This window comes from Chelonia mydas, chromosome 2 (assembly GCF_015237465.2).
Source record: "Chelonia mydas isolate rCheMyd1 chromosome 2, rCheMyd1.pri.v2, whole genome shotgun sequence".
Taxonomy (NCBI): domain Eukaryota; kingdom Metazoa; phylum Chordata; order Testudines; family Cheloniidae; genus Chelonia; species Chelonia mydas.
This window is the reverse complement of record NC_057850.1, coordinates 76,229,996-76,302,084: the sequence shown is the minus strand read 5'-3', so window position 1 is coordinate 76,302,084 and position 72,089 is coordinate 76,229,996. Positions and strand designations below refer to the sequence as shown.

The 72,089-nt window shown below is 39.7% G+C and overlaps 1 long non-coding RNA gene across 2 annotated transcripts; it reads right to left on the bottom strand.

Annotated features, from left to right (window-relative positions):
* Nucleotides 1-24,598: 24,598 nt before the first annotated feature.
* On the bottom strand, nt 24,599-55,717 carry LOC122464247. Of its 2 annotated transcripts, XR_006288191.1 has the most exons (4): nt 55,588-55,717; nt 48,599-48,745; nt 47,888-48,019; nt 24,599-24,686 (listed from the first exon to the last, which is right to left on the bottom strand). It is a non-coding gene; the product is annotated as an uncharacterized LOC122464247 (long non-coding RNA). The 2 variants fall into 2 exon arrangements; XR_006288190.1 differs by lacking the exon at nt 55,588-55,717 and having other exon boundaries at nt 48,599-49,170.
* Between the last annotated feature and the right edge of the window lie 16,372 nt (nt 55,718-72,089).

The window sequence follows — 72,089 nt, the reverse complement described above, 5'->3', positions numbered from 1 at the left end:
GCTCAGAGATGCTGTGCTCTCACTGCACTTAGGTATTTTGCATTCAGGAGATTCTAGTACTCTTACTAATGCCTCTGTCAAGAATCAGTGCTATTACTGGAGACTATACTTGTGTCCTTTTCTGTAGGCATCTGATGTTGAGGCTGCTTATTTTTACCACATAATATTCAACGTGGATTACCAGCACATGCTTGTGTCTTGTCAGACTATGCACTTGGTATGCCTGTTAGCCTGAAGTGCCCAAAGAAGCACAGCTGGCCTTGCCATGAGGCGAACTGAGGCAGCCACCTAAGGTGCCAGACTGTGGGGAGGGGGGCGCCACTAGGACCCAGAATGTAGAAAATTGTGTCTGCTGCTGGTGCATATGTATTCTCTCTGCTCTAGATGTTGGATCATATTAAAGAAGTTCTGTATTAAAATCACAAATGAGTTTGATTCCCCATAGTTTAAATTCCAGGGTATTACTAATTAAGAGGTCTCTTGGTTTTTGGTACTGTTTCTCTCCCTCTCTGTGTGAAACTTGCAAGCTGCTAATTGTGTTAGTACATTCTAAGACAGAGTCTGTTCTCAAAGCAATTCTTTGTAACCAATAACTACTCACACAGAGAGAGACTCAAAGCAATACTCTGTAACAACAGAAACAGCACCCAGAGACTCCCCGCCCTTTTGTTGTTTTCATCTCGCTTTGTTAACAATTGTGATTAAAATAGAGATAGAGGATGTATGTGGATGGATGCTTGGTGTGGATAATAACTGAATGATCAGGGAGGTGCCAGCCTAAGAATCCAGTGTCCATCGGCTGAAGAAGGCGTCAAGTGGAAATAACCAGAGGACCCCCGGAGGGCAGACTGGAATCCACCCAACAGCCTCAAGAATGGGAGAACCAAAGAACAAGATAACATCTGGCAGTACGGAGCCATCAGGAATGTGCCGTCTGCTGATTGATTCAGCAACAGCATGATGAAGCAATTCCCATAGACTGGCATAGGAAGAAATTCCTATAAAAATGGACTCTAGAAAGTGAGAACTTTGGGGTCTGATTCTGCAAACCAACTTCCAGGAGCATCAGATGAGCATCTGACAAGGCCCTGCTCCCGCCTCATGTCCAGGCCACCTGGCCAGTGGCTTGGCATGAGCAACTCTAAGGCTGGTAACTATGATAACAACCTTGCAGAACCTGTGTGTGTGTGTGTGTGTATGAATGAATGTGTGAATAAATATGAAATTGAATAGAATGTTATAGCTATAACTAACTGCTTACTATGATTTTTTCTGTATTCACAATAAATGTGGCATTTTGCCTTTTCCCCTTTAATAAGATCCTGCTGGTTTTTATTTCATTGGTATAACATAGATGCACAGAGATGGTAGAGTGCTGTGCTGGAGGAAGGAGGGCACAAGAGACATAACAGGCAGGCAGGAGAAAAGGTGAGAGGGAATAATAAAAAGCAGCAGGAGCTGCAGGGAGAGAGAGGAGGGGGAGCCTCTTATGTATCTCTCTAGCACCCCCAAGAGCCTGGACTGATTAACACCAGCTTCTCAGGAAGCTTCCTGTTTCCTGCTGCTTCCCTGAACCCACTTGAGGAGAACAGGCAGTCAACTGAAGTAGTAGGAGCCAGTTAGGCCCTTAAGACACTGATATCTTCCCTCACTCAGGCCCTGCTACCAGCCTGCTTATTTGTCCCCTTCAATTGAGTGTTGAGAGCCACTATAGCTGGCACAGAACAGCAGTCATGAGTGAAAGAAGAAAACACCCCTCTGGGGCAGCATTCAGAAAAAGAAAGAAAGCAAAGGAAGCTTTTCTATCTAAGCAGGAAGGAGCTCTCCTGAGATACATAGACACAAATGTTCACAGTGAGCCTTCCGGCCCCAGTGAGGATGTGAGTGATGAGGAGATGCCTGATCTTCCAGTTAGTCAGAGTGCAGGTGACCTGGCAGCTACTGCACCGTCCATATCTCCATCTCAAATGGATGTAACCATGCACATTTCTGAAGAAAAGTGTAGATCAGAGAAGAGTGTGGTAGACACACAAGAAACAGCTGCCGCTAGTTTAGTTCCTTAAGTGTAGATGATCCAGGATTGTGGACCCACTTGAGAAGTAGCCTGAGGGACTTCCTTGTACTACATGGGCCACAGCAAGTAAAAAACTTCATGTTCCCCAAAGACAATGAAACTAGAAGTTTCCATCCAACACCTTACTGGCATGAAATCCCCAATGGTGACAAAGTGGAAAGGCCATGGCTTATGTACTCAAAAACCCAGAATGCTGCATACTGTTTTTGTTGCAAATTCTTCCAGTCTAATGTACCAGCCACATTGAGTTCTACAGGAACAAAGGACTGGAAAAATCTGGCTAGAAATCTGGCATGCCATGAGAAGGCAGCAAATCACCAGAGAGCATTCCATAGGTGGCAAGAGCTTGAGATGAGACTCAGGTTAAAGGCCACATAGAAGATCAGCATCAAGAGAAGATTGCATCAGAGTCTCTTTACTGGCAAAATGTTCTGAAAAGGCTCATTGCCATTGTGAGAACCCAAAACCTAGCACTGTGTGGCACTTCAGATCAGCTGTATGTGCCAAACAATGGAAACTTCCTTAAAATTGTGGAGCTGATGGCTGAGTTTGATGCTGTACTCCAGGAGTACCCAAGAAATGTACACACACCACTACCTTGGAAAAACAATTCAAAATGAGATCATAGAGTTACTGGCAACAAAAGTCCAATGGAAGATTGTGGCAGATCTGAAGTCAGCAAGATATTACTCTGTTATTCTGGACTGCATACCTGACATCAGCCATACGGAACAAATGACTCTAATGGTGCGTTTTGTAACAACACCAGAACCTAGTGAAAATGTCCCTGCAATGGTGACTGTCAGAGAGCATTTTCTAGAATTCATTGACATTGATGATACTACAGGAGCTGGTATGACAAATGTGTTTCTTAAAAAGCTGGAAGATACGGGAATTGTGATAGCCGACATGAGAGTTCAGGGTTACGATAACGGGGCCAACATGAGAGGAAAGAACAGAGGAGTGCAAACACGGATCCAAGAGTTAAACCCTTGAGCTCTTTTTGTCCCATGCAGTTCTCATTCATTGAACTTGGTGGTCAGTGATGCAGCATCAACTTCTAGTGAAGCTGCTGAATTTTTTAATGTAATTCAAAGCATCAATGTATTTTTCTCTGCATCAACTCATTGATAGCAAATTTTGAAGCAACATCTGGGCACATCCTCTCTGACACTGAAACCACTGAGTGCCACACGATGGGAAAGTCGAGTGGAGGCAATAAAGCCTATCAAACACGAAATTGGGAAGATAAATGATGCCATAGTTGCCATTATGGAGTATAATGCTATGACAGGAACTATTCGTGGGAGAACAGTGACAGAGGGAAATGGAATCACCAGAAACATACATAACTTCAAATTTCTGTGTGGCTTAGTGTTGTGGCATGACATACCGTTTGAAATAAATGTTGTAAGCAAGAGACTCCAAGGTGTTGACCTTGATATATCTGGAGCAATGGAACAACTGAACAAAGCAAAGTCATACCTACAATCTTACCGGTTAGATGAGGGATTTCAAAACATTCTGAAGAGTGCACAGAAGTTGCCAGAGGAACTTCACACTGAAGCTATTTTCCCACCCATTCAAGAATACAAGAGTCACCAAAGAAGAAGACATTTTGATTATGAGGCATGAGATAATCCCATAAGAGACCCCAAACAACAATTCAAAGTTGAATTCTTTAACCAGGTGCTTGATTGTGCAATACAGTCAGTTGAAGAACGTTTCATGCAGCTCAAGGAACACAGCAGTATATTTGGGATGTTGTATGATATTCCAAAACTCCTCACTAGACCTGAGAAGACCAACACCAGCAATGCAGGGCACTAGAGACAGTGTTGACACATGATGACACGCGCTGTATTGATGCAAGTGATTCAGGTGATGAACTGAAAGCCCTTTCAAGATACATTTCAGCAAGATCAACTCCAAAGGCTGTTCTGGAATATATGTGCACAAATAAGATGACCACTCTCTTTCCAAATGCTTTTGTTGCTTTGCGCATACTTCTAACACTTCCTGTAACAGTTGCCAGCAGATAACGCAGCTTCCCCAAGCTGAAGTTAATAAAAACACATCTACACTCCACAATGACACAGGAGAGGCTGATCGGCCTTGCAACCATCTCAATAGAGCATGAGCTGGCTCAGACTGTGGACCTTCAGCAGGAAGCAGTTCAAATCTTTGTATCCAAGAAGGCACGGAAAGCACCACTTTGATTATTCAAACAGATAAAAATGCCAGTGTTTACTATGCAGACAAGAAAAGTTACATTCGCTGTTCAGGCGTTTGAAAGTTAAGTGTTACTTAAAATTTTTGAACAAGGCATTTCAAGTTATTAGTTCTCCTTTATTGGGGTAGGTAGCAAAGCAGTACCATGAGAGGAGCAGAACAGGAAGAAGGCAGAATAGAGACCTTTCAAAGTTTTGGCCCAAGCGAGGGGGCATGGAGACGTCATTTGAGCTTCCCGTCTCAGGTGCCAAAATGTTGTGGGCCAGCCCTGCAAAGAAGGTTGATTGCTCTTATTGAGCAGTGAAAACGTCCACAGATATTGCATGCTGTGGTAAGTGTCTCTCTGACCTTCCGGACCTTTTCTTCCAAGAGACAGAGGGTCTGAGCAAAGCCACATGTGCTGTCATATGCTGAACTCCTCCTGTTCAATCATTAATGAAGCCCAGAGGCCCATCCACTAGCCAATGGCAACTGTGTGTTGATGAAGCTACATCAATTAGTTCTGCTGCATGAGTGCTGAACTCTTGTTGCCCATCCACCAATACATCACTTCTCAACTTCTGATGGATACGAACAGTATGTAGTTGCACAAGCAGTTGCTATTGTCCTCTTCCCATTCCTGAGCATCCTGAATCTTTCTGCCACCACTCAATAAAGGATATAGATAGCCATAATACACAGAAATGAAAACATACCTGTTCTCCTCTCCTCTCTTCTCTTGTTGTGCTTCTGCTCTGACTCTCCTTCCCATCAAACCAGACACTTGAGCTCTACTACATCCGTGTTTATATCTATCTGAAGCTAAAATAAAAAATCCCTAAATATTATCTAAAATTTCCCCCCTTCATCTAAATACCAGCCAAATCCAAATAGATACTTATATTGCTATTTGTATTTTCAGAGTCCCTTGCAGACATATTTTCTTTTAAAAAGGCAATTTGAAAAACTGATAATTAGGACTTAATTTCCTCCGAATTGCACACATATCTCATATTAATGTTAATGGAACTTGTTTGCAGAATGAAAGAAGAGTAGACCCCAAAGGCAGAATACCAGTAGTTTAATAAAGTATCTGAACTGCATAATAAGTCCATCCTTTGACTTGATTTGGCTGAATATTTGGGGTTTGCTGCTTCTGACATCACACACATTGTGGTGTGTTTATAAAAGATTTGCATTGCAACAAAAACATCAATTTTACTGAGTAATTTATTGCAGGACCTGACCCTTTAGACACTCGCTTGCTCTATTTATTATATTTTGGTTTTCGGCTATAAGTGCATGTTTTATGATCATTTACATTTCTGCATATTTGTAAATGTTGTCAGTTTGAAAAAAGGAGTTCAAGTAGCCCTACCTGGAAAACAGGGACTCAGTGAAAATAACTATGGCTTATATATTCTAAACAATTACTTGAATTTTAATGTTTTTTGCAGTGTTGGTCCCAGGATATGAGAGAGACAAGTGGATTAGGTAATAGCTTTTTATTGGACCAACTTCTGTTGGTGAAAGAGACAAGCTTTCAGAGATATTACCTCACCCATCTTGTCTCTCATGCATTTTAATGAAATAAATAATTAATAAGATCGTTTGCATGACTTCCTCATTGTTTAGTGATTCCACCAGGTGTGCTGCTCTATCATATTAGTGTTAATGAGGAACCCAGTATGTGCAGATGGAAGAAATGTTAAAAGCAGGAGTGGGTGGATGAATCAGACAGCTAAGCTAGCCCCAGCCTTCATTCTACAAGCTTTCATAATATTTTTAAAAGTTTTTATTCTTTCTGAAAGCAAAAAAAAAAAAAAAATCTTCCCAGACTTTTAATTTCTAGTTGCATGTTTTATATATATATCTTGAGTCACAGTATGTGTCCTGTAGTAAAACAGAGCCCTATTTGAGCAAATTGAAATAGTTATTATTCTTCTGTAGCATTATATACACTTAGCAATATCAGAAAGCATTTTTTTCACAGTATACCCTGTATAGGTGGATGCCGCAAGAGAATTATTTCAGACTACGGAGGGGATTTTCAGAAGAGCCTAAGGGAGTTAGGTGCATGGCTGGCCAGAAAACAAGAATACCAGTTTGTGAAAAATGTGGAGGTTTCAGAATTTAGTTTTGTTCCATATCAGAAGAAAGTCAGGATATATGAACTTATTTCATGAAAAAAAAAAGTGTGTGTGTGAGAGAGAGCCACCTCAGAATTGCTTAATAGCCCCGTAGTTACAGCACTCGTCTGTGACATGGGAAACTCAAGTTCCTACTTTGCCTTATTATCTCTCTGGCTCAATAAATATTTAATAAGTCCCTGATTCAGAGCAGGGACTTTGAACCTGACCCTCCTACATCTCAACTGAATGTGCTAATCACTGGGCTGTTGGATATTCTGAGTTGGGGCTCTCTCTCTCTCTGACCAGAAATTCCACCCTGGACCTCAGAAAATTTCGTTGAAACTGACACACTTTTCCACGAATAGTTTCATTTCAAACAAATTAGCATTTTCCAGTGAAAAACTTTTTTGTCAAAAAATTCCTGACCAGCTCTAGTTAGATGTTCCAGTCCCTTTGAAAGTCAGTGAGAGCTGGGGCCCAGATCCACAAAGGGACTCACATCCAAAACGGAGGTGCCACTGGCTAGGGCACTTACCTGAGAAATGGGAAATCTGTTCAAATCCCTTCTTCTCAATAAATTGGAGAGGATTCAGAGAAGAGTCATGAGAATGATTAAAATATTAGAAAACATGCCTTATAGTAATAGGCATAAATAATTCCATATATTTAGCTTAACAAAGAGAAGGTTAAGGGGTGACTTAATTACAGTCTATAAATATCTACAAACTGAACAAATATTTTATAATGGGCTCTTCAATCTAGCAGAGACAGATATAACATGAACCAATGGCTGGAAACTGAAGCTAGATAAATTCAGTTGGAAATAAGGTATAAAATTTTAACAGTGGGAGCAATTAACCATTGGAACAAGTTACCTAGGGTCATGATGGCTTCTTCATCACTGAAAAATTTTGTATCAAGATTGGATATTTTTCTAAAAGATCTGCTCTAGGAATTAGTTTGGGACAGTTCTATGGACTGTGTTATACAGGAGGTCAGACTGGATGCTCCCTTCTGGCCGTAGAATCTATTAATCAAAGTTGAGTCGTAATTTCAGGTGTTCAGCACTTTAAAAGGTTAGGCCAAAGATTTTATGTCTGAAAGATTTTTGAGGGGGAAGATTAAGCAAAGTTATATTGCTCTAAAGGTGAGCCAAGCATTAAAAGGAACAAGGAAAAATCTAATAGAATGGAGAACTGATCATTGTAAATGTATATTTACCCAGCCAGGACCCTCAGTCTACCAGGTAAAAGGGGTTCTTCCATATCAAGGATCTGGACACTCTGATCTATATGTTTATCACTTAACGGACTGGATTACTGTAGCACATTGTATCTGAACCTGAAAGAAAAAACAAAAATGGGGGTGGGGGATCACTGTCATCAAAATTTCCCATGCAAAATTTTGGACTTTTTATAAAAAAACAAAACAAAAATTAAAAACCTGAAAATGTTTCAGATGTTGGCTAGAAACCAAAACGCTTTCAAATGAAATTTTTGGGGTTTCAATTTTCTGATGAAAATTTTTTTTTTTTGAGGAAAGCAGACACCTCCTGCAAAAATATTAATTTCAACAACCCCCCAATTTTCACTAAAAAAAAATGTGTATGTAAATTTTGAGCAGGCCTAATACAATGCCTTGATCCTGATCTTCAAATCCATCAACAGATGAGGACTCAGATACATCAGTGACTGCATCTCCGTCCATGAGCCACCAAGAAATAGGTGCTTGATTGGAACAATGCAGCTGACAAAGCTCAGGACAAAATGCCTAAGAGCTGGAGACAATGCATGTATGGTGGAGGTGCTGGCTGTGAGCCAGATTCCAGAGGAGATTAGTTTAATCTAGATTCTGACCACTTTTGGGATGCTCTGCCAGACATAAAGCCACCTTCTTCCTTAGCTGTGTTGTGCAATCCTCAGCCAAATGTCTGTTATATAGTGTAAACATACTGGCTAAACAAAAATAATAATTAAAAGTCCAGCATGAATAAACCTCACCTCTCAAAGAGAAAAGTTTAATTTATTTGTTTTTCTTGGTTGTTTATTCTGAGAGAGTGAATTTAGGTTTTTGAAAAAGAATGACCCAAAGTGCAATTCATGAAAGAATAGGCACTGCAACCTTGGGACCAAATTTCAATCATCATCAGTGCTCAATGCTTTTTCTCTTGAAATGATTTTACTTCTTTTCACTGAAACTAGTCTACCAAGCCAAATTGGTACCTCAGCAGTGAGATACCCTCATACAGTTAATATATGATTTTTCAGACTACACTGAACTCAGTGTTTTTACATTTAAAACTCACAAATTTAATGTGAGCTATGCTCAGGAGGGCTACAGGGACAAGCCATAAATTAGGATTTTTCAGCTGTGCATAATTTAAGGCCCCCATCAGTTTTTGTTTAATTCATAAACTAGAAGCACTATAAATGACCACTGTAAACCAAACAACTAATATAAATGTAATCAAAATAGAACTTTCTGATTATGTGATCAGCTATTTAGAGAAACTTAGTATCATTAAAATGTCTATTTTAATATTTAATTTAAATTAAATATTTAATTTAAATTAATAAAATTTAAATTTGAAAAAACAGCAATATATAGTAAAACCTAATTAATTTAAACTGGCAGACCCACTACAAATCACCAAGTGAGTTTGAAAACAATAAAAAGGAAGAATAATGAACCACAAAATCATTTTTGTTCATAGGTCATATGCTAGCACTTTTCTCTTAGTCCTATCAGTTTCTGCAGAATTTAAGCTTTCAATGAGCTAGAAAAAATGATTTTGCAACCTGTGTGACTGAGAAGATAGACTTCCAAAAATTAATCAGTCCAGTGTTAACACCTTGAGTTCCCAGACACTACAGCAATAGCCTTATGAGAAGTGTGAACTCATCCCATCCATCTCACTGGATGTTGACACTGAAGCCTACTGATGCCAACATAAATGTCAACGTAGTTTCACTGCTGATCATTTTAAGAGAAACGCCTTGTGATTCAGGGACTGAAGAGTACAGTATTTTTTTTTCAAAGCTGATCCCCTACTTTCTTAAAATACATTTTCATTTAATCAAATTTGTGTAACTCAAGGAAGGCTGCTTCATTCTGCCCTTGTTGGAGCTTTTTCAAGGTTCAGAGTATTTATCCAAAGATAATCAAGCCTGGAGGTTCACATATATATGCATCGCTGTGCAGAAAATCGTACTTAACAAGATGAGGTGCAGTCTTCTACTGCTCCATAGCTGGAAGCAATATTTACATCTAACATTACATGAACATCCAAGAGTAGAGAGGATTCCTGTGGGACTCCAGAGGTACAGACAATCTTTAGTGAGTGGTCTTCGTAACTCAGCAATTTCTGTAATACTTCGTCATGGACTCTTATTTGGGTAAACCTTTCTCTTAGGATACTTTGGAATTTAACTGCACACATAATTATAAATTGTGTTGATTAATGAAGTACAGATAATTTGCCAGTGGACCGCCAAGATAACTAGATTGAAGAGGTAAGAAAGATATTTGCTCCAAAAATCACAATGTTTCAGTAAAGAATTTAACTTGCATATACCTTCAGTGGTGAAAGGGTTCAATCACAGCTTTCAAATATATTTTTGCTCAATTACTATGCTGATTTAAGTTCTGCCTTCTGAATTTTGGAGTCTTACAGGTTTATGGACTGGTTGTTGCAGATCTGGGAATTGAGCAGAAAAATATTAGTCTGTATTCACAGTTATTACTTCACATAATGATTTTTAATACTACAAAAACTCATTCATCACTTGAATTAGGAGTTCATGTTGAATAAAAGAATATTATGAAAATTACTGTATTTGTTCAGTGCTCATTTTTCAAATGTGCTGTTTAGCCCACAGAAAGCACTAACAGCCACACTGTAAATGAAGGTTTCACTTCTAAATACTTCATAAATAATACATGGAAGGCTAAGAGCAATTGATTTTATCTCTAATAAATTATTGTAATTTACTTATTTATTGTGATGTATTTAATATACTCAATCCAGAGCACTGGGTACATTTACAGATATATGAATGTAGAATTTGGATCCCTGAATAGACACTCTAAACCAAACCTTATCAGATCCCACGTTCAGACTAAGACTTTCCCACCTCACATTCCCATTCCCTTAGCCCTCTTCGCTAGGGGAATAAATAAACTTGTAATGTGACCTGAAGGTCAGTAAATCCAGATTCTGAGGGAGCAAGTTCCAAAGTGCTCTTACCGAAGTGATCTGCCTCCATCTCTGACCCATGCACTAGAGGACTTGAATGTCTCAGCAGATCTCAGATGATAAGTAACGCATTAGGACAGAGGAAGTGTTTAACTTACGAAAGACAGTAAAAGCTTTACAGATTAAAGCTATAGTGGAATGAACATTCTCCAGCTCATAATTTGACAAGTGTAGATCCATTTTTTGGCATGAGTTATCCATCCCTTGCGTGCTCTTCACTACTAGCTGATGCAGATGGCCAGCCTTGGTGAAGGGGGGGGGTGAACTGGTCCATTTAAATAGATCAGTGCCAGGGACCTGTGGATGGGACTTTGTCTCCTGGGTGGGGTAGCTCAGTGTTGGTCATTTGGTAAATTACTCCCATCTGATCCTATGAGTATTTGTTATTCATAAATTGCTATTTGTCAGATCTGCTTTTGAAATTTTGAAAAGCAGCATTGAAATTTCTCAAACATGTTCACAATTCTTCTCTCTGCTCTCTCTCCCTTTTTTCCTAACCTCTATCTGCATTCATGACCAGTCACCTAAAGAACGCTGCATTGTCTTTGAATAGAGCACTGAGCTATGCTAGAGGAGACCTGGGTTCTAGTCCCAACTCTGCCCCTGACTTATTGTGGGCAAGTTGCTTTACCTGTGTGACCCTTCTTGTTTCCTGCCACCTTTTGTCTATTTAGATTGCAAGGCAGAGGTTCCCTCTTATTATATATTTGTATAGTGCCTAGCACAATGGGGCTTTGATCTCAGTTGAGGCCTCTAGGTATTACTCTAATCTAAATAATGAATTACAATAAATGAATAGAATATATTGTACTGTTAATTTCCTGACAGTGTGACCTAAGCTTAAGAAACAGGAAGAGACTTGACAAAAATTACTGAGGCTTTGATTTTTCTCAGAGAGATGGAGGGCTGGGAAATGGAACAGTTTCGGAAATAAGAGTTAGCAGGAAATAAACAGGCCTGAGGAGTTTAGTTAATTTGAAACCATTTTTTGCCCCCTCCCCCTTTTTTTGCACAGGAAAAACACATTGTGCATGGACCTGAGATTTAAAAATAGCTAGTTTCCTCCTTGATTGAGAGAGAAAATTACAAGCCACATTTGGTGGCTGTCTAGAGACCTTATGTTCAGTTTCCTCTTGTCACATTCACACCAATTAAATGTGTGTGAATGCATGTGTTGTCCTATTTGTATAGATGACAGCCAGATCCTTGTCTGGCTCATTTAATTGTTTCTGTGGGAGCAGTTCCCCAATCCCATATACAGCACACAGTATTTCATATAACTATCATTAAAACCTTGTCACCTGACTGTTTGCAAATATGTGAACAAAAATGGTCATGAGAAAGTGAATCTTTAGTTTTTTGTAAGGACTTTTTTTTAATTTCTCTTTCTTTCTAATTAAAGCCAGTATCTTAACTTGGAGACAAATAACTGGTTTTAGGAGAAGGCCCTAGGGAGCCCTATGTACATTGAATTTCAGAAGTGACAAAAGTATAAATCACTGGGGCAAGGTCCACTTTGGGAAGAAAAGATTACAATCTCCTGGCCAAGTATTGGTTTAACAGGTACTTTAGCTACTGCTGCTATCTGGAGTGGACATCCAGAAGCAGCTGAAGATCCAATAAAACTCTCAAATTGCAAAACTCAGTGTTAACAGGCAGGCAAAACCTTTTAAAATGTGTAAGCTAATACAATCTCCTATGTTTCTCCCAATAGTTTTTTCCAACCTGTCAGCCAGACCTCAGTGTTCTGTTGGTTATGCCTTAAACATCTCACCTTCATCCAACTCCTGATCCCAACATGGAAATTAGTCAGCTACACCAACTATATCAGATGAGACAAAAAAATTAGCACCTGTTCCAGTGGCAATAGAAGTCAAAGAAAGTCCTTCCAATGACTGTAATGGTGTTTGGATCAGACACATCCTGTTGAGTGTCATGCACATACCGGAAGCACCACAGTCCATACCCATCTCACTTTCTCTCCTGAAGTCCCATATATACTTGTAGAAAAGGGAAGTGACAAAATCTGGTGAGACCCCATGCAAAAAGGCCCTCTGGAAAGTTGATAGACAATTGATCCTTGCATTACTGTGCTGGCTGACTAGGGAGAGGTGACAACTCCCTCTTGCCTGAAGGGGTCATCACCGAGACACATTATCCCAGGGGACTAATTTCTACTCCAAGTCCATGATGTACCGTTTCAGTGTAAATGTGTTATTCCTTAAATATTACCCATACATACATCTCGCTATGATTATGAATCTTGACAAGTTATGAGCTTTCTGTAGATACCTTACATGTTACTTTTTATTCATAAATATCCTGTCAGATGTATTTGGTGTAGGGAGTTTGTCAGTTCTGAGGTGAGAAAAGTTTGCAAAGAACAGGAGACTCTTTACCAAGGGGTCTGTGCGTCACAGGGGACTCTTGATTTTTGGTCTCCTGCCAGAAGATTATTGACCAACAAAACCAGTGCAGTCTGTGTACTGTACTTTGATCTATAACTACATTGACAAGAATCAAGGAAGTCTGAAACTACTATATCATTATTGCATATAGAGAAATGTATAAATTATTATATCTTCAAATATGTAAGGACTTTGTAACACATTTTTAAAGTACACACAACTCATAGATCATAAAGCCAGAAGGAATCATCATGATCATATAATATGACCTCCTGCACATTGTAAGACACATAACTTCACTCACCCATTCCTATAATAGACCCATGACCTCTGGTTGTGTTACTGAAGTCCTCAAATCATGATTTAGACTTCTAATTACAACATGTTAGAATATTCCTCACACTGTACTCTGTAATGTTAAAAAGCTGATTTAAGCATGGGTATTTTATTATTAACATTAACCTTTTGCAAGTTAACATTCATTTATGGTAAATTCAAAAATTGACATATTTGAAATGAACCCCCTTTTGGTTTAAATCATGGATAAAAATCATTCTAAACTCCAGAGTTTTATTGTTTTGTGACTTTTTGAGACAGCGAATATACATTTTTGTGAAAGAAGAAATGAGTTTGAAACTCAAAATACAGATTGTTAGGTCAATCTGATGTGAAGTAGCTGAGATGTCAGCTTTTTTCTATATCAGAATTTCTAAAATGATAGACCTTAACAACAGCATCACTGGTATGAAGATACATTTACAGTTAGTGGATTTATGTTCTTATGTTAGAAGACTTACAGGTGACTTATTTTCACTTGGATATATATTATAGGGTAAATTCTGATGCCCCTAACCATGCTGAATAGCACTATACTCCAAAAGTGGTCCCACTAATTTCAGGGGGATTACTCATAGAGTACTGGGTATTGTTTAGCATTAATAAGGGTATCAGAATCTGGTCCAAAACAAAAGCATAATAATGTCCATTATTTTTCTACTAATGAGAAAGTACATTTGTATTCCATTTTCATTTTTTGCTATTCTGTCTGATGATCTTTAGACTGTATTTTAAAATAATGTCTTAATGTTTAAAATATGTACTTCTACAGTGTCGGTCATTAAATTTACACTGTACATAGCCTGTGAGGAGCCCCAAATTCATGGTATGCACAGCAAATCCGAGTACTCTTAAAAGATTTTACAAAAGGGTTTTAAAAGTTATCCATTGTTAATGTTAAGATATATGATGAATACAGTGAGGTATAACATTACTCTCCCTAATTGTTTCTTCTTTACTGAAAACAGAAAATGGGGATGCCATCTTGCTAGGTAACAAATTTCAGTCATACTGATCAGCTTGACATGTTGAAAACCAAGTACAGAGCTCCTGAAGCAAAACATTACATTTGCATCAAGATTTGTTCAAAAATATTAATTTTTAACTTGTTCTTTGAAGCATTTTTCCCACCAGATCAGCAGTTCTCTAGTAGTCAACTCACACCTTTCTTTCACTTCCTCTTTTTATTTATAAATCAGGTTTTCATTCCGATCATAAATAACTGGTATTAGCAATATGAAACATGAGGTGTGTTTTATCTTTTAGTTTTATTCCAGGTTTTATTAACAGCAGTGACATAACATAATGATGCAATAAATATTTAGTTACAATTAGAGTATATCCATTCATGTTCCATGCTAATGGGTACTGTTAGATTGATTGGCTATTTTATCCACATACATCTTCAAGCTCCCTGAAGTACAGTTGTTCCATGTTAGGCTATTGTGACTTTCCTAATGGAAAACAATTTAAGAAATAGCATCTGCAACGAGGTCAGTGACATATATTTGTTTTGAAAAAAGAAAAGAGTGACCTACATACCATCTGTAATGACTTTGCCTTCCAGTTATAAAAGCACTTCATATCTATTTATTTCCACACTGAAAATATAGAAAATCCAAGGTATCAAAGTCTGTAATCCTTCCAAGGAAGGGGAAAATATTTTTCAATAACTAGTTATTCTAGTGAATGTAAGGTCACAGTTACTGGTGAGTCCTTGATATATTCCTGTACTCCACTGAATATTCACCTCCATTTGTAAACGGGTGACGAGCGCTGTGCAAAACTTTCATAGTGAAGACTGAAATTCAAGAGAGATAAGCCAGTTTTCAGTATGGATGGCCAAAGCAAAACTTGTGCTTTATTTTGTGCAGGAACAGTTAAAAACTCATGGTTTTCCTGGTTCAACCCAAATCTAGACACAAAATGTGTTGGTTTGACTTAGTTTTGCTTTTGAATTCTGGGGTCATGAGCGTCAGACATGAAGGTGAAGCTTAGGGCAGGTTTTCCTATGAGAACTCAAACTTAAAAACAGGTTCACACAAACCTCTGCAAGCAAAAACAAAAAACACTGATATTAGTTCATCTGACTGGTAACTCTCATGGAAACATGAAAATCAACTATTCAAGGTGAAATTTAGCCCTTATTCTATAGGATTTACATTCTTAAAGCCAGTTAGGATAGTAATTATACCTAGGCCTAAACTGAACTGTCAACCCAGAAAAGAGTTCACAGCATGAATTTTCATTATTATGGACTGAATCCAAACAGCCTAAAGTATGGGATTAAAGATATAATTTAAAAAGTTTCAAAATAGATTTTTAGATATCAAAGTTCGGTGCACAGTATGAATGGAGTTGAAATTATGTCTTTGTTTCTATCACAGTAGATATGAAAGATAATGGGCCAGGTCCTGTACTGTGGCTTAGAAACACTTGATGAAATTCATTGCAGGAGGGGAGAGTTCAAAGGTGATCCTTAGTGAGCTCTGTGCTGGGCTAGTCCCCGGCACGAACTGGAGAATCCTGAAACATGTTCAAACCTGTGCCAGATGACCATGACTCTAAGGGATATCCCAGCAACTATGGAATAATCGGTCAGAGGGTTGTGCCATCTGTTAGGATATAGATATGCAGGCCTGCCTGTAAAGGCCCATACTTTAGAATTTAGGTATATGTTTATCATTTATCCAGTAATAGAGGTATAAAAGAAAGAATCAAAATCCCTGTCTGCCTGTTTATAGGCCTTCTCTCACTATGAAAGTCTAAGGCTGTGTTCTTAGGCTTTGGCTTGTGTCTTTGGCTAAGCAGCAGAGGCAACTGTAAACTGGGAAGCGTATGGTCATATCCTCACATTTCAAACTCGTCACATTGAAATAAGGTGCTATTGGGCTGTTCGGAATACAATCCTGTCCTGATAATGCCTAAACTTAGTTTGATAACATCCTGTCTGGCAAGAAATCACTTCTCAATAGAAGTGGTTGTGAAACCCTCATTTCTGTCTGTTTTATCTTTATGGCCCCCACTTTTCTATTGTTAATCTGTCTGGTTCTCGAATTGTTTCTGTCTGCTGTATAATTAATTTTGCTAGATGTAAGTTAACTAGGGTAGTGGGATATAATTGGTTAGAGAATTATGTTACAATATGTTAGGATTGGTTAGATAGATTTCAGTAAAATGATTGGTTAAGGTATAGCTGAGAATACTACTATATAGATTACGGGCAAATAGGAAGTAAGTTGGGATTCGTAAAATAAGGAAAAAGGAACTTGGATTTAAGCTTGCTAGAAGTTCACCCCAATAAACATTGAATTGTTTGCATCTTTGGACTTCGGGTATTGTTGCTCTCTGTTCATGCGAGAAGGACCTGGGAAGTGGGAGAGTGAAGGAATAAGCTCTCTAACACCATCCATGTCTCCTTTACATCATCCATGTTTACTATGCAAGGGCCTGAAGAAGAGATTGTGTAGGAATCACTATAGCAACTGCAAGCCACTAGAGGAGTCTTCAAGTGCTAGGCAAACCAGCAAAGTTCAAAGGCCATGACCGCCTTGTGTAGGTACTTGACACAGAGATGTGAGATGTGGAAGGCTATTGGAGATTTGTGGGTGAGAGGATTCTGGGGAAACTTGAAGGTCATTTACAGGGAGTGATAAAATGTCCGGATAATTTAAGAACATGAAAATGGCCATACTGGGTCATAGATGCTGGAGCTAAGCATGCTGGGGGTGCAGCAGCACCGCCTGATTTGAAGTGGTTTCCATCATATATAGGATTTACAGTTTGGTTCAATGGCTTTCAGCACACCCACTACAAAAATTGTTCCATCACCTATATACTGGGTCACATCAATGGTCCATCCAGTATCCTGTCTCCTGCCAGTGCAAAATGCTTCAGAGGGAATGAACAGAACAGGGCAATTATCGAGTGATCCATCTCCTTGTCATCCAGTCTTCAGCTTCTTGCAGTCAGAAGTTTAGGGACACCCAGAGCTTGGGGTTGAGTCCTTGACCATCTTGGCTAATAGCCATTGATGGATGTATTCTCCATTAACTTATTTAATGCTTTTTTGAACCCAGTTATAATTTTGGCCTTCAAAACATACCCTGTCAAGAAGTTCTACAAGTTGCTGCATGTTATGAGAAGACATACTTCCTTATGTTTGTTTTAAACCTGTTGCCTATTAATTTCATTGGTTGACCCCCTGATTCTTGTGTGATGAGAAGGGGCAAATAAAATTCTGTGGTGGGGTATGCAAACTCCACACTTGGCAACCAGGGGTTAAGGAGCTGCTCTGGGTTCAGCCAGCCCCACCCACCATACCTGTAGCAAATGCTGTAACTGGAGGAGTTAAAAGGCAAGGGAGCAGCTCGTTTGGTGGCAGACCAGGTAAGAGAGCAGACTTGCAACCTGCACTTCCAGCAGAGGAGAACTGAGAGATGGTAGAATCTCTCCCCACAACAACTGCCCAAAGATCCCTCCCTAAGGGAAAGGAGGACCTGCTACAGAGACAGTCTGAGAGGGAGGCATTCCCCTCTCCCTCTTATATGGACCCTGAGTTTTGTTAATTCCCCTTTACTTTGTTTGGGCTACCCCAGCAGGGGAAAGCCCTAGGACTGATCTGCCCCAGGAAGGTGGGTTACACTGCAGAAGGAGGCAGTTGCCACCTGAGAGAGGAAGAGAGCTACCATGCTGCATGCCACTGCCAGAAAGTGCTTTATTGTGAGCAGAACACCCTCACACCACCTAGACCCAGACAGCGACGTTGGGACAATCTTGAGTGGCAACAACTAACTTAGATCCCATAATTTTATATGGATAGCGGGGATTATGTTCTCCTATTTACTTTGCATTTATCAACATTTAATTTCATCTGCCATTTTCTTTCCCACTCACCCAGTTTTGTGAGATCCTTTGTAACTCTACACAGTCAGCTTTGGACTTAAATATGTTGAGTAAATTGTGCCATTTGCAACCTTTGCCACCTCACTGTTTATCACTTTTCCCAGTTCATGTATGAACATGTTGGACAGCATTGATCCCAGTACAGATCTTTGGGGGATCCCACTACGTATCTATATCCATTGTGAAAACTGACCATTTATTCCTACAATTTGTTTCCTATCTTTTAACTGGTAACTCTGTAGTGCTTGAAAGCTTGTCTCTTTCACCAACAGAAGCTGGCCTAACAAATGATATTACCTCACCTACCTTGTCTGTCTATTATTACATTTGACATTTCTCAGTTGGGGAAATAATAAAAAAATAAAATTGAAATACATTATTTAAAATTAAATGTATGCAGGTTGGAAATCTGCATTAAGGACTTAATATATTATGTGTATCTGTTTACTGGTGCATAGGTATCTATGGGGTCAGATCATCTACTGAGGTAAATTGGCATAGCTATGTTGACTTCAGTTGAGATGCAGTGATTTCTGGAAGACCTGTTGAGAAGCTGGCTCCATATATAAAAAAAGTTTGGATTAATGAAATCATCATTGAAAAATATGACAAGCACTTCTGTAAATTTTCAAGGGCATAATGCATAATAAAGTGGTAGAGGAAAAATTGCTTGAGAACCTGTTTTCCATCAGTACTCAACATTCTACTAGCATCTGAAACTTTAATGCAGTACTGTATAGTTTACATGATGGCTATATATTTGCACTCCCAGCCAGACAAGGAGTCATGTGTAGTTCAGTATCTGTCAGCTCTCTTAATGTTGAAGTGGACTTGAATGAACGGTGCACATTCAGTTCTGTAGGAGTTCTTTCTCTTTCCCCTGAGGCACACGTTACATTCAGGAATGCTAGATGAAGGAAAGGATTTTTTTTACGAGTCTCTGTTTGAGAGATAAAACAATCTGTATATCATTTTATAATCACAACCACCCTACAGTCATGCGCAAAAATCAATTGTTCATAGTATTCTGTAGGGATGTAAGAAATCCTGAAGAAGAGTACTGGTAGTTACTCTTTTTCAGATAGTGTGACACATACAGCAGAGGAGACTGATTGTATCAGAATTACAAGCTGCTGGATAGCGAATGCTGAGATGAGACTGTCCAAACTATCAATCAGTAGAGAATTTCTGAAAACTAATATAGAGAATTAGGAGAATGCTACATATCCGAAGAAGGAAATGACAACATAGAAATGTTCAGTCACTTTTTAGAAGTGAGAAATCACAAGTGGACATCTCTAATGCAACAATCCAGTTTCACTGACAACATGCTTCTAAAATTTGGTTTGAAATATATTGCCACTTCCACAGGGCCAAGGAATCCTTTGAGAATCAGAATCATATTTCTCACCACATTTCCTCCTTGTATACTGACTAAAACCATGAGTAATTAGAGATGGGCACAAATCCAGGCCCTATATAATACTTCTCTGTCTTTGTTTTGTTTGTGGAGAGCTTTGGGATCCAAAGCCAAGTCTAGATCTGAATTCCTCATCTGGTCCCTTTATGACACCCCTTATCCTTGTCCCCTGACCACCCCCGGAACCCCTGCCCTTGACTGCCCCCCGCCGCCCCATCCAACTCCTCCTCTCCTTCCTGACTGCCCTCCTGGGACCCCTGCACCCATTCAACCCCCGTTTCCCACCCCGCCTCCTATCCACACCCCTGGCCCCGACCACCCCCTCAAACTCCCCTGCTCCCTGCCCCCTCAGCGCACTGCCTGGAGCACCGGTGGCTGGCAGTGCTACAGCCATGCCACGGCGCAGCACAGAGCACCGGGTCAGACCAGGCTCTGCAGCTGCGCTGCCTCAGGAGCTCGCAGCCCCACCGTCCAGAGCATTGTGCCAGTGGCGCAGTAAGCTGAGGCTGCAGGGGAGGGAGAACAGCAGGAGAAGGGCCGGAGCTAGCTTCCCAGGCCAGGAGCTCAGGGGTTGGGCAGGAAGGTCCCGCGGGCCGGATGTGGCCTGCGGGCCGTAGTTTGCCCACCTCTGCTTTATGATGAGCTGAACCAAACTCCTGTTACATTTGGAATTTAAACACATTCTCAGATTAATAATAATACCACGAGTTGCAGGTCAGGAAAAAAAAAAAACCCAACCCCCAAACACCTCTTGTGTTATTCTTCTGTAGAAAACTCAGAATTAAGATGGCTGCTGATACCTATAAGGTTGATTGTCCTTTTCTCTAGAAAGGGAGAAACAGGTGTAATTCCATTCAAAGCCAAAGTAAGTAAGAGTGGAATCAGGCCAATAATGTTTAAGGTGAACAGCTAAAATAGACTATTTATTCATGGTGAGCAAAGCCACACAGAATAGAGATATGTAATAATCCCTGTCCAACTGCTTCTGTACTTCAGGGTTTTTTAAATCTATGGGGTAGATCTTCCACAAGTAGTTCTAATGCATCTCATTATTATTGAAGCACTGCAAGAACAATAGCCCAAATGTAGCAATGTACAGAACATGGATTTCTGGTCCTACTGAAGTCAGTGGGAGTTTTATCCTTGACTTCCATAGGCCTGGGATTTTGCCCCATGTCTCAAATCTTTGCCTTACTTCACTAGTGCTTGAATAGCTTTTCAGTGGGGTTTTTTGTTTTGTTTGTTTGTTGTTTTTTTTCTTTGTCTGATCTGGAATTCAGGGCTTAACTCACATATAATTTTTTTTACCTCAGGTGCTAAATTTCAGTATCCACTCTTATTCAATGAAACATGAAGTGACCTCTGTAACATATGATCCAGACTGCAAATATTTGCTTTAAAAATGAGAAACATTTTCTAGAGAAAACACCCATTCTTTTGCATCCCATTCTTCACCTATAGTTCTTGCTGTAGAGTGACCCTGCACTCATCTGTGTGACATGTAGATTGTATATATATATTTTAAACCCTATTTTCCTTATGTATGGACTAAGCTTCGATAGCCTTAGAGTAATTGCAACTTTATCCTGCTGACTTCACATACAGGGTAATGAATGCACCCCGTGGGTGTGTATAACCTTAAGGAAAGCCTGCCTTAAACCTACATTAGCATGGTGAACTCTTCCATCTGGTTCTGGGTGTGACACGAGCTGCAAATGAGCCAGCAGAAAGCCCTCAGCAGAGATGGCTTTCTCGCCTGTTTCATGGTAATCTGGATGAGTTTTTCAGTTATTTGGGTCATCTTTGAATGGTGAATGTGAAGAGCTGGGGAACATTAACCCCATAATGTAAGACTCTAAAAATGAGGAAGTAATTTTGCTGTCTCTCTCCTGGTGTCATTTGGGGGTGATACTCTACAAAACCAGCATTTTTCTGTGATTCTGTGCTTCATCACAACAGGTCCTGTCAATTAGCTGGGGAGAGCCCAGCCACATAAAAGTGTAGCCATAATGACTAAAGATGATTGCTCTATGTGATGTTTACATTGTTACTAATTGTATTGTTATTTAGAGAAAAAAGATTCAAAGGTTTGTAAAGGAGAGAAGAACAGAACAAAGCCAGTCTTCCATGGCTTAATACATTTTGTTAAACAGGCTGTAGAATTATACTTAGGATCTGTAGCTTTTGAGCCACTAATCCTGGAGATCCACAGACCAAGATCCTTAGCTAAGGTAACTATGCCTCTTGAGACACACTCCTTGCCTCCTTGGGCCTCCGTCTATGGTAATTTGTGACTTTGCACCTTCCTCAATGGAAGTCCTGTATTACATTCCAGAATCTTTTCCTGTAGTACACTTTTTTTATCTAGCATTACTGTCTGTACAAACATGGAATCCATAATCTTTCTTGGTCTTTAGAAAAGGGAGCCTGATCTAGTGTACAAGGCATGGGACTGGTGTCAGGAGGTCTGGTTTCTATTCCTATCTCTTCCACGTACCTGCTGTGTGACTTTGGGAAAGTCATTTCACCTCTCTGCACCCCGGTTTCCCCATCTGTTCTCTGTCTTATCTGAAACTGTAAACTCTTGAGGTCAGGGTCTGTCTTTGTGTTTGTATAGTGCCTGCCACAATGGAGCCCCATTCTTGGCTGTGGCTTCTAAGTGCTACCATAATACAAATAGTCATTTTAGTATAGTTCAGAAGAGACAGGTCACTAATTACTAGAATATGGAGGTGTTTGCAAGTCAACATGTGGTCGTAATAAGTCAGACGCAATTAGCAATGTTTTATGCTCTAGAAAAAATCAGAATAAAACATCAGAGATTAACTGAGTTTAACCAAGACATGCTGTTTAAAAAGTCAAAAAATCATCTGACAAATAATCTTTTAGTCTATTTCCTCTTTCTGCCAATTGACGATGATTGAAACATCGTCACCACTAGAATCTTTGTTTGCCAGCAGACACATCATCACAAAAACTATAGCTTATATCCATTCTTTAAACAGTTAGGAAGAGCCTGAGGATTACATGGGAAAGATAAACATGTATCTATAATAAATTTAGTCCATTTATAGGGTGACATTGTCAAAAATATATGAAACGTATACTGCTTATGTTTAAAATAGTTTTCAAAATTCAATTAAGCATGAAAGTTAAATGTTAAAATTTACAGATTCTTAGTTTAAGCACTGTTAAATCCAGCTAAAAAATTGGGACCATCAATTTCCATGTCATTTTATATCTAAAACATTATATTATATTTCATGTTCTGATGTTCTGAAGAATTCAAATTTTTGATTCATGAATCCTTCAATATCTTTATCCAAGCTATTTTGGACATTAATTTAAAAATCTATTTTCCATGCTGGTATAAAATGTTATATTAATTCAAAAAAAATTAACTCCAAGCTATAAATTGCCATATAGAGTAAGTACCATATGCAGTAAGTATTCTCCACATCAATTTGAAATATATTTATTAACCTTTGGTATTTTTCTAGATCATATGTAGCTGAAACAACATTGTGTGACTAGAGATGGGAAAACTTACAAAAAAAGAAATCAGGGCCAACTCCTTGGCCCAGGCTAAATTCCTTCTGTATAATCCCAGTGGCAAAGTGGGTGGCATTCAGAGTTTCCTGAAAGAGACAGTTGGGAACTGCCCTGTCATAAGGAATCTCCTACTGGAGTATATGCCAACTCTACGTCACTCACTCCCACCACCATGTCTGGATAGGGGGCAAGTTCAAACTTGAGATTTCCTAATCAGAAAAGGGGAGGAGCAGTTCAGCTTCCATCCAGTAGCCCTAATGTATAGTAAATAATGCATACAATGCCATGTAAGAAAGCTTGTCCTTTGCTCAATTCCTCAACTCCTGTGATCCTATATTTTTTGAGGAAGAAAAGACACAATTTGGCCTCATGTATATGTTATTTCTCTGTCAGTGCAGTTGTGCTTTGCATCTGTTTTCCTCTTCAATAATATCATCCTTATAAAAAAGTTAGTTGACCTTGACCTGTTTTATTACTATTACTCATTCTTTGTATTGTAGAAGCAACTACCAGCCAGGGCCCCATTGTCCTAGGCAATGCACAAACATATAACAAAGAAACAGTTCCTGCCCCAAAGAGCTTGCAATGCAAGTATGAGGTAACTACAACACAGATGAGGGGAGCACCAGGATACAATGCACATGATACCAGTCAGCAGGACAAGCAATTGTCATTGTACACCAGCTGCCTTTTTGGTATCTTTAGTTCAAGCACTCCTCTCTCACATCTTAGGTCTTTTCTTAAAAGTGGATTCCTTTCTCATCATAGTAATATAAGCATGGCTGAATTTGCTTCTTAAAATTTCTGTACACACACACACACACACACACATTAAATGTCTGTTCAAGTAACATTTCACTACTTTACATTTGCTTGCTCAGGAATTATTTGATTTATAACTTTATCAGCATGAATATCTGTCCTGTGAACTGTAAAAGGCATCATACCATTCCAGTCCTACATTTCTATGATACTATGGCTGTTTAATTATCTTCTCTCTTGAATTGATGGTAGATTTGTAACATTGTTAGTTTAATCAAATCAGCATTGTAAAGAAGATGTACAAAGTCCATGTACAGGATGTTGGACTCTGACCCCAAACTGCAAATTGTGTTAAAGGGAATTTGTTAACATAGTTTGACACATTGCCAGTTTACAATAAGGAAAAGAAAACTCACCTTACATGCTCTTGCCTACGTTTCTAACATTCTGCAGGCATCAGGCACGAGCTGAGAGAAAAGTGATCTGCCACTTTCTCAACATTTAAGAATTGCAGTCTTAGTGGTTAGCAGTGGGTCAGTGAAACTACAGTGTAAGCTCTTCGGGGGTAATAATCATACTTTCTTTCATGTTTGTACAGAAGCTGCCACATAGTGGATGCTACTGGAACCACCTAAATAATAGTAAAATAATACTGCTCAGTCTCATGTGAGCATCATATTCTGCAATGATTAATTACAAGATTGGTCTATTTTATTCATTATTATCATTGTCTCTTTTTCTGACACCAATGTCACCCCATGCTTAGTGGTAGCAGATGTCATGGATCTTGGAGGTCCACTGGAGGAGAAATCAATGACACAGAATTTGAGTGTATTTTAAGTGTAACATGCTGTATTTACACATACACCAGTCCTGGAACAGAGCCGGTCAAATCGCATGCAGGGCAATCCCATCTTCCAGGAACCTCAACCCAGTACCTATACCATCTTCCCAGGGAGTAACTCCACCTCAAGAATTGACTCTAACAAAAGACTGAGCCAAAGAGTAAACTCTCTAGCTGCACACAGAGTTCCCTCTGTACAAAACCTTGCATATCCCCAATATTAACAACACAGCGTGCCTTCCCAAAAGTCAAAACTTGCTTGCATACTAAGAAAAAGACTTGAAAGATGATGTGTAACAGTGCCACTTGGTGACGTCTGCCCCAGTATTATTATTATTATGTGTATGATGATAGTGCCTCAAAGCACAGCTGAGATCCGGACCCCATTGTACTACATACTTCAAACAAATAGTAAGAGAATGGCCTTGCTCTGAAGAGCCTACATTCAAAATAGACAAGTCACACAAAATATGTCAGGAGAAAGAGAGGCCCAGAGAGAAGCAACCAACCAAGGTAATAAACAGCAGGTCAGTGAGAGCAGAGAGTAACACTCAGATAAACTGAATCCAAGATCAGGCTCTATCCATTGGACCAATTTTTATGTTTATGATAGGGCTATATCCAAATTTCAATATTTGTACATTTTCATCCTCTATCACTTTAAAGCAAAATGGAGTGCCCTTTGCATTGCAAACCTGAATCCAGTTTACTTTGTACCATGGATTTATGCCTGTGATTGACATAGTAATTAAGGTTTGCTACCAGAAAGGTGCCGAGTGCAATATTTGAGCCAGATAAAAAGAGTTTAATTAGAAAATATGCATAGGATTTGTGTTACCGTGTTTTAGAGGTAGGTGTTCCCTGAGATTCTGCATAAACACGTAGGCAGTGGGAGTGCTTCTTAAAATACAAAAATCTCATCATGCAGATAGGGGGGACTTTGTCAGCAGTGGCACTAGCCTCTTTAAAGAGGCTAGGGAGGGGCTGGAATAAGTAGTGGCAAGCTCCACCTGAGGGGAAACAGATGCAAAAGGTGCGACAACAACTATGCCTTCCCTGGTCTACCATCGTAGGGGTATGCCTCTTCCCCAGGCCCAATGCAATATAGCTGGCCTCAGTTTCTCCTTTGCCTCTTCAACCAACTCAAATGGAGTATTTTTAATTAACTTCCTGTTACGTCTCTGTTTTATTAAATCATTCTGCTTCCATAACATAGAAAGTAGTTTGCTTGGTCCTCTTTGGTACCAACAGTCTCTTCTCTAATCAGCAGGGCTTCATAAGCAAACCCTCTACCCTTTAAGTCTTTGTAATTTTCTGCCTCTGGGTCACAAGGCTGGATTGCAGGTTCCTTCCCTCATTCTTGCCATCAGGCTGGTTCTTTCCACTTCCAACCCAGAATTTCCTGCTGAGAGAACCTCTGAACAGGTCTCTCCCCAACTTACTCTTCACCAGAAAACACCTGATCCTAGCAAGCTTGCTCCTCCTGACACTAGCTTTCCTGCTTCCTACAAGTTTCCTCACTATGAGAACAGGCAACTCCTATTACAGGAGATGCTGCCTTCAGGCAGCCATCGCACGCGTCCTGGTCACTCTACTCAGGTATAGGTCTGAGTCTGGAACCTTCATTTTTACAGGTCGAATTCAGTCTATAACATACTGGAATTTCTGAGACTTTCACATAAAAGAAAAAGCTATTACTTGGTTAATACCTTCGTAAGTGTTGCCACACAGTTACCACAGATATCTCCTGTTTCACTAGGGGGGAAACTGTAGTAATCACAGACACCGCTGTGTTGTAACCATGTGGCAAATGCTGCTTTTTGTTCTCTTTGAGGGTACAATACTTTCTTCACAAAGGGAAACAAAAACAGATGAAAATAGTTGTCTATGCAGGGAGAAGTCTGTTCTCTCTCCCTGGAGCAGGGTATCTTAAGTGTCAGTAAGCAGTGCTATTGCTCCAACAAGGACTGAGTGACATGGAAGTTTTATATATATTTTAAAGGACAATATTCATTTTACAGGGTAGCTGGACTCCACTGAAACACACTTTCAGCTTAAACCCTTTTAAAGAATCTATTTGTGGCCCTTCTGTTATTTTCTCAGAGCTTCACTAATAGCCAGGTCTCATGCTGTGCTTGCTTGAAGGGGCATGGGACCTTCATCCCAGTGGGTAGGTTTATCATGATCTAAAACACTGGATGCATGCTGTTCTTAGCAGACCATGAAATCCAATTAATTACATTGCATGCATCTATCTTGCTTGCTGAAATAGCACTTGGTGAACTGCCGATCTGCGGTTAAGATACCCTGCATCCTAACTATTTCTCTGGGCTTCGTATTTCCTCCACATCACAAGACACTGTGGTCCCTGCTTCTGGTTTCACTTCACAAATGGCAAGGAATTTTTTCCCTTATCAAAATAGAGCTCAGTTTCATCCTTCTCTCTGAATGGGTCTCCCACTAGGCCATAACTTCAAAAAGTAGAACTGACATTTGCCATATATTTACCCCAAGAACTACAGATAGACAAATTTTGGCTTCACCAAATACTAGTGGTAGAGAGTGTAGTGATATCTCAGTCCTCAATTCGAGTCCTGACTTTCACTATTTCAGATGTCCCAACTCTTGATAGAGTAGCAGGAAGAGTTTTTGTTTGCTGGCACTTGGATTGTATTTGTTATTGATTTTTTCCCAACTGATACCACAGATGCTCCTCCCACTTCATCTGCTCCTTTGTTCCCCAGGGACCCTGAAAAATCACACAGGTGATGTGTTCCAACAGAAATTAGATCGTTTGCTTGTTCATTCATTCTCACTTTTGGCTACTAAGTTATTTTTGCAATTTACACATTCAGCAGCTAATGTGTTTACCTCAGACAACCAAACACATTGCAATTTCTTCCTTGTTCAAATGTCAGCCTCCTATAAGCTGGAGTTAATTTCATCATCCCATGCATTTCTCTCTTACAAAAATATGACAAACAGCATTCAACCATAACTGCCTGTAATGGTGTTTTTGATGAAAAATGATGTTATTTGAACGTTTAAGTCCTCAGTGTTAAATTGTTTGGTTATTTTTGTAAAATGTATTAATTTCTATCACACACATTGATTTTCTAGGCTAAAAGTGCTCTGAAAGCTCTTCAAAAATAACCTGATGTTATAAAATAATAGTGAGAGCCAAATTCCAAACCATAAAGCTTTTTTGTAGGCCTTTTGGTGGACCCATTGTTTCCTTCATCAAGAGTATATTTATGTCTGTAGCTTACACAATGAACCAGAAACTGCACAGCTGGTTGGCAACTCAAAGCTGCCAGACATTAGCACTATCTTTGTTACTGCTGTATTTTTTTTTATGAATAATGGGTATAGATTTACCTCGTGTCATATAAATGGGCAGTCACCTACAGTTAAGGAAAGAATGTACACAAATGAAGGCAAAATGTACTGGCATTAAGCCACCTTTTGTATACATATGATCCTGGGGCCAGCAGCTGCTGGACAAGTTGCCAGTGCAATAAAGGGCATTTAAAGGCTGCTGTATCTCATAATGTCTGCTGACAGCCTACAGGGGGCATTATGGCATCTGAGGCTTGGCTAAGATATCTTTTCCCCATCCCTGTCACTCATGTGGGATGGTGGAAGGGGTATAGCACAGAAGCTGCTATTCCACTAAAGGATTCTGCCTTGCAAAGTATTATTAATTTTGACTCTAACTCTAACCTCTAATATTATAATAGTCTAATTATTCTTGCATACAGGCAAGGTTGGCTTGAGACATCAAGTGGTCTGGAAATGAAGGGTTTTAAGTATCCTCAGAATTCCTCAATTCTTCCACAATAACACCTCTATGACTTCATCATGGAGGACTTCATCATACCTTCTCTCTCTTCGTTACAGTTACACTCAATCAGCCAACAAACAATATCATATGTCTGATTTGCCCTCCAGTTGCCCTAGCTTCACACCAGTGTAACTCCAATACTATCAGTGGAGTTACTCTTGATGTACAATGACGCAAATGAGAAGAGACTCAGACTCCATGTGACTAATGTGGCCACGCACACAATGCACAATAATCAGTTACCAGGGTAAGAGGATGCTGAGAAAATAATATGTATAACTATAACATTCCCTTTCTTCTTGCACCTTAGCTTATCTCTTTGTTGAAGCACAGGTCAGAGTTCTGTCTTGTCAGAAAACATTACCCAGAGTTAGGGTGGTGAATGGGCTTGTCGTCAATGGAATGCCTGAAGGTGAGTCTCGAAGAGTGGGACCCACAGAAAGACACAGATGCTGCAGTCTGCTCCTCCCAGCCTAGAGATGGAGGTAACTAGGCTGAATGGATCTTACTAAAGCTTGCAAGGAAAGTTTAAGGTGTGGGTCAGGAAAATTATACTTACAGACCTTTTATGTTTTATTTAATTTGCTCTGTGTGTTTTGTACCTTTGAGTGAAGAAATAAATAATGCTGTGCTTTGAAGAAGCTGTTTCTGTCACTCTTATTCTGTCACAGGCTCCCAGGGGGAAGGGCTTGCAGATGCCAAACCCAGTTGGGCCTGTCAGGTTAACATGCTTGGTAAACGGGGGACTACCACCCAGAGATCAAGACTAGGAGTGGCTGAACTACATGATTCCACCCTTCAGAGAAGGGAAGAAAGCAAGGCCTGTCATCTGCAGGGTACACTTGGGAGGGACAAAAAGGAGTCCAAAGCACCCTGTAACCGTGCATTATGCTTACCACTAATAAATAGCAAGGAACAAAAATATTATGCTGAAGCATTGTGTATGTGAGGAGGATAGAGAAACCCAAGGGAGTCTTTTTTTTAGTTGATATTTTTATTTCATAAAATACTTAGGCTTGTTTTCGTGTTACACAAACAAACGCACACACACACATCTTATGGCACCCTCTATCTACCACTAATTTCCATTTCCCTTTCTACTAGAAATGGATTCAAGCCTCAAAATTTGGATCCATTTCTGAATTTCCCACTGAGTTTGGAGTTGTTTGTTTTTGTCTGCTCTTTGCAATAACCACGGAATCTACCTCCCTCTATTCCACCAGAAGATTCCATGGTACTGCTGACATTACAAAGTGGCCAGTGTTAGATTTTTAATGGCACCTAGTGTCTCTTTATTCAGAATATGCTTTTTTTGGTCTGTCTGAGCTCTATATGACCCCTATCTTGCCATAGTGTCATCTGGGCACCTCTCAGGTATTAAAAACAGAATTAAGAGTAGGAAGCTCTCCCTTCCCTGACTGTAGAAGAAATACAATTTTTGTATTGTTTGCCTGTTTATGTTTAAGTGAGTGGGTGTTTTCCACATGTGCCCGTGTGGAGAGATTATTGAGGGAAAGCTAAAAAGAAGAGAAGAATTTTGCATTTAGTTCTGACAACGGTTAGTTTCATGGTTGGTACCTGTACCATGTGCTGGGTAACAACATGAGAGAGAATGTTTCTAAAACTAAACTGGCTCTTTATTAAGAGAATTATTTACAGAGATGGTGTAACTTTAGGTAGCATTCAAACAAAATGCATGCTGACTGAATTCTTGGTGCCTCCTCCAAACTCCTCCCTCCTACAACCTGTGTTGCTCCCTCCAACTTGCTAAATCTTGCCTTTTAATAAATTTTGTTGTAGTTATGTCTTTTGTGCCAATATTTGCTGACTTGCTGGACCCAGAGGTTACTAGTACATAGCCCACCCAGGGGACATGATCTTCCTTGCCAGCTTATTGTGGCCTTTTAGTCTCTTAAGTGTGATGGTCTTCGACGCAATCTCCCACTTCAGATTTGTGTTATTTGCTATTGGTGGGGGACTTGCTTCCACTCTGTTCCTGCCTTTATTCTATTTTGTGGTGTCCAGCTGGAGTCAGGATATTTCATTTCTGCAGACTCTTCCACATCAGGCTGGCTAATGGTTGAGGCTCCTCAATGTCCTCCTTGTCCTGGACTTGGCTTCATCTGCCCAGGTACGTCTGTCTACTGCTCTTCACAGTTGGCTTTGGTTTCATAGCTACTGCTGTCCTGTAATTACCTCATATGCCTGGTATTCCACTTCATCATATATGGTTGCTTTGTCTGGCTATTTGATGGTGTCATGGGGTGATCCCCTGAGAGTCTTTTCCAGTCCCAGTAAATGACCACAATGCCATGTGTGCTTAACCACCACCATGCTTTATTCTATCCCTTTGACAGGACACAGTCAGTAGCCAATGCTTCTGGGGAAGGATATGGTATTAGCAGCAGTCAGTCGTGCCTTCATTCAGGCTCCCTACTCTCCTTTCTAGCATTTCCTTCCTGTCTGCTTATATAATCCCAGCTGCTGGGGTCCCCCCCCACAATCAACCCCTCAGCTTTGTCTCTGCTAAGTTAATTGGCACCTTCTTTCAGACAGGTTCCAATGTATACTGGTGGGGATTTGAGTGACAGCTTGCTGTCTCAACTCCTTACCCAGCACACTCTGTTACAGATGGTTGGACCCAGACTTGCTCACCTGTGTATCTTGGCCTCAGGCCCTTGGCTCTTTTGACATAGCAGGTTGCATGCCTAGCTTGGCATTCTCTTAATTGCTTCTGTGTCCTTTCTGTCATTCTTCCGCTGGGCAGCATGGAAAGCTGAGTGTTGGTTCTCCAGCCCATCAGTCCCTGTGTTGGGCTACTACTGAGTCCCTGAGAGGGTATACTGTGATGATTCAACATTGCTGAGTAGGGATCCATTTTTCATGAAGGTTGCTACAGTGGTCATTCTTATCTGATGTGAGAGCTAGTTCCATATTCTCTGGTCAGGAGCTGTGAATGTTGTATCTCTTGGACTCAAGTGACTCCCCCAACATTTAACAGTTTCACCATTTCAGTGGGATACAGCTGCTGGAGAAGTACCTGGTTTTGGAGGGGTGATCACTCTCAGACATCTAGAGACAATCCTATAGGCCCCTTGAATTGAGTTCTGTAATCTATGGACAACCGGCTGTAGAGGGTAGAACCCTGGAGTGATGGGGGGAGGGATAGCTCAGTGGTTTGAGCTTTGGCCTGCTAAACCCAGGGTTGTGAGTTCAATGCTTGAGGGGGCCATTTAGGGATATGGGGCAAAAATTGGGGATTGGCCCTGCTTTGAGCAGGGGGTTGGACTAGATGACCTCCTGAGGTCCCTTCCAACCCTGATATTCTATGATTCTATGTGTACACAGTGATCTGTGTTGCTAGGCAGGCTAGCTGCTGAATTTTATACCAGCTGGAGCTTTTCTCAGGGTGTGTGGCTTTAGTTCTAGATATAGTTAGTTGCAATAAAAGAAGACTTCAGGTCACAAATGGTTGGCATGTGATAGGATGACGTGCAATCTTCACACTAATTAAAGTTGGTGTTTATTGCTGCCATGGATATTTGGGTATCCAGTTGTATTGAGAAGCCCACAAAAAAGGACCCTAGGGCCTAGGCTATGTGTAAGCAGGGGAATAGTCCCGCTATTGTGGGGAACTTTCCTGGTTTTTGCACTACCCCAGTTAAGTGGGCTAGCAAAAGGATCTGAGTCCTCGCTCCCAATTCCTTTACCCAGTGGCCTCCCTACCCTTGAGGACTCCCCTTCCATTCTCCTGTCCGGCAGAGTCCTTGTAACCCCAACAAGGCTGGGCCCAGGATTCCTGGGGGGCTCGAACCCCAACTCTGCTGTGGTCACCTAGGACAGGGGCTCGGGTGTCCCCACTCCGGGGTACTCTCTCTGCCCTGGGCACTTCTCTGACCCACTGACCATTACATACAAGTTAAAGCAAATGCAAGTTATTTAATCAACAATTAATTTTAAAAAGAATAAGGAAAAATGGGAAAGGTTAAAGGAAACACATCAGCCCGCTCTGTGCCAGGGAACATCACAAACAGTGTCTCTGGAATGTCCGGGCAGTTCACAGTCTGTTCCTTGTAAGTCCCAGGCCCCCTTCTCAGGCCCTGGCTGTGCTGCAGGGATGCTGTGAGTTGGTTGGACACTTGCTCTGGTGGTGGCCACACACTCTCAGGCTCTAAGTGGTAGGACCCTTCTTCCCAGTGTCGCCCCCGCCCTGTCAGGGTTATGATCCAAGCCTGGCCTGCAGAGCCTCTTGGCTGAGGCATCTCCCTGTGCTGGGCCCGCTGCCCAGGGTCCCCCTCACTCTCCCCAGCAGCTCACCGCACGCAGCTCCGGACTGCTCCAGCCCCGGCTCCACCACTCTGTCTCTGCACTGCTGCTGCTGCTCTGCCTCTAGCTCCCTGGGCTGCTTCTTTGGCCCCTCTGGCTCTGGTTGGTGCAGCTCTGCTCACAGGCCAGGTCTGCTCCGCAGGCTGCTTCTGTGACTCTGCTCCCAGCACTGACCTGCTTCCTGGGCTGCTTTTCTGGCCCCTCTGGCTCTGGTTCCTGCAGCTCTGCTCCCAGGACAGGGTCTGCTCTCGCTGGGCTGCTTTTCTGGTCCCTCTGGATCTGGCACAGCTCTGCTCCGCAGCTCAGCTTGGGCCCGTGCCTTCTCCTTAGCTCGGCCCCACTCTGTCTGACCCAGGCAAATCCAGCTCACACGGAGGACTGGACCTCCCTGGTCTCCTGACTCCCTGATTAGCCTACTCGCCCTGTCATTCAGGCTGACCTGGAGCATTGGCCTCTCCCCATTGTTCCTGGGGACTGTCAGTCTCAGGGTCCTGATTCCCCATCAACCCTTCCCCCTTTTAGTACTGGGAGCTAGCAACTAAAACACCCCCACTGAATGTTAGTAAGGGGGCAACAGTCCCCTTACATATGGATCAATTTAATCTAAAAGCAGATGCCCTCAATAGTGGGGGATGTTAGAGAGGAAGCAAATTCTTTGAAGCACTTCTTTTCCTACTCGCATTACCTTACTCTTTCCTGTGTTCAGCTTAGCCAATTGTTTTTTATGCAGGTGCTGCATTCAACTAGACACTGAGAAATATAGGAGTGGTGTCCTTCTTGTTTCCCATAAAGGAGATGTAGAACTGGTTCCATCTGTGTACTGCATTGGCACTTCAACCTTTGTTGTCTTCTCAGAAAAGTTTCAAATGGAGATTGAGCAATACAAAGAAGAGAAATAAGCAGAAGAGAGGTATACAGGTGGAGGAGCAGTTGCCTGTAACAACTGTCTGGGTTCTGGGAGGAAAGACCTATTTCAGGTCATTTTAGTTCACTGCAGTGCTTTCCTGAAGGCAGAACAAGAGCATTTGGTGCTCATTTATGTGTCCTAAGCCCTACAGTGAGGTCAAGAAGATGTGCTTTTTGAGTTATTTTTTTAAGTTGCTTGAAAAAAGGTTTAGCATTAGGCACTGACAAATTTAAATCTGACACACTTTACATTGAGTTTCCATTTATAAAGTGTTTATAATGATTAATTGATGTTGTAAGCAAGTTACAGACATGATACTGTATTGTATACATGTATTGTAGACAGTGATAAGCAAATCCATAGAAGATGCTGTAAATTGTATCAGCCATGGTAATAAGCAACCTTTTAACCTGTTGGATGCTATAATAACCAATAATTATTAAACATTTATTAAAAACATCCATTAATCATGCATTAATACTTTAAAACCTATGTATAAGCACTGCCTACATAAGAGTGTCACCAGTTTATTATTAATAAAAATACTATATTAGAAAAATAATGAACTGAACAGACTTTAGAAATCCCATCTGGTTCAATTATTTAATGAGATGATAAAAATGGGTCACTAGGTTTGTTTAAACACTATAGGAAAACAGTTTCAGACACTGGCAAAATTTGCTTCCGTTTTGTCATTGACCCCCCAAAAATCTACTTATATTTCTCATGTTGCTTTGATATCAAATCAGTGGCTATTGATATTCTCCTTTTTTTAAAAAAGGGAGAGAGAACATTCTTTAAAACATTTTGTTACATTTTTATTATTTAATCTAATGGTCACTGGATTTTGAAACTTATAAGACAATTTGTTGATAAATTATTTCACAGTTGTGAAGTACTTATTATGCTTTCAAAATTTAGCACATATGATCAGCTGTTTATGGCAGTAATCCCCAAAATCAAGCAAACTGATGCTGAAATCACGCTGATTATCCATTCTGTTATCAATTTAAATTAGGGCTGTCAATTAACCATAGTTAACTCATGCGATTAACTCAAAAAAATTAATTGCAATTAAAAAAATTAATCGGAATTAATCTCTCTGTTAAACAATAGAATACCAATTGAAATTTATTAAATATTTTTGGATGTTTTTCTACATTTTCAAATATATTGATTTCCATAATGAGACAGAATACAAAGTGTACAGTGCTCACTTTGTATCATTATTTTTATAACAAATACTTGCACTGTAAAAATGATAAACAAAAGAAATAGTATTTTTCAATTCACCTCATACAAATACTGTAGTACAATCTTTACCATGAAAGTTTAACTTACAAATGTAGATTTTTTGTCACATAACTGCACTCAAAAACAAAACAATGTAAAACTTTAGAGCTACAAGTCCACTCAGTCCTACTTCTTGTTCAGCTAATTGCTAAGACAAACAAGTTTGTTTACACTTAAGGGAGATACTGCTGCCTGCTTCTTATTTATGTCACCTGAAAGTGAAAACAGGCATTCTCGTGGCACTTTTGTTGCTGGCGTTGCAAGGTATTTGTATGTTAGATATGCTAAACATTCATATGCCCCTTCATGCTTCAGCCACCATTCTGGAGAACATGATTCTATGCTGATGATGTTCGTTAAAAAAATAAATGTATTAATTAAATTTGTGACTGAACTCCTTGGGGGAGAATTGTATGTCTCCTGCTCTATTTTACCCACATTCTGCCATACATTTCATGTTATAGCAGTCTCGGATGATGACCCAGCACATGTTGTGTGATTTTTGAACACTGTCACTGAAGATTTGACAAAATGCGAAGAAGGTACCAATGTGAAATTTCTAAAAATAGCTTCAGCACTCCACCCAAGGTTTAAGAATCTGAAGTGCCGTCCAAAATCTGAGAGGGACGAGGTGTGGAGCATGCTTTCAGAAATCTTAAAAGAGCAACACTCCGATGAGGAAACTACAGAACCCTTAAATTCCCACAGGTGCTGCCTGAATTCTGGGTCCAAGCACACAGGAGTAAAAATGGGTTATGCACTTTTTTATTCCCTCCCTGGAGAAGGTGGGTGGGGAGTGACTCAAACATAAGAACAAAAGAATGGCCATACTGTTTCAGATCAATCTTCCATCCATCCCAGTCATAGGTGCCAACGGAAAAAAAATTGTGGGTGCTGAGTACCCACTGGCAGCCCCCCTATCAGCACCTCTCCCCTCCCTCCCAGCGCCTCCCACCCTCCATGAATCAGCTGTTCCCTGGTATGCAGGAGGCGCTGCGGGTAGGGGAAAGAAGAGAGGGTGAGGCGTTCTCAGGGGGTGGAGTGGGGTTGGGAAGAGGCGGGCTGTGGTGGGGCGGGGGCAGGAAGAGGCAGTTTGGGGTAGGGCATTGGGGGAAGGGGTGGAGTGTGGGCGGGGCCTGGGGTAGAGCCGGGGGAAGCACCTCCTGCCATATTAGAAAGTCAGCACCTGTGAGCCCAGTACCGTGTCTTCCAACAGTGTCTGGTGCCAGATACTTCAGAGGGAATGAAGAGAACAGGGCACTTAATAACTGGGGATGGATCACGGAGTCAGTCCTAGCTTCTGGCCATCAGAGGTTTAGGGACACCCAGAGAATGTGGCTGTATCCCTCACTACCTTAGCTAACAGCCATTGATGGAGCTATCCTCCATGAATTTATCTAATTTTTAACCCAGTTATGCTTTTGCCCTTCACAACAGCCTCTGGCAACTAATTCCACAGGTTGCTTGTGCATTATGTGAAGAAGTACTTCCTTTTATTTATTTTAAACCGGATACCTATTCATTTCATTGGGTGACCCCTGGATCTTGGGTTATGAAAAAGGGTAAATAACACTTCCTTATTCACTTTGTGCACACTTTTCATGATTTTAGAGACTTTTACAATATCCCCACTTATTACTTCCTTTATAAAAATGAACAGTCCCAGTCTTTTTAATCTCTCCTCATATGGAAGCTTTCCCAAACCCCTAATCATTTTTGTTGCCCTTCTCTGGGCATTTTCTAATTCTAATATTTCATTTTTCAGATGGGGCAACCAGAATTGCACACAGTATTCAAGATGTAGGTGAACCATTGATTTATATAGTAGCAATATGATATTTATCTTATTTTCTATTCCTTTTCTAATGGAACGGTTCCTAATATTCTGGTAGCTTTTTTGACTATCGATGTTCATTGAGCAGCAGATCTTTTCAGAGAACAATCACCACTCAAGAAAGTGATCTTGAAATAACAGCTAATTTAGATCCCATCATTTTTAATGGATAGTTGGGGTTAGGTGTATTAATGTGCATTACTTTGAATTTATCAACACTGAATTTCATCTGACACTTCCTTTACCACTCATCCAATTTTGTAAGATCCTGTTATAACTCTTTGCAGTCTGCACTGGACTTAACTATCTTGAGTAATTTTTTATCATATGCAAACTTTACAACATCACTGTTTACCCCTTTTTTCCTGATCATTTTAAAATATGCTGAACAGCACTGTTCCCAATACACATCCTTGGAGGAGCCCACTGTTTACCTCTCTCCATTGTGAAAACTGACCATTTCTTCCTACCTTTTTTTTCTTGTCTTTTTAACCAGTTACTGATCCATGAGAGGACCTTCTCTCTTATCCATGACTGCTTACTTTGCTTAAGAGCCTTTGGTGAGGGACTTTGTCAAAGGCTTTCTGAAAGTACAAGTACACTATATCCACTGGATCACCCTTGTCCATGTGTTTGTTGATCCCCTCAAAGAATTCTAATAGATTGGTGAGGCCTGATTTCCCTTTACAGAAGCCAAGTTGACTCTTCCCCAACAAATCATATGCATCTATGTGTCTGATAATTCTGTTCTTTACTATAGTCTCAACCAATTTTCCCAGTAATGCAGTTAGGCTTAGTAGGCTGTAATTGTCAGGATTTCCTCTGGAGCTTTTTTAAAAAAAATCAAGAATCTGGTACAGAGGCTGATTTAAGAAATAGGTTATTTACTACAGTTAGGAGTTCTGCAATTTCATATTTGAGTTCCTTCAGAACTCTTGGGAGAATACCATCTGGTCCTGATGACTTATTAATTTATTCCAATACCTCCTGTATCAACACCTCACTCTGTGACAGTTACTCAGATTTGTCTTCCTGCTTCTGATGTACTTAAACATTTTTTTGCTGTTAGATTTTGTGTCTGGTACTAATTGCTCTTCAAATACTTTCTTGTCCTGCTTAATTATATTTTTACGCTTGACTTGCTGGAGTTTGTTTCCGTTTTCCTCAGTAAGATTTTACTTTCAATTTTTAAAGGATGCCTTTTTGACTCTAACCATCTCTTTTACTCAATTGGTGGCATTTTTTTGGTCCTTTTACGGATTTTTTTTTTTAATTTATTATCTTGACTCCACCTCTCCTACTCCCTGGCCACCAGAGTTTGTGGGAGAGAGAGCATGTTAGTAGTAATTTATTACTGGTATTGGCCTGGAGTATATTACATCCCTCAGGAGGTAGTAGGGAAGAAATTGTGATTGTCAGCATCACATTTCCATTCCTGGGATGCTCCTGCACAACTATTCATTACTGCTTTCTGTGGGCCTTGTTCTTTTGTCTATATCATTAAAATCTACTTGTGACCACAGTTACCAACTTTCACATGGTAAATAAGCACCCCGACTTTCACAATAAGCCAAAAATCAAGCTAATCCCATTTCAAAACAAGGCCAAAACAAGCCAATCCCTAAGAACCCCAACACTCTACGTGACTAGATCCCCCAGCATGCAGTCTGGGACTGTGGTGGGCCCGCTGTGCACCCCTGACTCTTTCCCCCCCTTGCCCCTGCTTCCACTCCTCCCTTGCCCCTGCTTGCCAGGAGCCAATCAAAAAAAGAAGCTACAAGCTACAAGCCAAAAACTAGCCAACAAGCAACTCATAATCCAGTTAAGCCAAAACAAGCCCAATTTCTGCATTTTTTCCCCATGGGTTTGGCATGTCTGCTTGTGACCCAACCCACATAGTTTTCAGACCAAACCAAGGTTTGCAAGACTTCTGTACAGAAGGGAGAGCCCTGACCAGGGAAATTAATGTTAACCATGAGTCTTATTGCAAAATTCTGTTCAGTTTCTCAAATGAGAATTTCTGTGCCCGGGTAATTCCCCCAAGCTTACCTTCTGTTGTATTCAACACAAGCTAGTAGAGAATCAAGCTCTTAGTGTTTCACTGGAACATAATCTTGAATATTTTAAAGTTTAGGTATGTTGAAATGTATCATTTGAATAAAATGTGTAATGTTGACATTTTTAATGGCTACCTGCAAATAAATGTAATACAGTTTTTATGGGTTTTTCAGTATAATAATCTATGAAATTTCCACTCAAACATTAGCTGGATTGGACTTTGTTCTTTATTTCAGTGCATAAGTGACTCTACCTGAATAGAAAAGATTACAACTTTTGCTTTTGCATTAATCTATTGTATTAGTATCTTGTAAAATGTATTAAATGAAAAAAAAGAAAACCCATCTGAAGAAGCAGCTTGCTATTTTTATCAAAGGAGTGCCAGCTTTTCAAATCGCTGGAGACTGAAAAAAAGCATATACTGTGAATCAGAGAGAAAAGAGAAAAAAATAAAAATCCAAGCTATGGAAAAAGTTAGAATAAGAAATATTAAATTATTACCCTATATTATTTCACAACTGGGCTTGAATTGTGCCCTCAAACTCATTTTTGCAAAAGCAGGCTAATTTCTCATTCACCCCAGTACTTGCAGTATGAATTTACCTACATATTAAGCTGGGTTTCCCATCCAAACATAGGTTTTGTAGTGCAATTAGCTGTCCGGTGTTCACATATGTATGGGAGAAGTTCAGGTCCTGTTTGAAAATCTGGTTCTTAATCAAACCAATTTATCTTGTGCTACTTATTTTACTTTACTGTACAGGTATAGACAACATTTCTCCTGCTTTCTGTCAAATGCTTTAGGGGGGAAAAAGACTGAATGTTTGCTCTGTCTCCTTTTGTCTCTGATGACAATAGGCTTGCCCTAATACACCAAAAACCATGTGTTCAGAGTAACATAATGAACTTGTTCTGAATATGAAGATTGTCTATCTTTTTTCTGCAAATTGTGTTGATTCCTCCTGCCTGAAACTGCTGCATTTCCCATCTACTAGGTGTGAAGCTATGTAAGCACTGAAGCTTTTATTCTCACTCTCCCTTTCAAGATCCATGATGTCAATTGAATTCAATAATACTTTATTAGTATGACAAGCTATACAAGTGTTGCCGAAGTGTAAAAGAACAGACCTCTCAGGTGTCTCTCAAAGATAGATAAAATCTGTCCCATATTACAGCTTCTCATAATGTTTGAGGCTTTATTCTCCATGTCTGCTTAGCACTACTGTCCATTCCTGTTCCAGGGGAAGGTTGTGGACATGGAAAAGCAAACCTCCTAAATAAACGGTATTAAGCCTGCAACCTTTCAAAGAGGTTTACTCACAAGGGAAGGTTGATCCAGTTCTAAAACAAACACCTAAACATAAACAATTGCACAGACTTCTTAGGGAATATATTAACAATGAGGATTTTCTGACACTTTGTGCAGCAAAGTATAGACAACAAACAAGAGAAGAGTGCAGCAAATTAACAAAAGAGACCAGATGACTGTCCTGGTTCCAAAACGATTTTGCTATCGGATGTAACTAACTGTTGTATACACTTTAACTGGTATTTAGTATTAACATATTTGAGTATTTTTACTCATAGTTTCAGACAAGCAAACAATTTGAAGGTTATGGAGGGATAAATGGTTGGGACATTTTTATGATTTATATACCATGCAATGCATTTAAAAGGGCCAGATTTTCCTGGCTTTAACTGGACTCCCATTTTTGCAGACCCAAATAATTACAGGTTCAATTTTGTACCAGCTATTTAGGTTGCTGAGATGTCTAAGTTCTTGATTGTACCCACAAATCTAAGCTCCTTAACTGTAGGTGCAAAATTCAGCCCTTCATTTATACTCTGAAAAAATATGAGGCCAGTGACTAAAAAATATGGGCTAAACATACTGAACTATATTTAAAATATTCTGTCATACTCTATCCAAAATCTGTCAAGCAAGAGTGTCCAGTTTCATAGTTTTATCATATATGCTTTATAGCAACATTCATAAAACCAATAGTGCAAAGCTGGAAGAAGCATTATATTTTCTTCCTGCATCCCAGTTAAGTTTTTCCAGGATCTCACATCTCTACATTTTAATGCTGTTTTGTTCCTTTAATAAAATGATTTTTTACAGCATTTACAGTCAAAATTTTCAGATCTAATGTGTTTCTCTTTTTACATCTCACTTATGCAGGTTGTCCTGACCTTGACAGCTCGGTAGCACATTACTGAAATATTACAGCAATAATTCAGTGCGATTATGCTAAATATTACAGCAACATCCTGCAGTTTTGTGCTCTGAATATGGGAGGAATTCAGGTTTATTTACTTTAATGACTGGATAATGAGTCTGAGCTACACAGATCAAAGTGAACTGCTAAAACAGAGACTTAAGAGCAAAAACTAATAACAGACTCTAGCTTGAGGAAAGGGATCTATTCACTTTAGTGCAGTGAGAGTGTGAGTAAGTTCTGGGAAGAGACAAAGGACACGCCCCACCTATATTTTAAATAATGTAGGCAGACTATTACAATGTTGCCTTTCAACTCTATGGCAGCCCTCTGGAGTTTGCACTTCTTTTTATTAAAGCATTTAGAATCTTACACTGGTTTACTCTAGAGACTTATCAAGCCTGAAATTTTCTCTGTGGATGCAGACAGACACTACTTTAATTCTTAGAATGAATAATTTCCTACTGTAGCAACAGCATCATGCTAAATGCAGGCATTGTGGTCCTGAGACAACCCCTTGCCCATATATGGAAAATGGACGGATGGGGATGAAGTTGGGGAACATACATGACAATATGTTCAGTTTTACCTCATGGTAACATAACACTGGAAACCGATACTTTCCCAGGTGAATTAAAGTCATGGAAAAAGAAAAGGAGTACATGTGGCACCTTAGAGACTAACCAATTTATTTGAGCATAAGCTTTCGTGAGCAACAGCTCACTTCATCGGATGCATACTGTGGAAAATACAGAAGATGTTTTTATACACACAAACCATGAAAAAATGGGTGATTATCACTACAAAAGGTTTTCTCTCCCCTCACCCCACTCTCCTGCTGGTAATAGCTTATCTAAAGTGATCACTCTCCTTACAATGTGTATGATAATCAAGGTGGGCCATTTCCCGCACAAATCCAGGTTTTCTCCCCCCCCCCCGCAACATCTCCCCCAACAAACCCACTCTCCTGTTGGTAATAGCTTATCAAAACCTTTTGTAGTGATAATCACCCATTTTTTCATGGTTTGTGTGTATAAAAACATCTTCTGTATTTTCCACAGTATGCATCCGATGAAGTGAGCTGAAGCTCACGAAAGCTTATGCTCAAATAAATTGGTTAGTCTCTAAGGTGCCACAAGTACTCCTTTTCTTTTTGCAAATACAGACTAACACAGCTGTTACTCTGAAAAAAAGTCATGGAAGAATTTTAAAGGAATTGCAGTTTTAAGTATGGTCTCCCTTACAGTTCCATTTCAGCACTCCTCTAGGAAGATGAAGAATAGGAGTCATGTGAGTGGAAGATGATCCCATGAACAGGTGTTGTGAAGAAAGGGAATGGGTAGGCAAAGATTCCCTCTCCCCCTTCTCACCTCTGTAGGTCATTCTTAAAATATTGTTCCAGAGCCTGCCCGTTGCTTCATAGGATCTCATGCAGCAATTTCCACTGACTGCATGCTCTCAATAAAGTGAGCATATAAATCTGCACCATTCTGAAAGGAGCACTAGGAGGGTAGAGATTATGAAAGATGCACTGTGGGTTCTCCCCTCTATGCCCAACCACTTCAACTGGGAATGGAAAGGAGGAAGAGGTGGTGATGGAGAAGATGGAGTCACGTCACCCCTTATGAATGGGAAAAATCTCCCAGTCAAAATCCATAAAGCCACCAATTTATCCTCCTTCAAAATTCCTCCAAACTCACCTCTGCTGTATTTCATTCAGAAAACAGCAAGTGACAATGGCCTGGCAGGAGGCAAGCTGGGATTACTGCTCCCCACCAACTAGAGTTACACACATCCCATTATTTCTGTTATCCCATCTCTTCCACCCCTCTCCCTTTCCTTGTTTATTTGTCTCATCCTCCTATTATGGCCCTGGTCTGTTAGACTGTAAACTCCTTGGAGGAAGGGCTGTAATTTATCATGTATTTGTATAGCACCTCGCAAAACAGGGCACCAACCTAGTTGGCCTTTAAGCACTACTGCTATACAAATGTTAAATAACACAAATGGGTGCATTAAACCACATATGGATTTAAATGCTTCCATAATTTCTTTTTAAATTCAAAGATCTGTATTTTTTTCTGGATTCAAACATTCCGATGCAATACTAGAGACGAAGAGTATTGTACATGGGAATAAGAATGTGAAATGGACTGGAAACAAATCACCAGTCTAGTTTAGTTGCCCAATTTGAGTGAATTAGAGAATTTAAACTAACAGAATAATTTGTGAATTGCAAAATACTTTCAAAAATCCTCTCTCTTTAAATAATCTGTAGTAAATTGATATTAGCAACACATTTAAGGAAATATTCGCTATGTGTTTTATGTTTCTAGTATCAATTTGACTGTTTTTTCTTCTTACTAGTCAGTGCTATGAATAGAAAACAAAGTCTTGTTCTGAATTTAGCATCTTCTCAAGAAAGCACCAGTACAATTTAAACTGTTTTTGTCTACTGTATTCAGAGTAGTCATCAATATGAATCACTATTTCTGCTGTAGTAATATTTCTAGTATTTGTAAACCTTGTGAATATTTGTATCCAGAGCTTTATATATTCAAATTGGAGGAGGAACCCTGTGCTTTCTAATTTATCCCAATTTATAGCACCCAGTAAGCTGAAGATAGTATAATGGCTAATATACCAACACATAAAATACAGTTGAATGAAAAGTTTGAAAAGTACAGAATGCTTTGATATGTCACGTTATATATTTATGGATTAAAATTCTAATGCAGTGCCTAATTTTCATGATAAAAAAATTAATAGGAGCACGAAATGGCATAAAAATACCTTTTGCGTGATAAGCATTGCTCTAGAAAAAAATGGGAAAACTTATTTTCAGTACTCTGTCAAGATAGCAATCTCACAACCATTTATGTATTAAATTAAATAAAGGGGCTCCTTAGCTTTTATTTACAGCAGTGATCTGCAACTGTCTTCCTTTCCAAACAGTTTTAGGGTAGACACATTTATTATTTAAGGAAACTCCACAAGGAACATTTTTATAGCACGAGAACAGGAATAATACTATAACAATAAAGATCAAAGATTGATGCAATTGTGAGTACAAGTAATAGCTGCCTTGTGTGGCTGTTATCTCCTCAAGGGAATTCTTTAGAATGGCTTTCATTTTATAAAAAAAAGTATTTGTTTCAGTGCTACAGAGTATGTGGAGGGAACTATGGTAGTGTTATTTTTTCTCCCCCTACCAGCCACCCAAGAATATTTCTTTTAAAATTGACTTGACTGATTTCATGAACTTTGTGGTAGCTCTGGACTTCAAAGAAATCAGAATCACATAGTGGCCATTGAAAGTTTCTGGATTTAGAGGTATTTTGCCTGCTCAGCCTGTTTTTGAGCCAGTGGATGCGTGTGTCTCAGATATTGCTAATCTTGGATGTAAACTACATACAGATGTGAATGCCAGGGATTACATCATAGTGTCATGAAATGCTTGTTGGCCAACATTGTCTGGCCATTCTACAATGTAACTCTTTCTTGGAGGTAGTAGGCCAGATACTTCATTGAAGACAATATTGTTGTGGCAATTTACACCAGCTGAGGATCTGGTCCAAAATGTCTATCAATGATATATAAAAAAAACAAGGTGACAGATTTTAGTGTCAGTGGGACTTTGTGAGGGATACTAGGGTACCTGATAGCGTAAGCACAGCTCCAGTTTTCCCCAGCACAACTTGCCTTTGGATTTGCTCTGTCATGATATTACGGAAACATTACTCTGATTCTAATCCTGCTGAACTCAGTATTTATACTGCTGTTGACACTGGTGGTACAATAATGAGACCATGTTATGATAGAATTTTCTTAAAGAACAAATCTAAAAATGAAGCTGAAATGGTTTTGTAGCAGCTTGGAGATGTAGGGTTGAGGAGATACAGGGGTCTACTAGGACATCAAGCTTGTATGTTTGGGTGACAGGGACAACAGTGGAATGATCAGGAACAAAAGGAGAGAAATGAGAAGCTCTTCTTTTGCCATGTTGAGGTTGAGATGCATACTAGCTACTATACTAAAGAGGGTATCTAACCAACATCACTTAGCAATAGTACCATTGCAGATATGCACATTATTTTCTGAACTGACAAGTAATTCTGCATCATACTTTGTGCCATTCTGTAACCTACAGCAGTATTCAAGAAACAAATGCCTCCAATGAAACGATGGAGAATCTAAAACTAGACATTTCACACTGATGCTGCTTATTACTTCTACTCACATAGCTGTGAGATAAAGCAGAAGACATGGTATGTCACTGTTATACCACCTCTGATTTACAATGTCTGTATCTCCTGTAATTTATCCCAGAATCCTGTTAGTTTTCTTGACAGCTGTGCCTGTAGCTGTAGAAGGCTTTTCTAACCTTTCTGCAGAAATTCCCAAATCTCTTTCCTAGCAAAAATCTTGCTTCACTTTTCCCAGCTAAAAGACATTCCCTCTATTTAGTCATTTTCCAGGTTTACTCTTATACATTAGCATTAAATTACATTTACTTCTTGACAAGATTCAGCTTAATATCTTTATTTTTTAAGACTGAATTGAAAAAAGGGGTAAACAGCACTTTAACTAAAATTCACAGATTATACTAAATCAGGAGGTGTTGCAAGTATTAGTGAGACCTGAGAAACAATACAAAGGGGACAGAGGTATGAGATTCAACCTGAAAAGTGCAAACTAATACTTCAGGGGAAAAATAATTCTGAACACAAATATGCAACGGGAGGGAAACATTTGGAAAGATGTAATGCCAAAATATAGCTTGGGGCTGATAACATTTCAGAAAACTAGATATGAAGTTACAATGTGATACCATGACAAAAACAGCCAATGTAATCAACCTGCATGATATAACGGATCAGGGACGTGAAAGTCCCTCTTTTACTGCAAGTTAGGCTGCACCTAGAATACCGCACACAGTTCAGAGAGAACTGAGAGACGAGCAATAAAAATGATTAAAGAACTGGAGAGGCTGACTTATGAGAAAATATTACAAGAACTAAATAGCTCAGCCAAATGACAACTAAGGGGGATACAATAACCTTCTACAAGAATTTGAAGGGTGTAAATACTAAGCAAGGGGAAGAACTTTTTTCCTACTCTCCAAAAGACATAAGTAGAAAGAAAGAGGTAAAAGAGCGCAAAGGAACATTTAGGCTGAATATCATGGGAAAATATCCTGACATTGATATCTGTTGTGGACTGTGGAACTTATTTATTTAAAAGCCCCATAATAACCACAGCATCAGAAATCTACTAAAAAGGTGCAATGCATGAGAAATCCAAGGACAAGCAATGCAAATGAGCAGAAAACAGGCGTGAATACCAGACACCCAATGGAAATAAACATGTCAATTAGAATGTAAATTGGTACATCATGAGTATAAAGAGAACAAGGGTTCAGCAGCATCAGAATAATGCAGACAAGAAATAAGACAACAGAAATAAATAAATACATAAAACTCAATCATAGCAGCTGTTAAAGAAAAACAAAGGTAGATTTGCTTCAATCACTAAAGTCATCAACATCCATTCGGACCTTAGCTTCCCCCCATCACCTCTGTATACTATGACCCAATCACAAACCATGCTATGTATTGTGCTAAAATCACCTCACCCCTGTAACTGGAACGTGTCTCCAGCACTACTGTACATCCAGTTATTCTGGAGCATCTGCTGTCCTTAGCTTCCCACCAAGATACACTTGAATGGCATGCACTGAGTCCTCTGAGCTGTCCCATTCTCTGCACCGCTGATTTGAGCATCACCTCTCAATGGATGGTGCTACAGACTGGTGTCCCAGCCCCATGTTTATTATATACAATGTAATAAGACAAAAAGAAAAGGAGTACTTGTAAGGTGCCACAAGTACTCCTTTTCTTTTTGCGAATACAGACTAACACGGCTGTTACTCTGAAATGTAATAAGACAAAAATGTCAAAGGCTGGCATTGAGAGAACTGCCCGTGCACATGTTCCAGGTCCATGTGTGTCATCATCTCTGGCAGCTTAATGGTATCTCCATTCCCCTCCACACACTACATGGCTCCACTGGGGCTTAAAACAAATATGATTACTAGTTTTACATGCTTCTGACAAGAATTCCAAGGATAAGACCTTTTCCTGTTAGGAATATATTGCATATTGGCTGGTGTACAATTTCTTGTGGAATAAGTATCACATGCTGTTCTTGGACTTGAGGAAATTTATTAAGAACAATCTCAAAGCCTCAGGAATCTTTAGAGCAATAGTGCACAGCTCCTGTACTGTGACATTCCACATAGCTAGTGCCCCTAGGATTAGTTAGGGGTACCTCTGACACATCATCATCCCCATTTCACATCAGCCCACTTGATTCAGGGGTGGAAGCCATCTCACATGCAACTAAAGCTGGTCAAAAGTGTTCAAAATTAATATTTGGTGTCATTTTTAATTTTTGACACCAAGGCAGGGATTTCCAACCAGCTATACACCCATCACCATAGCTTACCTCAGGGCCTCTGTTCAAGATGAACCACCTAATTGATGTTTGGCACTCTCCTGCTGTTGCTCCACTATTTTCCTCCAGGATAGTTGGAGGACAATTCTGAAAGGTTGTCCTTTCCTGAGCATTGTGGATATCCTGAGGTTAGAAATATTGATATGCAGTATAAGCAATGTTGGAGTTTTCTTCAAGCTCTCTACTGGCCCATTTCAAAATTAGGGTTTTCAGGAAACACACAGTACTATGTTGTGAATGGTTACATTTCATATGACAGTAAACCTGCCACAGGAGTGATGGTAACAACTAAGAGAGTAGCTTGCCTTCATGTAAAAAGAATAGTCCAGAATGGTGTTTGGCTTCATATGTACCTTATGTTTTCTCCACTTCTTTAACTTGCTTACCAAAAGGCCTTATGTGTGCTAGCAGTGGTCCTCAAATGAGCTCCTGCCTGGTATCTGATATTTAGACCTTTTGTTCAACCCATTAAAAGATTAACTAAACTCTGTCCTAGTTTCCATAGGAAACTCCTGCTTTCTGCAAATTAGTTTCCAACCAGCTCAAGGGAATGCTGAATACTAGGTGCCACAAAATGTGCATTTTCTAAAATGACAAAAGCCCATGATACTAAACCCTCCCACACTTAGTTCCTATGCAAAACTTCCCTTGGAGTTCAGTCTCTCTCATCATTGGTTCAATAATAGATATCACCTCACCCACCTTTGTCCTTGGAGTTCAGTGGCAGCTTTGGCTAGTTATGTTATCAAACTCAAGGTTGAAAAGACAGAGATTGGGTTGTCTTCTATCCTCATCAGAATCTTGTACATGAAGTGCTATCAAGCACCTGGAAAGCTTGGGGTCTTGAGCCTACAACAAAGAAACAGGACTATTCAAATAAACTCAAACTGCCTTTTTTGTGAGTGAAAGAAGATTGTTAGAGAATGTGTAGGTATGTGAACTGAGAAGTGAGATGTGACCAGTTCTTAAAAAACAAAAAACAAAACAAAACAAAAAACACTGCTCTTCTCTAGCTGAGCTCCATTTAATCTGACATGTAATCATTCTGGGAGGGCCAGATCCTCAGCGGGCATAAACTGATTTCAATGGAGAATGTCCATTTATGCCACCTAAGGATCGAGCTCAGTGTATATCAATTACAGCTTGTAGAATTATAAGGGGAACTGTTCCTGTGCACCTTCCCGCTTCTTTCTTGGAGGAAAAAGTTGATCTGAAAATAGTGGAAATGACTAAATGCAGTAATAGTGCTAGAACTCTTCATTTTTTTGCAGTGACAGAATTTAATTTATGGGGAAAGTTTTCATATAAACTGAGATTGAAAAAAATGGGATTGCTTACCTTAGGAGAGGAATAAAAGGGGGAATAAACAGCATATAAAATAATAAATGTTCTAGAGAAAACAGATCAAGAGATTCTGCTCTCCGTGTCTCAGAACACAAGAACATAGGGCTGTTCAGTGAAAGTAAAAAGGTGGCAAATTCAAAACCAATAAAAGGAAATACTTTTTTAGATCACGTTGTTAGGCTGTGGAACTCATTGCTACATGATGCCGTTGAGGCCAAGAATTTAGCAAAGAGTTAGATTAAAAAAGAGATTTGACATTTATATGGATGACAAGAATATCCAGTATTATCATAATGAAAACCTACATTTTGGAAGGGATATTAATGCACATGCTTCAGGGTGTAAGTCATTCTCTATCCTTGATTATGATGACATCTATGTGGGGGGAGGGGCAGATTATTCCACATCTGCCTACAGTAGGGTTCTTACACTTTCCTCTGAAACATCTAGTATTGACCATTGTCAGAGATAGGAAACTGGCTGAGCTGGACCTTGGTTCTGATCCAATAGAGCAATTCCTAGTTTCCTGAATTTCCCGGAGGAAAATCTAGCTCCTGATTGGCTAATTATGCAATATGAGCTGCATTATCTTTGTGAGGCTGATCATTTTTCAGAATATTGCATATACCAGTTGACCGAGTCATGGAGGGGAGAACGAGAGAGTGTATGCTCATTCACAGCAGGCTTAGGAAGCCATGTTTTCCTCTCATGGCTTTTTGTCTTCCTTCCTATCTTTCCCAGGATTTTATCTGTTTTCTTCCTAGCTTTATATTATGGTTGTGGCACGAATACTCATGACAAAATATTTAGTGCAACCTCAAGCTGTGAGTTTACAGGCGATTTCAGCGGGTGCCACTCATCCAGGTGGATCAAATAACACAATTATTCACTATAGGGTGCTTGGTGGTACCAACAGGCATGTAGATGAGTTAAGTATATTTTTCCTGTCTCTACTTTTTATTGACTATTCTGAATCTCACAAAACCATGAAGAAAGAACTTGTCAGCAAAGCAGTTGTATTAGGCAAAAGAATGCTCTTCTATTGCAGGCTGGTTTTTTGTGTGCTTTAGATGTACAATTAACTATATAAAAAGCGGCTATTCAACTTTGTCCTATACTGACAACTTCAGATCTTTGTTTAATTGAATCAGCTTGTCTGCGCTTTGAATGCATTGTCAAATAAAATCACACCCACAGGGATTCAAAATACTTTTAGAGCCTTATCAACAGCAGAAAATAATATGAGCTGGGAAGAGCAATGAAGTGAGAGAGGACCTTTATTCTGGAGATAGATAGATATATATAAAATTTACAGTGTGAACTGACAATACATTTTCTTAATGTTATTTCTCCCATCAGTTTTAGGAACCAAATATGGCTTCACTAGCCCATATTAGGCCAAAGGCACAACAACATAGGACCCCATAACACCACTTAGAAGAACAGATGTGTTTGCATATCTCTAAGCATTGCCGTTAGCAACTTATGTCAAAACATTTCCTTACATTACATCATTGGGACATGACACTGGAAAGAGGAATATTGTATTCTAGCAAGATGACACAAAGAGTCCCTATGTTTCAACATACAGACAAGCCCACCTCAGTGTGAAAAATATCACTGAAAACTAGCAATGTGAGTTCCTCACACAGAATGCAAAGTAAACCAATGCTAATATATTCAGGTACATTTGCATTTTGGATTTAAACTAAAAAGCTTATTTTGAAAAAGGAATCTATGAAAAAGAATCTAGTCACTGATAAAAATATATGTACTTTGCATTAAAGCTACCTCTTTGGTTGCGCTCAGTGCTTCTCTGTAGTTGAGATGCAAGAGCAAGGACTACACTGTACTTTTTAATACCAACATATGCACTTCAAGATTTTTCTAAACAAACTATATTTACACAAGATCAGAAAGCATTGCGGGGTTTAGGCAGCACAGGACTCATCTTTCAGAGAACATTTAAAGGCTCAGTTTCAGGTCCCCAGATCATAAATGAAAATAAATGCATGCTCTCGTCTTATCCTTGTCCTTCACTATGCAGATCATAAGCCATGTTTCTGATCTCAGATCAACGGCTATTGCATAGTTTACTTTTCTCAACCTATAAAATACACCCATGCTGTAATCTAAGTGTATGCACTAGATCTGGTTGGAAATTCTCCGTTACAATGTTTTTCCATCAGAGAATGCAGAGTTGTTGAAATCAGAATGTTCCACGGAGATTATTTGATTTAGACAAAGGTCTTACAGAAAGCAGGCAGGTTTTCATTGGAAACCTGTCTGGTTTCCTGTCAGCTCACTCTAAATCAGAATGAATTCAAAATATCAACATCCTCCACAAAACGGAGTTACCTTTCTCTGCAGAGGTGTAGTATGTACAAACCATACAAATAACACAGACTGTCTCCATCGACATCAATTCAATGCAGAGCAGCTAACAATAATAAAATGTCCCAGTCCTCAAGTTGCCTCCAAGTCATGTCTTTTAAAAAACCTAGATAGACCTAGCAACATATGCTGATGGTCCACAAGCTTAGGTGCTGTTGGACCAAGAGTGAAAGAGAACTTCATGGTTGGGGTCCTTCATAGAGATTGCTCTGTCCCCAGCCAAAGAAATCTAGGGACTGTCAGCTTGAGCATTCCAGATGATCTCAACTGACTGGTTGTAGCACGAGTAAGAGAGGCATCTCTAAAACAGAGGGCTTTACAAAACCAAACCATTGTCCTAAATTCCATCTAGAAATGAATTTGAAGACAGCAGAGAACTGACTAAATATGTTCCATATGTGAAAAACCGCTCAGCAATTGGGGTCTGTACTTTGCATCAGCTGAAGTTTCTGAAGTCTTCAAGGGTATCCCCATGTAGAGTTTATTACAGTAATCCAAACTGAAAGTGACAAAGGCACACATCTCTCATTAGCACAGCTATATGTCATGTTAGAATCAAATTTACTGCTTCTTCTAAGAAATAAAGTGGTGTTGCACAGATCACTCTGTTATTTACATAAGTATTATTTTTATTGTAAATACTGAATCATGAATTTGAGATATAGAAAAGGCTAGTTGTGGTGCAGATGTTAAACTCAAATCACTTCCGTATCCTGCAGTGCTAACACTCTTTCGTGCCTTCTCTTATAGCTTTGTCCCATATCTCTAGAGTTTGTGAGGTCACAAATTATAAATCATCAAGTGGTTTGAATACAGAATTGGGGACCAGGATCTAATCCCATCTGTAGTAATGACTCCTCTTGTGATCTTGAGAAAGTCACAACTTCCTCACCTCCATTTTTCCATCTGAAAACTGGCAATTCTAATAACAGCAACAACTTACTGAGCTATCTCACACCAAGGTGTTCAGAAGTTTAATTAATAAATTGTTTGCAAAGCACTTTGCAGATAAGTGCTAAGCATTATTATTTATACTAATTTAAACAATATAAGAAAGCATGAAGTCAGAAACTATTAAACAAACCTGTACTTCATTTTTGAAAGCTAATCATTAAATTGGTTTTTGCTACAAAATGTTCTTTAACGCTAATATTTAAAAACCTGAAACATTTCCAGTTCTGTGTGTTTAATGAAGAATTCCTTGCCACTTTCTCAAAAAGATTAAGCAATATCATAAAATAAATGTATTTAGTAAAGAAACTGATACATTAAAGTTTTGTTAATGGCTGTGTTTTTACCTCTGAAAAGACAGTTGGAAAGGTAATTATAACATGCAAATTAGTTTCCATTGGGCTGCATATTAAAAATTATATATTGATGTAATGTATCTAACATTGCAACCTGTGCTTAGTTTTTATCCAGGTAGATAGCAGGATTGTACAAAACTGCTTTCAGACAGATACTTCAGTCTGTGGTTTGTATTGTCTTGATTAATTCTTTTATACTATAGCTTTTGTTTTCCTTTTTCGTTTTTATGCAGTTTTCTTCCCTCAAACCTGTTTTTTTCTGCAAAACTTTCTTGGATCATATGCAAGAGATGCTTGCGCCAGTAAAGAATCTCTCTTTCTCTTAGTCTGTTCTTTAAGCCCCTGTCTTTGATAAATTTAGGTTTCAGAGTAGCAGCCATGTTAGTCTGTATTTGCAAAAAGAAAAGGAGTACTTGTGGTACCTTAGAGACTAACAAATTTATTTGAGCATAAACTTTCGTCAGCTACAGCTCACTTCATCGGATGCATTCAGTGGAAAATTTCCACTGAATGCATCCGATGAAGTGAGCTGTAGCTGACGAAAGCTTATGCGCAAATAAATTCGTTAGTCTCTAAGGTGCCACAAGTACTCCTTTTCTTTTTGTCTTTGATAAAATGGCTGTAACATCATCCAGAGCTTCTCTAGTTAATGTGAAAACCCCAAACCAAAACACAGAGCACACAAAATCAAATATTTGCAGTACATTTTAGTTACAGTCTTTGTGTTCTTTTCTCCAACTATTTTTCAAGCCTCCTTTTTAAATAAAAAAATTAGAAAATAAGGATACAAGGCACTGCTATAGTGGGAAAGGACGCTGACCCACTAAGCCTATTCTCTTAAAGTTTTTCTCACTCCCATTTTCCTACTTAGTAACTGTATCCTTTGATTCCCTCTCTGCTCAAACACGCCTAGCTATCTCTGAAACTCATTTGTGCTGTTTGCTTTGATGGCCTTACTTGGCAACTGCTCTGAGTGAAATTCTTCTCTTCTGAACTCCGTGTGCGCTATACTTTTCTGCATTTAAATTGTGGGCTCTAATGTTTGAATTCTTTGCCATTGTGAATATTTTGTTCCACCTTTGTTCATGTAGCACCCTTATAACTCTGACTACTCTTTTTCAGGTAATCTCAGAATCTTCTATTTTGAGAATAAATTTGGGTTTTGTTATCCATTTTCTCAAAATATTCTAAAAGTCTGGATTCACCCTGGTTACCCCATAGTGTAAGATAACAAAACTAAAACTCAATATAGCATTATAAAAGAGACCTAATTCATTATATTTATTTAATAAAGGAACAGTTTCCTTGTTTGTACATAATAAAGGTTTCTGGTGACACCAACAATTAAAAATGGGTAAACTAGTTCAGAACATACAATTCATCCAGTACCTTTGGCCTTTCTTAAACCAGAGATTTTTTTAAGGTTTGGATAAATCTCAGATCAAGTGTCTTTGATCTTCTTCTTCAGTCTCCTCAACTACCAATATTGCTACAAAGCCATCCCTCTTTGCCCACTGAGCTCAAAGAATCCAGTCTGTCCTTCCAACCTATAACAACCCTCTCCAGCTGATCTATAGATAATTCCTTCTACAAACACCATACTTTCGGTATCCTCTAATGAGATTCAGAACATTTTTTCAGTCTCTTGTCTGAGCTCTCGCCCATTCTGTATTCAATTAATATGCACGCTTGGCAATGCTCAATGAACTTTAAAGCGCACAGTTGTGGATGTTACAAGATCACTTTATATCTATGTAGACACATAAATAATTAGTTCATAGATAAGGAAAACAAACAGCAGCAAGCCAAATATTGCTATGTCAAAGGTATTAAAGCACGCCCTGAAATCTAGATAGGTGAACTCTGGCTGCCTTATTATCAACCCTTAGGAACTGGTAAAATTGACGTTAAAATATCTAGCACCACAGACATTTCCTATGGATGAGAAGGATGAGATTTTGGATAACGCTACATGAAATGGAAGAGCAGTAAAGTTGCATAGTAATTTCAAAGAGGGTATAGTTAATTGAAATTACTCAGTTTCTATTATAGGAAGAGAGATGTTGTGAGAAACTGTGTCTATATATGTATAGTTAGTTAACAGATAAGGTGCCAGTAGAAAGTGCTCAGAAATACTTGGCATAGTTTCTGGGTTTTGTAGGACCAGCACAACTAACTTCGTGTTGTGCAGTTCTTCATATCAGCTCTTAACACTAGAGTATGTAAAATATGGATGCACTGGCTGCCAGATCCCCAGAAAAGGGGTATCAGAACTCTAAATTCAGCAATGCATTCTTCAAAAAAGGGGATATTAGAGAAACTGCATAAAGGGTCACAGCTTGGAAAAGAAATGGAGAGAGATTTGTGGAAAAGAGGGAGCTGGGGCAGGGGGGAAGTGTGCTACCATCGACTACAGCATTGCATAAAGCACAGAGAGTGAATAGGCCTATCAGCAGAGCACAGAGGATAGCAGTCAGCCTAGGAATTTCTGGGAGGTTGCAAGGAAGAAAAAGTGAACCAGCTGGCGACTGAAAGATGGACGGGGAGCCTCACAAGTAACTGAACCCTTGCAGGCTCACTTTATTTTCTTAACCTGGAAGATTACTAGTATCTCTCTAGCACTCTGTTAGTTGGTAGATTCCCTACCTTTCTCTCAACAAAGCACAGAGAACCTGAGTTACTGTCAAACTCATCTCCTTCCTGGGCCTGGGCTTTATTAGGAATTATAAAACAAAATCTCAGCTTAGGCTTGTCTGTTAATAATGGTTTCCCTCCTCTCTCCTAGCTTGTCATTTTTTTCTGGAACAAAAGAGACACTCGCTCCTCTCCCTTCTTTATATCCTAGCTGGTCTAACTGGCCCCACCTGACAGCATGACTTCTTCAGTCAGTCATTAGATTGAACCTAAGTGTAGAGTTTTATCACCTGAGCTAGAGCAAAGGTTTAGCAGACGAGACCTATATTTCTGTAAAGGGACTTAGTCTGCTATTCTTTTTACAATATCAAATGAAAGAGAATTGGAGAAAATAAAATTTTCATAACCAATTACAGTGACCTTCTATTCAATGCAAATTTATCGGATTGGCCAAGGCTGAAATAGCCTCATCAATTTAACTTTCAGAGTTTCTTTTTTCCTCTAATTATCTTTTTAATTTGCTTCTGTTTTGTTGTTCTGGATCAGTTTTAAAAGCCTCCTGCTTATTACTCATACACTAACCTTTGCATTGTTACTTGACCACACTGGCCTCTGTTGCACTTTTTCCCATTTTGATTTATATTAACCAGAAAGGAATGCAAATGTATTGTAATTTCTTTAACCATTTGTTAAAAAAAAATCACACTATTCTTTTGTAGTTAGTTTCCTGACCACAATATGAGATTTCAATCAACATTCCTTTAGGGCATTTGACATTTCTTAGAGTTCGTTTGTAACTCTTAAACTACTTACATTAGGGGTTATCCTCATAGTTCCTGGAGGAAAAAAAAGTTCAAAGAAGCAAAATGCCTGGATATTCCTGTGGCATCATCCATATCAGGGCCTCTGTAACACAGGTGCACTTGAGAGGGTCAATATCTACATTCTATAGCAATGTTATGAGAATTCTGTGACAGATTTTTGTACAATAGGTTTAGCAATGTTGGGTTTGTATACCTGCCAGATCATTTTTTAACCAACCTTTTTGGATTGTTCCATTATTCAGGCAAGCAAAATATTTTTAAAAGTTAAGAACAGTAAAAATTCCCACGCAAGGGCTCTGTTGTGACTTGAAGACGCATGCCTGCTTTGAGAGCAACGTGGAAATCTCGTGTTCCTGCAGGGGCACTGTCTGGCAGACATTGTGCCTGATGGAACTTTGTAGAGTGTAGCCACTGTTTTAGAGAGTGTAGCATGATTTCCAATATAGGAGGCCAGCTCTGCTGGCCTATCCACAGAGTGGTGGAGCCACAATCCCCTCCATCACCCTATATGGAGACTACTCTGGCTCGTGCTGCTTTTGGTGCTAGATTCACCTAGTCCTTGTGAGTCCTCAGAGCAAGGACTGCAGTTGTGTTCAGCTCCTGCACAGGGACATAAGGGCAGGGAAAGGCTCCTTGAACTTTTTCCCTCCAGCTTCCTGCTGCACCTTTGCAATGCTGGGCAAAATCTGTCTTAATGTTTAAAAATAACTACAGGAACAGCTTGAAAGGGGCTATCTGATGCAGGGGCAGCTAGGGTGTTTTTAAAAACGTGGAAGGTCTTGGGCCAGATTCTATAGTCCTCCTCTTCTGCAGCACAAGGTGACCTTAAAATAGTTGGATCTTTCTACTAGAATTTTCCCGCTACGTAGGGGGAATCTCCACCACTGCAAAGCAGGTGGTGGCTCTGATATTTTGCCCTCTATGCTAGAACTCTACTGCCCAGCATAAGAGGCAAGGTGTGTGTCAGGGAAGGGGCAGTGAGGGGGGTTTGGTGGACTGCTCAATTCCCTATTGGTGTATATTACTTACACTAGCTGCATAAATAAAGCCACCTCTGCTTCAGATTACAACAGGTACAGGTGGCTGAGAATCAGGGAACCATGACTGCGTGCAATGAAAAATCAAGTGCCTTATCTCCTTTTCCCCACATTTCAATCTATCCTTCTTCCCTTCTTCTCTCTTCCCACTACTCGGTGTTTGCAAATACTTGTTAACACACATTACAGAGTATGAATGAGCATCTACAAGAGATACTTAAATGGAAACAAGAGGAAGAAAAGAGAGGAGAAAGTGCCAAACCTAGTAGTACTTTTTAATGCCTTTCTGAGATGGAATCGCAATACGGCAGCCATTGTCAGAGCTGGAGAAGCATGGCAACTTGAGTCTGTAGCCCATAATGAAGACAGATATTTGCACATTTCTTGCCTTCCTACCACCCAGGATTGACATAGGGGAGAAAAGGTGATCCTCACCCAATCAATATTGCTTGTCCCTATTCCCAGCAAAAACCCACTCTCTCTGTGATTGCTGGGAGTGGGGGAAAGGGATGTTCTATTCTCACCCTCCAGCTACTGGAAGGCTCTGCCTTTTTTCTTTTTTCTCCTTCCTGATGGCTGACGCTGAACAAGGTAACCTCTCTCTTTCTCTCTCTGAACTCCCCCTTGCTCCTGGCATTCTACTTACTTCCCTGAGTCCAGGCAGAGTGGGCCGAGCGCCAACCATCACTGCACTTACACAGCAGCCCCAAACAGAGGTATGAGCAGCACTTTTGAAATGCTTGGCACGGGCTCCATCAATGCAGTAAAACTTTGGGATGCTTTATCAGCCCACTTTGAGCTCAGTCCAAGCCGTTCTTTATAAAACTAAATAAAGAACGAGGTATAAAATTGTGGTCACTTGTCCTTCTCCTGCACCCAAGGTGATTCCAATAAAACACCTTGCAAGGAGGGATTGATTGCATTCTCTCCCATGGTGGTTCATTGTCTTGTTCTGTTATTTCAGAAAAGAATTGATTTTGTATGTTTATTTTTTATTTTTTAAAAACCCACAAAAAGCAATTGGCTTTGGATGCTTTTGATGGTATTTAAATGCCAGGCAGCTACAGGACCCCAACCAAATGCCTTGCTTTATATTTCCTTTTTTTTTTCTTTTTTAAATTCTATCCCTACTGAGTCATGCAGTTAAGCTGGAGGCCCCAGATGCTGCCGCTGCTGTAAATACCTTTGTAAAATGCAAATCTGAGGCAGATGCTACAGCTGTGCAACCTCTTCTCATTGGTTCAGGGGCATTGCTGTTCCCAGGACCAGTGACTATTTGATTACTTCCTGCTGTTTTGTGAGCTGAGCAGTTCTCTGGTTAGACAAGACTGAAAGGAAACTTGTAATTTGGAAGTTTGGGTGTTATGTTGGGCTTCCCCCTCCCCCCCCCCCTTGAATTTCCCTCCCCTTTAAAGGAGTTCATAGAATCATAGAATATCAGGGTTGGAATGGACCTCAGGAGGTCATCTAGTCCAACCCCCTGCTCAAAGGAGGACCAATCCCCAACTAAATCATCCCACCCAGGGCTTTGTCAAGTCTGGCCTGAAAAATATCTAAGGAAGGAGATTCCACCACCTCCCTAGGTAACGCATTCCAGTGTTTCACCACCCTCCTAGTGAAAAAGTTTTTCTTAATATCCAACCTAAACCTCCCGCACTGCAACTTGAGACCATTACTCCTAGTTCTCTCATCAGCTACCACTGAGAACAGTCTAGAACCATCCTCTTTGGAACCCCCTTTCAGGTAGTTGAAAGCAGCTATCAAATCCCCCCTCATTCTTCTCTTCTGCAGACTAAACATCCCCAGTTCCCTCAGCCTCTCCTCATAACTCATGTGTTCCAGTTCCCTAATCATTTTTGTTGCCCTCCGCTGTACTCTTTCCAATTTTTCCACATCCTTCTTGTAGTGTGGGGCCCAAAACTGGACACTCACCAGTGTCAAATAGAGGAGAACGATCACGTCACTCGATCTGCTGGCGATGCCCCTACGTATACATCCCAAAATGCCATTGGCCTTCTTGGCAACAAGGGCACACTGTTGACTCATATCCAGCTTCTTGTCCACTGTAACCCCTAGGTCCTTTTCTGCAGAACTGCTGCCGAGCCGCTCGGTCTGTAGCGGTGCATGGGGTTCTTCCGTCCTAAGTGCAGGAGTTTTGATGATCTTCTCTGCCCTATCTTCCTATCTTTCATTTCCAGACCATCTTTCATGCTTAGAAAAGAAGTACCTTCTTTTTTACATTAGCAACAGCTCGCTCCCCGTCTGTATTCTCCAAACAAGGAGAAATATGTGTGTAATTCTGAACAGAATAAGAAGCTGAGCAATCCGTACAACTTGACCCAAACTTGCAATTTCCACCCCGCCGCAAAACCTTCACACACTTCAATGCTAGAGTTAGATAAAATTGATATGTTGAATCCCAGAACCAACCTGGTGCCCCAGACCCACAAAAGCTGCACATGCCAGAAGCCCACTGATTTCAGTGAGACTATGCACACGTGAAAGGGTCTACCCATGCAGATCAGATTGCACAGTCAGGGCCATCATATATCTGTTGAATTATCCAGTCCCTGTTTGCCCTGTGAATGAACTAGATCTGGTTTCGAGTGAACCATTCTGAAGTTTTCTGTTGGTATCAGTTATACAAGCATGGCTAAAAGTAGTTGCAAATATTGTTGTGAACAACCCCATTCCCGTCCCATGTCATATTATTTGCAATATTTTATTCGCTTGTTTAAAAATATATAAGTTAGTAAAAATTATTTTCAAGTATTTCCAAGAAAAGAAAGTGTCATTAATTCTAGTGAAAATGAATGTGCTGGCACCAGCAGTGCAATTCACCAGCATTTTGAAAAGCTGCTTTTCATATGAATGATAGATCTGAACAATTACAAATGTTCACAATTAATCTGATAACAGAAAAGAGGGCTCATTCTGTTTATAAAGCTCTTTATATTTCGTCTGTTCGGGGAACAGAATGAGAAGTAATTTAGATGACAAATCATATAGCATGAATAATGAATAGTCTCCGTGATAGCCCTGTGAACAAACCATAAGCTAAAATGAATTGACACAAGCTATTTATTGAACAACTGCAAATAGCAAACACAGTTGTAGAATTCATAACCTGTACCCAGATAATTTGCAAACAGACGTAAGCAAAATTATTGGATACATTATCTTACTATTATTTCTTTATCTATTTGTATTGCAGTAGTGCCAAGTTCAAACCCAGCCTCCTCTTTGGGCTTTAACTTGAGCTACTACTCCAAGTTAGAAGCTGAGCTGCTGTGTTTTCACTGCTATTTTAATCCATGTTAATTAACACTGGTTTGCTGACCTGAGTTAAGAACTTAAGAGACAATTTTTTATTGCATCCAACACCCTAGCCCCTCCTATTGCTCGGGCTGCTGTGGCCACCCTTCTGTTTTTAGCATGCCAGTGCTCATCAAGTTAGCACAAGTATATCTATTCTAATCAGAGATTATACTTTCCAGCTCCAGTGTGGACATTTTCTAGCTGCATAAAGAAACATAGGGTTCTTGTCATTTCACCATGGAACTAGAAGAAATTTTTTTTTCAAGTTTTGCTTTGAGTTTTTTAGTTGATTTGACTTATCCAACCCATTTCTCCAACATGGGCAGATCTCAGGAACGATGGGTGAAATACAAAGAAAGCTTTACTCCTGTGAATGCTGTATTCCTCCTTCAAGACCTGGCCCAAAAGCAGGAAGTGCAAAGCAGAGCTGCACAAAGGGCTTTTGGTTCAGAGTTCCCACTAACATTTTCTCAAAGGAAAAACTTGCAACTAACTCAGAAGGTGCAAACCTACTTACCCTGAAACCAAAGCAAATATTTGCATGACCTCTGTGACACAAAGCCACCAAATTCTGTACATTATGTCTTTGCATGTCCTGCAGGACTGGATATAAACACAGGGCAACGTTATGAAGGAGACTTTTGTTATCTTGCTTTTGGCCTATGTGAAAGCTGGAAATCTCCTGAGAAAACCTGTTCTTAGCAGATTTGCAGGTTGAAAGATCTTGGGCAAATTCAGAAAAGCTTTTGCTAAGAAGATGGATCTAATCTATTTCTCCAAACTGAGTTTACTTATCAAACTTTCTGAGATTCACCTATCATTTTTGTATGTTTGTTTCCAAGCCACAAAAAAAGGAGGGTGGGGTAAAAAGTAAAGAAGTTCAATTATTTGGTTTCACTGATCTGCTGAGATGTTTTCCTGTGGGTTTTTTGTGCCTATGTCTCCAGAGAGGGATGTCCATTAGCTCTTGCTCTCTCTTTTTCCAGATTCTCTCCTATGATGAGGTTGGATAAGATTCAACCTGTGAAAACAGATCACAGCAAGTAGAGTTTATCCTTTGACCTTCAGCTCCAACCTCAATTTGTTACAGAGAAGTGTTTTCTTACTAAGCACAAAGCTGTCCTTCTGGCCAAAAAATATATAAATGCTTCTTGGCTATGGTGAAAACAGGCAAAGTGAAACTGACTCAGAGTGCTTTTTTTTTTTTTTAACTTTTTTCAAACTGGTGAAAGCCAAAACTTGAGCACTAAACCATCCATATACCAGTTAACAAGCAGTAGCCTCAACAGCGTTTAAACCCCGTAGCCAGTGGTTCCCAAACTTGTTCCGCCGCTTGCGCAGGGAAAGCCCCTGCTGGGCCGGGCCAGTCTGTTTACCTGCTGCATCCGCAGGTTCTGCCGATCGCGGCTCCCACTGGCCGCGGTTCGCTGCTCCAGGACAATGGGAGCTGTTGGAAGTGGCGGCCAGTATGTCCCTCGGCCCGCGCCGCTTCCAGCAGCTCCCATTGGCCCAGAGCAGTGAACAGGGAACCACTGCCCTAGACTGTGAGATCATTCAGCCTCCTCTAGACTTGGGTTTTGGATCCAATTTAGTTACATATCTGTTGTAGCAACCAGGCAAGGTACTAACAAACTTCAAGAGGACTTTCCTTTTAAAGTGGAAACCTCTTTACCAAGCTGCTACTGCATCCTCTGTAGCTCTCACTCTGCCTCCTCATTCTTTGCTTGGTTCTGTTTAACTGTTTTTCTCACATCATCCTCAGTTGGGGCATCAGGTCATGCCTTGAACAATCCAGCAATGTTCAGTTTCGTATTCATCTGTTTCCCATGCAGTAATTCTGCGGGTAATCTTTGCATTGTGGCATGTCATGTAGCCTGGTACGCTTACAAGAAATCAGTAGTGAAGGTTATCCACAATCACCCTTCCAGTTTAGCCGTTTGCAAACTCTATTTCAAACTTCTGTTAAACCGTTCAATTTCCCCATTGGCTTGAGGGTACTATAGGGATGACCTTCTGTGTAAAATGTTTCTCTCTGCTAGAAAAGTTTCAATGTCCAGGGAAGTAAATTGACTACCATTATTTGAAACCACTTCTTTGGGGTTACCTTCCCTGCTAAAAACTGAAGAGAGGAACTTAATTACTGTAGCAGAAGAGATTTGCAATGTAAACGTTACCTCAGGCAATTTACTGAAATAGTCTATTAAAGTGGTGGCATAACGGCAGTCACTTGGAGCAGTATCAAAGGGTCCTACAATGTCAATCGCCACTTTTTCCCAGGCAGATTCAGGAAGAGGAACAGGCTGTAATGGAGGGGTACATGTCACTGCTGTCTTATCATGCATTTGGCAAGTGACACAGGATTTTATGAGTGCTTCAGTTTGAGAGTCTATCCCTGGCCACCAATACAGATTCCGTAGTCGTTGTTTGGTTCGGACAATTCCTTGATGAATATTGTGTGCCAGGTGTATGAGTTTTGACTGTAATTCTTCTCGCACAAGGAGCCGGTGTGTATCTCATAGCACACAGCCATTAAACAAAGAAAGTTCATCCTGAACTCTAAAATAAGGCGGCAAAACTGGGTCGAGGTTTTTAGAGTTACTGGGCCATCTCTTTGTCAGAAATTCCCATAATTTTGTTGAATTGGACACGCTGAACAAGCAGCTTGAAATTGTTCTCTTGTAACTGCAGTGAGAGTGCTTGTAATAAGCGCAACCACTACATCCTCATCCTCCAGTGGACCATTGGGTGAATGCAAAGGCAGGCGAGAAAGGCAATCGGCTACCACATTTTGGTTTCCAGGCTTATATTCCAGTTCATAATTGAAAGAGAGTAGTCTTGCAGACCATCTAGCAATATGATAACCTGTTCTTCCCAGTCCTTTCATGGTGAGCAACGTCGTCAAAGGGCTGTGGTCTGTGCGCAACTTGAACATGCGGCCCCACAGGTAAGTTCTCCATTTTTCAATAGCCCAGACGCAAGCAAGTGCTTCTTTTTCGACTGTAGAATATTTTCTCTCAGCATTACTTAGTGTCCTTGAAGCAAATGCAACAGTCCTCTCTGTGTTGTCCTCATGCAGTTGTGTGAGAACAGCCCCAAGTCCATAATCAGAAGCATCAGTAGTTACAATTGTGGGCAATGCAGGACTGAATAGTACTGGACTATGTACAATCAAGTCTTTCACCATTTCAAAACTAGCTTGTGCATCCGTTGTCCACACTAAGGTTGAACTTCCCCGTAGTAATTCCCGTAATGGTTCAATGACACAAGCATAATTGGGAATGAAATTTGCATGCCAGGAGGTAAGATCCAAGAAGGAACGTAAGGTTTGCAAATCTGTTGGAGAAGGAGCATTTGAAATTGCCAGGATATGATCTGGATCAGGTTTTAGTCCAGCCTGTGAAATTGTATGCCCCAGAAAGGAGAGTTCAGTTTGTCTAAATTTGCATTTGGACCTATTGAGCTTGAGGCCTGCTGTGCTTATGCAGTTGAGTACAGGCTGCAGGTTACTGTCATGCTCCTCAGAAGTATTTCCAAACACGATACTATCATCCAGATAACTCTGAACTCCATGTTGATTCTTCAGAATCAATGACATCATTTTTTGGAAGGCACTTGGGGCAGATGTGAGACTGTATGGAACAAGTTTAAAATGAAATAGTCCCTCATGTGTAATAAATGCTGTGAGGTCTCTGCTATCTTCATGCAAGATAACCTGGTAGTATGCGCTCTGCAAATCAAGAGTAGAAAACATCTTTGCTCCACGGAGTTCTGCAAATACTTCTTCTATGTGAGAAAGAGGATGGCTGTCAATCACAATAGCTTTATTTGGCTCCCTTAAGTCCACACAAAGGCGAATGCCTCCACCCTTCTTCTGCGTCACTACTATAGGAGAAACCCATTCCGAGGAGTCAATCTCTTCAATAATGTTCTTTTGAACAAGTTTTCTCTGTTCCTCTCAAACAGCTTCCCCGACTGAAAATGGTAAGCGCCATAACTTCTGTCATACATGCATCACATTAGTCCACATTTTAACTTTATGCAGAAACCCATAAGCACAGCAGAGTTTCTCCTCAACCTGATGTTGGGTACCAGCTGAAACTGGTGTGTTTACTGCAAGAGTGCTTTGCTGAGGAAGATCAATTCGTCCATTAACTACCCTGAGATTTAAAGCTGCCAATAAATCTCTGCCAAGGATAGGAGTGCCTTTGTGGACAATGTAGAACTCTGCAGTTACACAGCAATCACCAAAAGTAACAATTGCTGGCAGGCAGCCATGTACTGGAATATGGTTTTTCAAATAGCACACCAAGTGAAGTTTGGGTTCAGTAAGAGGCACATCTTTAAAGTAATGCAAATAGATGGAGTCAGGTAGTATAGATACTGCTGAGCTAGTGTCCAACATTAGCTGAATAGAGTGTGATTTGCCTGAGGCAATGGCAGAAAAGTTTACAGTGATTTTATTTGTTCTGGAATATGTGCAGTAGTGATTTTGTCCATGCTCAGCACAGTAACATCTGGTATTGTAAGTGCATGCACCTGTTGGTTGAATTGGCTGCTGTGACATACTTTAGCAAAATGTCCAATCTTTTTGCAATGATTGTACTGAGCTACTTTTGCCGGACATCCTGTGTAGCTTGCAAGGTGTTGTTGGGATCCACAGGGAAAGCATGCTTTTACTGTATTTTGAATTTGCTGATTCGGTTGTTTTTCATTAGTTTTCCTCTTGCAGTCGTGTGTCTGCAGTGGTAGAAAACTTTTCTGCAAAGGAGTCACAGCCTGGACTGTGCCTCCTGTATCCATGCTCATTATTTTGGCTTCAGGTGTAGGTGACTCAATCTGAGTAGCAATGGTTATTGCTTTTTCTAGTGTAAGTTGTAGTTCTTGAAGTAAGCGTTCTCTTACATGAAGCACGGTTGTTTTCTCAATGAGCTGGTCTTTAATCATCTCATCTGACATATTCCCAAAGTCACAAGTTACAATCAGACTCCTGAGGGAAGCAATATACTGCATTATAGGCTCCCCTGTTTTCTACTCATACTGGCAAAATCTGTAGCGATTAGCTACTACATTCACTTTTGGCAAAAAAAGTTCTTTAATGCAGTAAGTGCAGTCTCATATTTATCGTATGCAAGGGGAAAAATGTAAAATATATGCTGCCCTTCTGCTCCAAGGCAGTGGATTAGCTGAGCACACTTTCTTACTGCAGAAATCTTTGTAGCACTGATTGCAAGCAGGTAAGTCTGAAATATATGGATCCAGGTAGTAAAAGCAATTGGAGGCTCACCAGGGCTTTGCAGAAAGGGTGCAGGTGGGTTCAGAGGCAGAAGATCCATCCTTGTCACCAAAGTGTTGTAGCAACCAGGCAAGGTACTAACAAACTTCAACAGGACTTTATTTTGAAAGTGGAAACCTCTTTACCAAGATGCTGCTGCACCCTCAGTAGCTCTCACTCCGCCTCCTCAACTTCCCGCACCCTCCTTCCTGTTTCCTGTCCTTTCAGACTCCCAACAGCTAATGCTCCGAGTTCTAATAATTACAAGCAGCATCTAAACACCACAATATCGGAAATATCTATCTCAGGATACGACAGTAATATATTATTTTTTGAAATACCAGTATACTGATAAAATAGCAGCGATGGAAAAAAAAAAGGAAACAACAGCTTTTAATATACAGTTTCTCTTGGACCACTGTCAAAACTTGCCAGTTTAATAGTATTGACAGAGCAACTAGAATCTGTGGGTCTGTGGTGGAGTAATTGCTTTTCATTGGTGGAAAACTGGAAGCCTTCCTTATAATATCTTTACTTGATTCTGTTGTATACATAGGTAAAGAAAGCAAGTCTTTAGTTCAGAATTTTTCTCTTTCAGGAAATTTAATCTGATGATGGTTTGGGGATGTGATAAAAGATGATACACTTTAGAGTTTGAGGATGTCATAGACTTTTTTTATTCCCTCTGAATCTCAAACTGATATCAGTCTGTTGACAGTTTTGCCAGGGCTCTAAACTCAATGAATGGAGAACAATTTTCGCTTCTACCACCCAGCTCATAAACTTAATGGCAAAAGTCAACAAAAGTTTTAGGCCTCAGCCCCTGCCCCAAATAAACCTAACTCTGGCCATTAACTCTAAATCTTCCTTTTCTTCTGATTGTAGGTGATAAACTCTAACGGTTTAGAGATGATGGTGATTGAGGTTGATGAATTCCATCTCTCTTGACAATCATTGATATTATCGTCTTTAGATGAGTTCTTTATTTATCCTTCCTTTTTACTTAAACGCTTCAAACAACAGATGTTTAATAACATTCTTTCTAGATTTAACTGATCTTTAATTTTAATGTCATGCCTATAGCGTTGTCCTTTTCCTTCTCCTGTACACCACAGAAAGAATTTTCTTTGTTTCTCATGTAAATTGTTTTCCTCTTACAATTATGCTCTGAAATGTGAGTCTGTGAAGATGACTTCATGAAGATGACTTTATCAGTGATGTCCCTATCAAATTTACTCAGTGCTGAAGGCTAAGGTTTTGTTTTGTTATTTTTCATTTTGGCTGCCAGTGCTGCAAGTTCCACTTGGGATTTTGAGGTGTGTTTCTGTTTCTTCCATCATCAAAGTATTAGAGCCTGATTCCAAAGCACTCTGAAGGCAGATCATGGAAAATCAGACTCTTAATGAAACTTCTAGTGCATATTCTACAGATAGAACTTACGTTAGGATTTTCAAAGGTATCTCATGACATTGAATGCCTAAAGACTCGCCTTAGTCAAAAATGTTCTTGATGATACACAAAGCTGAATAGAATCCATCTGGCTCTTCCATAGCTCTATTGGCTCTGAGAGTCTGCAGTGGTACAATTTTTTTTTCAGCTAATTCAGCAAGTATCACTAGGGCTAGTCAGTGAAAAAAAACTTTGATGGAACATTCTTTCATTGGAAAATGCATATCCATTGAAATCTAAACACTTTGTGAAATTGTGTTGATTTCACCAACATTTTATTTCCAAGAAAAAAAATTACATTTTGATTAAATCACGAAAGTGATTTTACAAAGTGTTTATATTTGTTTTTATTCAGTGAGAAATAAAACCTGAAAATTTTAAAATTCTCAAAGAGCAAATTTGAAGTTTTCCCCAAAAAGTTATTTTAAAAAAAACATTTTGATTTTTCTGTTCAAAATTACTTCTGTTTCAAATTTTTCTTAAATTGTATTCGATTGTATTTAATAGAATCCTCCCCTCTCTATATATAATATAATGCAATATATAAATTATATATTAAACAATATAAAATTTTGAAACCAAAATGAAGCATTTCAGTGACTCTGAAACATTTTTCCAAATTTTTTTTTTAATTTAAAATTTGCTCTTTGAGAATATTGACATTTTCAGGCTTCATTCCTAATAGAAGAAAAATAAATTTTGAAATCCCAAAATCCTCTGTGAAGTGGAATTTCCACTCTCCACCCATCAAATGAAAGGAAACTGCTATTTCTACGTGGTCACTTTTCTGTCCATAACCATATTTTAATTTGAGTGCTTTGCTTATGCTAGTTTTGGCAAGTTTCATACCTATATTACTTCCTGGTAACCTTTTTTCCCCTACCCTACGTAGCATAAATAAAAGAAACACGTTGGGTCACATTTTCAGAGTGCCCTTTTGAGACAGCACTTTTGTATGCATGAAAATCTAAATGGCAACTTTGGAAAGATAGCTCTTACTTTTAAACACCAGGGGCAAAATCTTGGACCCATAGCAGTCAATGGCAAAACTTCTATTAAATCCATTAGGTTCAGGATTTCACCCCATCTGCTCTTCCTTTGGAAGAAGAGTAAAAAGATGCATCACAATTGCTCCACCTACCTCAGGGTCTGCAACTCAAGGCCTTGTTGGATCCTGTCCCCTTTCCTCAAGATATTCTGACAGGGGATGGGATTCTTTTAGAAACTCGGGCAGAGTAATCACATTTTTCATTCTATTTCCATCGGCTTTCTTGGCTCCATAGGAACAGGATTTCTTTCTTCTTCCATTCTCCCTGTGTGCCCTCTGTCAGCATACACAACTGTCTAAGAAAGGTTCACCAGGCACCAAAAATGGACGTTTGGTTGGTTGGTTTGTTTGAAAGCAACACTCCCCTATGGATACCTCTCAAGATCTTCTCATCATGGTAATCTTAACCTACTCCCTTCTCAAACACACACAAACTTTTATCAATGGTGACTGGAGTGTTCATCAGATTAGGATATCATTAGAGCTAGTAAAAAAAAAATTAGGTTTCTTTCATCTATTTTATGTCCTCCTACAGGCGCTGGTTATTTCCACAGTCATAGGTTGAATCCCCTATCTTCTTCTCCACATTCCTCTCCCCAAATGCAGCAGAGACACTCATTGGGCAATAGGTCATCACTGTAACTGAAATGATGGCAGCCTTTCTGGGGATTTACTCTGTGGTCACGGAGCATCATGGATACATCTGGGTAGAAGCAGCCTGCCACTGGCTTTTTAAAGCAGTCCTGCTGACAGAGCTGAAAGAGTGATGGTCCCATACTGTCTCCGGCGTCTCTCTCTCTCTCTTTTATTTACAACCTGTCTTTTCCTTCCCTTCCTAATGATCTCCTTTCCACAATTAGCAGCTTTCCCCTCTTTAATTTGATGGGTGACACCCACCTTTGGACACAAGACTAGGAGATGTCAACCCAGCATAAACTGTATTAATACATCCAGAAACAGGTATTTTTGCACTCATAATACTATTTGCAATACCCTAATTGCCTGTCTCCCTTATTTGCAGTGCCTTAATTAGTGAGATATTACACTACTGTGTTGTAACACAGCTATTTGAAATAGATGAATAAGTTTACTTGTAGTAATTAGAAGTAGCAGCAAATAACACTTTCTAATGTAAAATAATTGGCAATTACAGATTTATTTTTCCCAGTGTCATAGTTTCAATCACTTCCAGTTTTTGCTTGTTTTACTGTAAAGTTTTTATCTGCAATTCTTTTGAGTGGGAGGGGAAAAAATCACTTGCACTAGCATTGTTCTACAAAAAAAAAAGTGTGATATGCTATTGGCCTAGAAATATAAGCAAACACCTAAATGTACTATTAGCCTTTAAGATAGTTTTTCAAAAGTCATTCTTTTAGGATGAAAACGTGTTTGTTTTGTAAAGCTCTTAACATTTCAAGCTGAAAGGCTTGAACAAGCTTTGAACTCTGGAGTTTGTGATGTCTAATAAATTAAAAGGGAAAATAATGTTAATTGACACTGTATCTTACAAGGATGGCTTCTTTAAAGCAGCTTGAAGGCCTCCAAGCAGCTTGAAGGCCTCAAATGTACAATTTGTCTTGGAGCAGCCTGTGAGCCAAAGAACCCCATGCATCCCATAGAATTCTGTTGCTTCCTTTGGAAGCAGCCTTATACAAGGCAGAAGAATAGAAGTGAATTCCCTGCAATGTGTCAGTAGGCAGCTGGGTATCAGAACAATTTTTCTATCTATAGTTACAGAAGTTGTCCAGCAGGGGATTGGAGAGATCAGGGCTGAATTTAAAACCCTTTGTTCTTGGCCTGCATTTGCAGTCCTAAAGCTTCTTCAGAAGCTGGGAGCTACAGTCAATATTTAGTTGCATGGAATAAAGATTCAGATGCTTTGTTTTTTGCTCTTGGAAAAGTCTGTGTGTGTGTGTGTGTGTGTATGTGTGCATATGATACGCTCTCAGCTCCTTCTCATCCTGCTCCAAAGCTGGGAGATTTTATTTTGTCAACATTTAATTTATACAATATGGAGAAAATATATCCATGAATAATTTACAATTATTTTGGGGTTATCAGCAAAGGAATTTTCAGCTGAAAGGAAGATCTGTTAGTACAAGCTTCTTGAGATACAGCTTCTCAAGGTAGATTCAGAACATATATTATAGAATACAAAGTTGTTTGCTATAACAAATTCACTGGTTTCCTTTAATGAGCACTTCTGAAGCAATGTGTGGTTTTGAATACTGCATAACACAGGTAGCTCATAGGTTCCAGAAATCATTTTAACGGATTCCCCTACCAGATCTTGCCACAAAGAAAACTGAAAAATTATCTTTTGTCTTATCTGTCCTTCCACAGCAAGGCAAAGCAATAAAATACTAATAATGGCTCACAGAGGCTGTAAAGAGACCCTAAATCCTTTAAACAAATGGTTACAATCTAATTGTCTCATCTGCTCATTGGTATTATAGCCTTCCATCAACAGTGTGCTGTTGAACTTGTAGACTCTCAGAGTCTCAGATAAGCTTTAAAAAGGGAAGATAACTTTTATTTGTTATGGGCAATAAAACTAGAGTCTCTACTGACTATCTGACAAAGAGGCGTCTGATGCTGTGGATCTAGTCAGGCAGAACACAAATCGAAATAGTGTCTGAAGGGCAAGGTAATGGAGGAATGAGAAGTATAAAATCTACACAATAAAATTATATTGCAATGAGAGAAAATTAGAAAATGAGGAGTAAAGACTAAAAATAGAATGAACCTGTCACTTGAAACCTTATGCACTAAACATGGCTGCAGCTGCAAAGGCACTGCACCAGTTTGTCTTCCATTTAGACTGAATGTTGGTATAAAAGGGCTGGTTTGAAAGAAATGTGTGGGTGTGTGCATGTATGCACACGCACACACACACACACACACACACACACATTTGGTTTTCCTGAGTCTGTTCTATGTCACTAAGTCTTTTCTGTCCTGTATATAAGATGCACACAAACAAACAACTGCTTGGTTTAATGCACACCCTCCAGCATGGATAAAAAAGGTTTGAAAAGACACCACAATTTGTTTCCTTATTTAAAGGAGACTTTATATGAAAACTAAGTTTAATTATCAAGTCAGGTATAGCACATACAACATAGCGTTTGCACATACTCTTATGTATCTTTACTTTTAGTTATGTAGTGTATGCGGTTTCTCTCCGACCTGTCTCAAGTTTCCTGGGTGCCACTATCTTACGATGACACCTGCTAGAAAAGCTTAGAGTGGAACCACTGACAGCTCCCCTGGAGTTGTTGCCTGTCAGTGCCTGATTCTCAGTCAGTACTGTATACCAGCTCAAGCTGTATGCTACAATTTTAATTTTCTTTCCTTCCTCCTTGGGGCAACCTATGCTTGCTATCACTATGAAGAACACCACAACCCCATTTCTCTGACATCTCTCCTCCTTTCTCGTGAAAATGCAAATAAGATCTGGAAACTACTACAATCTAATTGTGAGCTTAAATTCTAAATCCCTGGCTAGAAATCAACTCATTGCTCCAGTTGCTTGCATTTCCACAACAAATCCACTCAATATTTCA